Genomic DNA, 59358 nt, shown 5'->3' with positions numbered 1-59358 from the left:
AGTACATTATACCTGTACTGTACTAGATATTATTAGTTATCAACAGCTCAGTACATAATACCTGTACTGTACTAGATATTATTAGTTATCAACAGCTCAGTATGTTATACCTGTACTGTACTAGATATTATTAGTTATCAACAGCTCAGTACGTTATACCTGTACTGTACTAGATATTATTAGTTATCAACAGCTCAGTACATTATACCCGTACTGTACTAGATATTATTAGTTATCAACAGCTCAGTATGTTATACCTGTACTGTACTAGATATTATTAGTTATCAACAGCTCAGTACATTATACCTGTACTGTACTAGATATTATTAGTTAACAGCTCAGTACATTATACCTGTACTGTACTAGATATTATTAGTTATCAACAGCTCAGTACGTTATACCTGTACTGTACTAGATATTATTAGTTATCAACAGCTCAGTATGTTATACCTGTACTGTACTAGATATTATTAGTTATCAACAGCTCAGCATGTTATACCTGTACTGTACAAGATATTATTAGTTATCAACAGCTCAGTACATTATACCTGTACTGTACTAGATATTATTAGTTATCAACAGCTCAGTACATAATACCTGTACTGTACTAGATATTATTAGTTATCAACAGCTCAGTATGTTATACCTGTACTGTACTAGATATTATTAGTTATCAACAGCTCAGTACGTTATACCTGTACTGTACTAGATATTATTAGTTATCAACAGCTCAGTACATTATACCCGTACTGTACTAGATTAAGCCAGATGAAGCCAGAACATCGATCTCATCTTCATGGAGGACATTGATGCCAGATTCAGCCACATGTGAAGTAATTAACCTTTTTTATTCAAGATCTCATTGACTTGAACATTTGAAAAGCAGTTTTCTCCAAAAACAGTTTTAACATGAACATTTTGTCCATAACTTTTTAGAGAAACTTTCCTGAATTGAATCATGGGACCAGATTGGTTGTTCCAGTTTTTCATGCTGATGGACATGACTTGCCATGTCAGGTACTTGAACAGGATCATTAATATTGTCAGTAGGTGTTTATTCATATTTTATAAGGTTTAACCAAATAACCCTTTTACCATGGTATGACATGATTTTATACTTCTAGATGAAATTCAACACCCGATATGTGGAAGGTGCTGGACTGGTAGATGGGGTCAGCAGATGGAGAGGCTGTGGTAGTATCTGAGGCGCTTTGGGAAGGTCACCGTCCCATCTTATTGACCTCCTGACTGATGCACTTCTCCACCATGGGAAAAATATACGCCAGAGGCAACGTTAGTACACTTCGAATTGTTCTTAATTTACTTGATGCTGGTTGACTCTAGTCATGTTCCTAACATTTCCTGTTGTTTTGTTGTAGTAGACTCTCTGCCACAGAGGTTTTCACCAGCAACAGAAGTTGCAACAGAGGCAGAAAGGGAAATGGCAGAAATTGCAGTCTCTTCCAGGTAAACCATTGTATCAATAATCTAAGCATAGAATTTCAGTAATGATTAGAAATGTTGTCACATCTGTCATTGTTGTTATGTTGTAGGAACAACACTGGACACCATTAGGGATTGGGGCAGGAATGTCAGTGTCACCCTTGAGAGGCAAAAACCTGCTCTGTGCTGGGAGAAGCAATATGTTGCAATGCTCCAGCAACATACAATTGCAATGTATGTAATTCATTTCAAATGACTAAACAAAGTTATTTGTCGGCATCATTATTGTATGCCTTCTCTAATCCATGTTTTATTTTCAAGGCACAACAGGAAAGTGGAGATGGAACAGCTGTTTTTCAGCTTGTGCAAATCGAGAGGTACTTCCTCAGTTTTTAACAGTGTAATTGTTAGATCAATTAATATAATTGATCTCCCTGGTCAAAGTATTTAGAACCTTTCTGATGACAGAAAACTGAAGACGATGGAGAGGAAGAACAGCATCCTCCATCGATGGTCCCCCACCAGCAGTCTCTTCCAGACTGCACTCCACAGACTGCAGAGTAACAGATTGATGGTCCCCCACCAGCAGTCTCTTCCAGACTGCACTCCACAGACTGCAGAGTAACAGATTGATGGTCCCCCACCAGCAGTCTCTTCCAGACTGCACTCCACAGACTGCAGAGTAACAGATTGATGGTTGTTAAAGGAATTTTATATCTTGATGATAATAATCAATAATCAATTCGCCTTGACTAATGCCCAAGGTTTGTAAGACAATGGGTTAAAATAATTAGGCAAGGACTCAGCTTTCTGCAAAAGGTTTCTGTAGCTTTATTCATGAGAACGTTCTGCCGTCAGGATAACAAAACAGTCATTATATAGTTCTTGCTTACGCACATGCATTTACACACAATCTGTTGATGACCTGCAACCCCCATAAACTTCTCACACTGTTTATCACCTTCTGGCTCAGCCTGTTCCTTTCCTTCAAGGTTAGGAACAGGCTGAAGTTTTACTCCCTTGACCATCTGCTTCTCTATCTCTCTATACTAATTGCATACACACATTTCTTTCCCTCTCCAGTGGTTCCTGGACCTTCCGGAACTAATCAGACTTATCGATCCCTACATTGATCATTACATTGATTATTCATTAAACCTGCTGTATGACTAATAATTCATCATGGTTTATTGATTAATTTACCTTTATTGGATAATTCTCTTATCAATTCCACCCTTAAATGATTCACTAATTCACCATGATGATCACACGCTATATGGAAATTAATTGTGATACAAGGATTTAAACAAGACCAATACATGAATATTCCTCCTACTCCTCCATTACTGTCCTAGGCCTATTTCCAATTATGACACTTCTGTTTAGGATTTTCATCATCATTTTCATTAAAGGAACAGTGAATCTAAATGTTGAAAATTGTTTCATCAAACATTGGCTCCTCGTTATTGAAAGAGACGGCGCCATCTTCCTGGCCTGGAGGCCCGCATTCGCCATCCCACTGATCGGAGCTCGGAATTGGTCCATATCTCACCATCTGCTGCGTCATCGATCTCTCTAGAGTCCTGGTGATTAAACCTCTCACACATGGGACGAGACAACATCCACACAACACAAACACACCCATAGAGGTGAAAGCAGCCCATAACACAGTTCTTACAACACTTTTCCATTTCCCAAACATGGGATGTGTTATCAGGAATGTACATGCAGCAATGAACCTAATCATTCTATCTACACTGCCCTCTTCTGCCAGTAACATATCGAGAGTCAGTCTATTTTACCAGGTCATGAGGGAGGTGGCGGATAATTGGTCAGAGAACCTCTTTACTGCATCCCCATTTTCATTCATGAATCTCTGTTGATTATAAAAGATGTCATTAATCCAATCCACATTTCTATTTATTGTCAACCACCAAAATAATGTAGTGTTAAAGCCTTCACATATTTGATTCATAGCTTTGTATTCATCTGGAACTTCCCTGAGGATGCCAATAGCATCCCTCTAGACAAAGCTACTCCCATCCTGGTCAAAACTCCTCCTGTGCCTACTTTAGCCTCCTATAACTGGTCTCTGATGACTAACTCGAACTGGTTGGACCAATAACCCCAGGGCGCAAACTCCTAACCACCCTTTGTGGTCATTTCTGTCGTATGCGTCCTTTACTGATACTAGCCCACCCTTCATCAGTTATAGGTGCTGTGAGGTTAAAACATTTCTATTCATCTTTCAAACCTAAGTCAGTCACATTAACGATTACTTTCAGCCATTAAAATCATCCAAGTTCTCGGTGCCATTCTTGTATCTATAACACTGGTATTCATCCGGAATTTAGGTGAACCGAGGTGGGTTGGCTGAGTACTTCAATCTGGCCAACCCCAATTCCTGTACAATTGTCTGCTTCCCCAGGAAATTGTTTAATGTTTACCTTAAATTCTACATCTTGATCTTCTTTGATTCCTTATTCTGTATGTCACTCATCAGTGTATTATATAGTTTATCTTCTACTTCTTCTCAATTACAACGGTATCGTATGATTAGTACCAGAAGGTGGTGGATCTGAATGTATCAGTAAGATTAGATTATGATGCAGCTCAGAGTTTCTACTCTTCCCAAAAACCGCCAACCCTCTCCTGCCCTTAGTCTCTCTGCTAGGTACCACCCCATACTCACACCTCTAGGAGCACACACAGTGATGAACGGTCGGGATAGGAAATCTTCGTTAAGGAGGTAACCCCCGGACCTTGTTGGTACTCGGTTCTTCTCCTAACTCTGTGTGTGATCAGCAGTGTTCATATGTGTACATACCTCCTTGCAGTGGGTAACGTGGAACCAAGTGACTCTCTCAGCTTTTCTAATGGCAAAGGCAGTGGTTTAACAGAACCTGGTATGGGCCTTCCCCACGGGGCTGCTTCCTGTCTTTTCACCTCAGGGACTGGATCCACACCCAGTCTCCTAGTTGTACTGAGTGAATCACCTTCTCCTGTAATTCACCTGTTGGGCACAAAATCTTGGACATACGGGTTTGGTTAACCTCTATGGGCTAGGTGGAACGCTAGCGTGCCACCCGTGGTGCACTCCATCAACAGCAGGTGCATTTCAAGAGCGGCAAATTTGAATCCAAATAAATGTCAAAATTCTAATTTTTCAAACATACAACTATTTTACACCCTTTGAAAGATAAACATCTCCTTAATCTAACCACGTTTTACGATTTCAAAAAGGTTTTACGGCGAAAGCATAAATTTAGAGTATGTTAGGACAGTACATTTACAAGAGTTGTGTGTAATGTTTTGTCAAGTCAAAGACAGGGTCACCAAAACCATAAAACCAGCTAAAATGATGCACTAACCTTTTACAATCTCCATCAGATGACACTCCTAGGACATTATGTTAGACAATGCATGCATTTTTAGTTCTATCAAGTTCATATTTATATCCAAAAACAGCGTTTTACTATGGCATTGATGTTGAGGAAATCGTTTCCTCCAATAACCGGCAGTCAAGTCAGCGTCACAAATTAAATAATTAAAATTAGAAAACATTGGTAAAATATTATATTGTCATTTAAAGAATTATAGATTTACATCTCTTGAACGCAATCAACTTGCCAGATTTAAAAATAACCTTACTGGGAAATCACACTTTGCAATAATCTGAGCACTGCGCCCAGAAAAATACGCCTTGCGATACAGACTAGACGTCATGTTGGGGAGATCTAAAATCGAAAATACTATGTAAATAATCCATTACCTTTGATTCTCTTCATCAGATGTCACTTCCAGGTATCACAGGTCCATAACGAATGTAGTTTTGTTCAAAAAAGCTCATCATTTATGTCCAAAAATCTCCGTCTTGTTAGCACATGATCTAAGCCAGCCGGACTTCTCGTCATGAACGAGGGAAAAAAATATATTTACGTTCGTTCAAACATGTCAAACGTTGTATAGCATAAATCATTAGGGCCTTTTTTAACCAGAACATGAATAATATTCAAGGTGGACGAATGCATACTCTTTTATAACGTATTGGAACGAGGGTACCCAACATGAACTCGCGCGCCAGGTGTCTAATGGGACATCATCGTTCCATGGCTCTTGTTCGGTCAGATCTCCCTCCAGAAGACTCAAAACACTTTGTAAAGGCTGGTGACATCTAGTGGAAGCAATAGGAAGTGCCAAAATATTCCTCAGCCCCTGTGTTTTTCAATGGGATAGGTTTAAAGGTAATACAACACATCAGGTATCCACTTCCTGTCAGAAAATGTCTCAGGGTTTTGACCTGCCAAATGAGTTCTGTTATACTCACAGACACCATTCAAACAGTTTTAGAAACTTTAGAGTGTTTTCTATCCATATATAATAAGTATATGCATATTCTAGTTACTGGGTAGGATTAGTAACCAGATTAAATCGGGTACATTTTTTTTATCCAGACGTGCAAATGCTGCCCCCTAGCCCTAACAGGTTAACAAACAGTCTTCTCATGTGCTCTGCTAGTATTTCTTCAACTTCTATGTCTACCTGTTCTGGTATCTCTAACTCTGGCATTCTATAGGCTCTACCTGATTAGCTAAACTGTCATCCATCATTTAACCTGTTATGGCTAGGGGGCAGTATTTTCACGGCTGGATAAAAAACGTACCCAATTTAATCAGGTTACTACTCCTGCCCAGTAACTAGAATTTGCATATAATTATTGGCTTTGGATAGAAAACACCCTAAAGTTTCTAAAACTGTTTGAATGGTGTCTGTGAGTATAACAGAACTCATATGGCAGGCAAAAACCTGAGAAGATTTCATGCAGGAAGTGGCCTGTCTGACAAGGTGTCGTTCTTCTTGTCTCTGTTTATTGAAGAGTGAGGATCTTAGCTGTCCCGTGACACTTCCTACGGCTGCCATAGGTTCTCAGAAGGCGGCAAAACGCTGAATCGTGGCTTTGCAGGCTCTGGCTGAAACAAAGTAGCGCGTTTGGGTAGTGGCTGTTTACAGTACTGTGAGACTCAGGCTCGTGCCCGCGTCGACCGAAAGCTTTGTTTTCTTTCCTCTGTATAGCTAAATGGACATTCCCGGGCGGAATATTATCGCTTTTTTACGAGAAAAATGGCATAAAAATGGATTTTAAACAGCGGTTGACATGCTTCGAAGTACGGTAATGGAATATTTAGATTTTTTTTGTCACGAATTGCGCCATGCGTGCGACCCTTCTTTACCATTCGGATAGTGTCTGGGACGCACGAACAAAACGCCGCTATTCGGATATAACGATGGATTATTTTGGACCAAACCAACATTTCTTATTGAATTAGCAGTCCTGGGAGTGCATTCTGACGAAGACAACAAAAGGTAATCAAACTTTTATAATAGTAAATCTGATTTTGGTGAAGGCTAAACTTGCCGGGTGTCTAAATAGCTAGCCCGTGATGGCTGGTCTATGTACTTAGAATATTGCAAAATGTGCTTTCACCAAAAAGCTATTTTAAAATCGGACATATCGAGTGCATAGAGGAGTTCTGTATCTATAATTCTTAAAATAATTGTTATGCTTTTTGTGAACGTTTATCGTGAGTAATTTAGTAAATTGTTAGCAAATTCCCCGGAAGTTTGCGGGGGGTATGCTAGTTCTGAACGTCACATGCTAATGTAAAAAGCTAATATGAACTTGATTGAACAAAACATGCATGTATTGTATAACATAATGTCCTAGGTGTGTCATCTGATGAAGATCATCAAAGGTTAGTGCTGCATTTAGCTGTCTTCTGGGTTTTTGTGACATTATATGCTAGCTTGAAAAATGGGTGTCTGATTATTTCTGGCTTGGTACTCTGCTGACATAATCTAATGTTTTGCTTTCGCTGTAAAGCCTTTTTGAAATCGGACAGTGTGGTTAGATAAAGGAGAGTCTTGTCTTTAAAATGCTGTGAAATAGTCATATGTTTGAAAAATTGAAGTTTTTGTATTTTTGAGGAATTTGTAATTCGCGCCACGCCTATCATTTGATATTGGAGCAGGTGTTCCGCTAGCGGAACGTCTAGATGTAAGAGGTTAACCTCTATGGGCTAACAGCCACTTGAAGCCTGTGGCGTGATTTTCAAAACCTTAAAAATCCTATTACTTCAATTTCTCACACATATGACTATTTTACAGCTATTTAAAGACAACTCTCGTTAATCTAACCACACTGTCCGATTTCAAAAAGGCTTTACAATGAAAGCAAAACATTAGATTATGTCAGCAGAGTACCAAGCCAGAAATAATCAGACACCCATTTTTCAAGCTAGCATATAATGTCACCAAAACCCAGAAGACAGCTAAATGCAGCACTCACCTTTGATGATCTTCATCAGATGACAACCCTAGGTCATTATGTTATACAATACATGCATGTTTTGTTCAATCAAGTTCATATTTATATCAAAAAACAGCTTTTTACATTAGCATGTGACGTTCAGAACTAGCATAACAGTTACATGTAGTGGAATTACTTTTAGTCATTTCCATATTAATTCAACATTTACCAATATTTTTTTGGGCAACATCCATATATGTCATTTTCATTAATGTTATAATATATTAACATTAAGATTCATATGTAAACAGAGCTTCCGGGAATTCGCTAACATTTTACTAAATTACTCACGATAAACGTTCACAAAAAGCACAACAATTATTTTAAGAATTATAGATACAGACCTCCTCTATGCACTCGATATATCCGATTTTAAAATAGCTTTTGGTGAAAGCACATTTTGCAATATTCTAAGTACATAGCCCAGGCATCACGGGCTAGCTATTTAGACACCCGGCAAGTTTAGCACTCACCAATATCAGGTTTACTATTATAAAAGTTTGATTACCTTTTGTTGTCTTCGTCAGAATGCACTCCCAGGACTGCTACTTCAATAACAAATGTTGGTTTTGTGGGCAGTATTTTCACGGCCGGATGAAAAATGTACCCAATTTGAACAGGTTACTACTCTGGCCCAGAAACTAGAATATGCATATTATTAGTTTGGATAGAAAACACTCTGACGTTTCTAAAACTGTTTGAATGGTGTCTGTGAGTATAACAGAACTCATATGGCAGGCGAAAAACCTGAGACAATTCCAAGCAGGAAGTGGAAAGTCTGTGGTTGTAGTTTTTTTTCAAGTGATTGCCTTGACCATATACAGTGAGTTAGGGTTCATTTTGCACTTCCTAAATCTTCCACTAGATGTCAGCAGTCTTTAGAACGATGTTTGAGGATTCTGTGGTGAATTTGATGGAAATAACAGCCCTAGGAAGCAGGTGTCCCATTATAAGGCATGGGCTCAGTCACGCGCAATGACTTGGGAGCGAGCTGAGTTCATATTCACTGCTAAAGAGAACGTATAGGTCCGGTTGGAATTTTATTCAAGATATATGATAAAAGCAACCTAAAGATTGATTCTATACATCGTTTGACATGTTTCTACAAACTTTAGTATAACTTTTTTGACTTTTCGTCTGGACTAAGTAAGCATGCGCGTTGTGGATTTGGATAGTGAACCTAACGCGCAAAACAAAATGGATTATTTGGACATAAATATGAACTTTATCGAACATTTATTGTGGAGCTGGGGTACCTGGGAGTGCCTTCTGATGAAGATAATCAAAGGTAAGTGAATATTTATAATGTCATTTCTTAGTTTTATTGACTCCAAAATGGCGGGTTTCTGTTTGCTAGTTGTTAGTGTCATCTGGGCTGTACTCAGATTATTGCAAATTGTGCTTTCACCGTGAACCTTTTTTGAAATCTGACAATGCGATTACATTTAGGAGAAGTGTATCTATAATTCTGTGCATAACACTTCTATATTGATCAAACATTTTGATGAGTATTTCTGTAATATGTGTGCTCATTGTGCTGATTCACTGGAAGGTTTGGAGGGAAAACATTTCTCAACATTACGCGCCAATATAAAATGCTGTTTTTGGATATAAATATGAACTTTATTGAGCAAAACATACATTTATTGTGTAACATCAAGTCCTATGAGTGTCATCTGATGAAGATCATCAAAGGTTAGTGCTTCATTTAGCTGTGTTTTGGGTTTTTGTGATGCATCTATTTGCTTGGAAAATGGCTGTGTGATTATTTGTGTCTATGTACTCTCCTAACATAATCTAATGTTTTGCTTTCGCCTTAAAGCCTTTTTGAAATCGGACAATGTGGTTGGATTTACGAGAAGTTTATCTTTAAAATGGTGTATTAGTTGTAAAATAGTTGATTGTTTGAGAAAATGGAATTATGAGATTTTAGCTGTTTTGAATTTGGCGCTCTGATTTTCCACTGGCTGTGGATAAGAACGGGAAGGGGTCCCCTAGAGGTTAAAACAATACCTATAACTGAAAAAGCTTTTTCAAATAATGTTTTTCAATAAGGTTTCTCGAGGAACCCCAACATTTTCAAAAAGGTTCCTCAAGGAACCTTTTCTTCTTAGAGTGCAGAATGCTGCCCAATAATCCATCGACTGGGAGGTTGCTGCAGTCAAAAGGCCCTCAACATTAGTGCCAAGTGGTACTTTTCTCCACTCATACAGGAATAATAAAGGATTTTTTTCACAGATTTTGACCACCCAAAAAACATTTATTTCATTTTATTTGTTTGCAATTTATCCCAACTCAATTTATTGTGGCATTAAATGCATGAGCTCTGATATTTTACTTGCAAAGGCTACACACACATCATCAGTCTCTCATTCACAATTTGACAATCACTTGATAAAATTCTCACCTGCCAGACTATTCTTGATTAATTAGGTCTTTACATATAGCCTACTAAAATATGCTATATGCAATATATATATTATATGTAATATATTATATATAATTTAAATAAATTCATTAGGCCGTAATCTACAGATTTCAAATGACTGGGAATACAGATATGCATCTGTTGGTCACAGATACCTTTAAAAAAAAGTAGGGACATGGATCAGAGAACCAGTCAGTATCTGGTGTGATCACCAGAGTTTGTCAGGCTGTTGATTGTGGCCTGTGGAATGTTGTCCCACTCCTCTTCAATGCCAGTGTGAACTTGCTGGATATTGGCGGGAACTGGAACCCGCTGTCGTACACGTCAATCCCGAGCATTCCAACATGCCCAATGGGTGACAAGTATGCAGGCAATGAAAGAACTTGGACATTTTCAGCTTCCAGGAATTGTGTTCAGATCCTTGCGACATCGAGCCGTTCATTATCATGCAGAAACATGAGGTGATGGCAGCGGATAAATGGCACGACAATGGGATCTCATCACGGTATTTCTGTACATTGAAATTGCCATCGATAAAATGCAATTGTGATCATTGTCCGTAGCTTATGTCTGCCCATACCATAACCCCACTGCCACCATGGGGAACTCTATTCAGAAGCAGACATTGTTAGGCTGTTCAAACCCACAGCTTCATCAGCTGTCTGGATGACTGGTCTCAGATCATCCCGCAGGTGAAGAAGCCGGATCTGGAGGTCCTGGGCTGGTATGGTTACACGTGGTCTCTGGTGGACATTCCTACAATCAGCAAGCCAATTGCATGCTCCCTCAAAACATTAGACATCTGTGGCATTGTGTTGCATGATGAAACTGCACTTTTTAGGTTGGCCTTTAATTGTCCCCAGCACAAGGTACACCTGTGTAATGATCATGCTGTTTAATCAGCTTCTTGATATGCAACACTTGTCAGGTGGCTAGATTATCTTCGCAAATGATAAATGGTCACTAAAAGAAATGTAAACAAATTTGTATAACAAATTTAAGAGAAATACGTTTTTTGTGCGTATAAACAATTTCTGGGACCTTTTATTTCCTCTCAAGAAACATGGAGTTTATATTTTTGTTCACTTTAGCCCAAATAAATCTTCTTAAATGAATGTTTTGTGTTATTATATGGATTATTACTAACATTATTTATATTATTATTATTATTGCTTCATATTATTAGTAATAAAAGGGTTAAAAAATGAACCCATACCTCCAAAAAAGGTTCCTCAGGTAATTCCTACATTTCAGGAAGGTTCCCGACAGTGGCAACTCAAAAGGATGCTCAAGGAACAATACATTTCAGGAAGGTTCCCCACAGTGTCAACTCAAAAATGTTCCTTGAATAACCTTTTCTTCTTAAAGAGGCAATGACATTTGAAACAACAATCCACAACGTATTTTCTTTTAAAGAAGCAAATGACCCTCTGTGGCTCCCCCCCCCCAAAAAATGTGTAACATATTTTAAATTATTTTCTTTCTTTCTGAACAGACAGGATGTAATGCCCTGGCTATAGAGAGGGGTGTTTTGTTCTTTATTTTGGTTAGGCCAGGGTGTTACATTGGGTGGGAATTCTATGTTTTGTTTCTATGTGTTTGTATTTCTTTGTTTTGAGCCGTGTGTGGCTCCCAAATCAGGCACAGCTGAAGTTCGTTGCTTTTGATTGGGAGTCACACATAAGTGCATGTTTTTCCGTTGGGGTTTGTGGGTAATTGTTTCTGTTCAGTGTGTTAGCTGTCAGTACTGTTTAGCTGTCGGTTGTTTCTTGTTTTGTAGTTATATAGTGTTCTTTCTGAATTAAATTATGAACACTAACTCCGCTGCACCTTGGTCTTCTTCCGACGACAGACATACACAGGAGTAGGCTAATTATTAGGCTATATAATTTTGGCAATTTTATCAAATTTACTGTAGGGAAAGCTTCGCTTCCCAAACCTTATGGACATGCTGCCTATGCTTGCTTAATAAAACGTAGGGCCCCTAACCTCCATTCACTATTCCAGTGCAGGCTATGGATGACATGGTTTTGTTGTGGACCATTCTAAATAAAAAATAATTCCACACATACAATACCAGTCAAAAGCTTGGACACTCCACTTCTTTATTTTTAAACAGAAGCTATTGATAATAAGAGGGGCCAGCATATGAAGTGTTGTTGTGTAGCTACCAGTCTGTCCTAGAAGGGAATGTCGATGTGGGTGGTAGTAGTCATGCGGAAGCTATTGATAATAAGAGGGCATCAGCATATTGAAAGGTTCCTCCTGGAACCTAATATGAATCCATTGATTAGGAAAGGTTAAATTATGAACCCAATGATTAGGAAAGGTTAAATTATGAACCCATTGATTAGGAAAGGTTCCCAGAGGAACTCTAAAGATGAAAAGGTTCTTGTAAGAATCTTTTATACGTTTCAACTTTTTTAAATTTAACCTTTATTTAACTAGGCAAACCAGTTAAGAACACATTCTTATTAACAATGATGGCCTACCTATCACGTCCTGACCAGTAAAGGGGTTATTTGTTATTGTAGTTTGGTCAGGACGTGGCAGGGGGTGTTTGTTTTATGTGATTCGGGTTTTGATAGTCTATGTATTATGTAAGAGGGGTGTTTGATTTTTGTGTTCCGGGGTTTGGGGTAATGTTCTATGTTTTGTATTTCTATGGGTTTTCTGTGTTGTGTATTTCTTTGTTGGCCTGGTATGGCTCTCAATCAGGAACAGCTGTACATCGTTGTTGCTGATTGAGAGTCATACTTAGGTAGCCTGTTTTTCACCTGTGTTTTGTGTGAAGTTGTTTTTGCACTGCTAGGGTTAGCCTGCAAGACTGTTTGTCGTTCGTTCGTTTTCTTGTTTTTGTGTAGTGTTCAATAAAGTTTAAAATGAGCATTCACGTCCCTGCTGCATTTTGGTCCACTCCACACGACGACCGTTACAGAACTTCCCACCACCAAAGGACCAAGCAGCGAAGGAAGGAGCAGCAGGTGGACTATAAGGAGCTGGAGTGGAGCAAGCAGTGAGCTCGGGAGGTGATGTCATCCTGGTCGCTGGAGGTATTAGAGGCGAGGATAGACTGGACGTGAGAGCAACTACTGGACCATTGTAATAGCCTATATGGGAAGCAGGTGGAGGTCGAGAGGCAGCCCCAAGAAATGTTTTGGGGGCACACAGGTAGTTTGGCTAGGTCAGGCGGTAGACCTAAGCCAACTCCCCTTGCTTATTATGGGGGAGCGTATGGAGTGGAGAGCGTCGGTATATGCGGAAGTGTGCACAATCTCGCCCATGCGCACGCACAGTCCGGTGCGAGCGATCCCAGCCCCTCGCAAGTGCCGTGCTAGAGTGGGCATCCAGCCTGGAAGGAGGATGCCTGCGCAGCACATCTGGCCACCGGTGCGCCTCCAGAGGTCCAGGCTACCCTATGCCTGCTCTACGCACGGCAACCATCAGGCCTCTGCACAGCCCAGTTCGCCCTGTGCCAGCACTCTCCTTGTACAGGGCTGCTATTACCATCCAGCCAGGATGGGTTGTGCAGGAGGTGCGCTCCAGACCTCCAGTGCTTACCCATGGCCCAGTGCACCCTGTTCCCTCTCCTTGCACTAGCCCTGAGGTGCGTGTCTCCAGTCTGGTGCCTCCAAAGCCAGCACTACGCACCAGGCTTCCATTGCGTCATCCCAGTCCAGTACGTCCTGTTTCCATTCCTTGCTCTAGCCCTGGGGTGCATGTCTCCAGTCTGGTACCTCCAGTACCAGCCCCACACACTAGGCTTCCAGTGCGTCAGCCCAGTCCAACTCGTCCTGTTCCTGCTCCTCGCACTAGCCCTGAGGTGCGTGTTTCCAGTCTGGCACATCCAGTACCAGCACCACGCACCAGGCTTCCAGTGCGTCAGCCCAGTCCAACTCGTCCTGTTCCTGCTCCTCACACTAGCCCTGAGGTGTATGTTTCCAGTCTGGCACATCCAGTACCAGCACCACGCATCAGGCTTCCAGTGCGTCAGCCCAGTCCCGAACTTCCGACGACAGTGCCCAGTCCAGAGTGTCCGTCCAGAGTGTCCGACACACAGTCCAAGTGTCCGACGACAGTGCCCAGTCCAGAGTGTCCGACGACAGTGCCCAGTCCAGAGTGTCCAGCAACAGTGCTCCGTCCAGAGTACCCGGCAACAGTACCCCGTCCAGAGTATCCGGCAACAGTGTGCAGTCCGGAACCGAGTGAGACGGCCTACAGTCCGAACCGGGCGCAGCCAAAGTCGCCCCTTCAGCCCAAGGTCTCCAGCGACGTGCATCAGCCCGAGGTCTCCAGCAACGCGCATCAGCCTGAGGCCTTCAGCGATGCGCCATAGCCCAGATACTTCGGGAAGGGTAATAATGAATTATTTAGCGGGGGTGGACAGGTTAGGTGGGGGAGTAAGGCCGGAGCTTGAGCCACCTCCATTGTAGGTGGGTTGGGAGGGGGTGTAGCACAGGAACCGTCGGTGACGGTGGCCACCCTCCCTTCCCTCTCTTTAGTTTGGGATTCTTTTTTGTTTTGGGGTTATTTTTTGTGTTTTTGTGCGAGGTGCCTTCGGGGTCTGCATCCTTTGGGGGGGGTACTGTCACGTCCTGACCAGTAAAGGGGTTATTTGTTATTGTAGTTTGGTCAGGACGTGGCAGGGGGTGTTTGTTTTATGTGGTTCGGGTTTTTGTTAGTCTATGTATTATGTAAGAGGGGTGTTTGATTTATGTGTTCCGGGGTTTTGGGTAATGTTCTATGTTTTGTATTTCTATGGGTTTTCTGTGTTGTGTATTTCTTTGTTGGCCTGGTATGGCTCTCAATCAGGAACAGCTGTACATCGTTGTTGCTGATTGAGAGTCATACTTAGGTAGCCTGTTTTTCACTTGTGTTTTGTGGGAAGTTGTTTTTGCACTGCTAGGGTTAGCCTGCAAGACTGTTTGTCGTTCGTTCGTTTTCTTGTTTTTGTGTAGTGTTCAATAAAGTTTAAAATGAGCATTCACGTCCCTGCTGCATTTTGGTCCACTCCACACGACGACCGTTACACTACCCCAGCCAAACCTGGATGACACTGGGCCAATTGTGCGCCGGCCTATGGGACTCCCAATTACAGCCGCTTGGGATACAGCCTGGATTCTTAGTGTGTTCTTCTGAAATAGATTTTCTTCATATCATATCATCAGTTTCTTTAGACATGTCTAAAATAAATAATGGATTTATTGTGAAGGTGTAGGCTATATTACATGGATTTATTAGACTTTTTAAAATGTAGATGTTCTAAAGGTCTGCATCAGTGGCTTGTAGGCTGTGTGTGGAATCCAGGAGATGGTTAATGTTTTGATGTTAATTAAGGGTAAATTACCATGAGACTGACAGTTATCAGGGTAACAAAATGTCATGACCGACACAGCCCTAGGTGACATCAATAAGGGATCATAGCTTTCACCTGGATTCACTTGGTTAGTCTATGTCATGGAATAAACAGGTATTCCTAATGTTTTGTACACACAGTGTATATCATGTGTATATAATAAACAAACTTGATCTGAGTAGGGAAGGGGGCAGGGCAGCCAGAAAGGGAGGGGAAAAGATTGTAGGTGAATAAAACATGAAAAATACATAGGCCCTTAAATTATGTGTCCTCAAATATGATGTAATCTAAACATCTCAGATGAGCCAAGGAGGACAGACGACAACAGCAGGTCAGTGGAGCACTTAGAACAGCAGCAGCCAGGAGGACATGGAGGGAAGAGGATGATTTAGGAAACCCAGACACAGTCCTAGAGCTGTGGAGTCATGATGTAGGAGACCCAGACACAGACCTAGAGCTGTGGAGTCATGATGTAGGAGACCCAGATACAGTCCTAGAGCTGTGGAGTCATGATGTAGGAGACCCAGATACAGTCCTAGAGCTGTCATGATGTAGGAGACCCAGACACAGACCTAGAGCTGTGGAGTCATGATGTAGGAGACCTGGACACAGACCTAGAGCTGTGGAGTCATGATGTAGGAGACCTGGACACAGACCTAGAGCTGTGGAGTCATGATGTAGGAGACCCAGATACAGTCCTAGAGCTGTGGAGTCATGATGTAGGGAGACCCAGATACAGTCCTAGAGCTGTGGAGTCATGATGTAGGAGACCCAGACACAGACCTAGAGCTGTGGAGTCATGATGTAGGAGACCTGGACACAGACCTAGAGCTGTGGAGTCATGATGTAGGAGACCCAGACACAGACCTAGAGCTGTGGAGTCATGATGTAGGAGACCCAGACACAGACCTAGAGCTGTGGAGTCATGATGTAGGAGACCCAGATACAGTCCTAGAGCTGTGGAGTCACGATGTAGGAGACCCAGACACAGACCTAGAGCTGTGGAGTCATGATGTAGGGAGACCCAGATACAGTCCTAGAGCTGTGGAGTCATGATGTAGGAGACCCAGACACAGACCTAGAGCTGTGGAGTCATGATGTAGGAGAAACAGACACAGACCTAGAGCTGTGGAGTCATGATGTAGGAGACCCAGATACAGGCCTAGAGCTGTGGAGTCATGATGTAGGAGACCCAGATACAGGCCTAGAGCTGTGGAGTCATGATGTAGGAGACCCAGATACAGGCCTAGAGCTGTGGAGTCATGATGTAGGAGACCCAGATACAGTCCTAGAGCTGTGGAGTCATGATGTAGGGAGACGCAGACACAGACCTAGAGCTGTGGAGTCATGATGTAGGAGACCCAGACACAGACCTAGAGCTGTGGAGTCATGATGTAGGAGACCCAGATACAGTCCTAGAGCTGTGGAGTCATGATGTAGGAGACCCAGACACAGACCTAGAGCTGTGGAGTCATGATGTAGGAGACCCAGACACAGACCTAGAGCTGTGGAGTCATGATGTAGGAGACCCAGATACAGTCCTAGAGCTGTGGGGTCATGATGTAGGAGACCCAGACACAGGCCTAGAGCTGTGGAGTCATGATGCAGGAGACCCAAACACAGGCCTAGAGCTGTCATGATGTAGGAGACCCAGACACAGACCTAGAGCTGTGTAGTCATGATGTAGGAGACCCAGACACAGACCTAGAGCTGTGGAGTCATGATGTAGTAGACCCAGACACAGACCTAGAGCTGTGGAGTCATGATGTAGGAGACCCAGATACAGTCCTAGAGCTGTGGAGTCATGATGTAGGAGACCCAGACACAGACCTAGAGCTGTGGAGTCATGATGTAGGAGACCCAGACACAGACCTAGAGCTGTGGAGTCATGATGTAGGAGACCCAGACACAGGCCGAGAGCTGTGGAGGTCATGATTTATTGTCAGACGTTTATTGTCATGCAAAAGACTGCTGGTCTCAAGGTAAATTACTGTTAATTAACATAAACACGTTTATCAACTTCAGGCTTCAGCTGTATACATGCCATATACAAACCACTGATGAGCACCTTTGGAGCATGTACATTTAACAAGTCTAAATGTATTATTCACCAACACAATGAATCAATAATTTATTTTAGGCAGATCTAAAGAAACATGTATTTCAGAAGAACAGAATATGAGTTGACCTACTGTATGTTATCTGGCTATGGTCCATGTCATAGGATGTTTATTTATTTATTTTTATTTTATTTATTTCACCTTTATTTAACCAGGTAGGCAAGTTGAGAACAAGTTCTCATTTACAATTGCGACCTGGCCAAGATAAAGCAAAGCAGTTCGACAACATACAAAAACACAGAGTTACACATGGAGTAAAACAACATACAATCAATGATGCAGTGAAGAAAAAAATAAGACTATATACAATGTGAGCAAATGATGTGAGATAAGGGAGGTAAATGCAAAAAAAATGCCATGTAGGCTTGTTCATTTAGTAGACTAGATACTGTATGTTATCTGGCTATGATATAGACTGTAGGCTTGTTCATTTAGTAGACTAGATACTGTATGTTATCTGGCTATGCTCCATGTTATAGACTGTAGGCTTGTTCATTTAGTAGACTAGATACTGTATGTTATCTGGCTATGATATAGACTGTAGGCTTGTTCATTTAGTAGACTAGATACTGTATGTTATCTGGCTATGATCCATGTCGTAGACTGTAGGCTTGTTCATTTAGTAGACTAGATACTGTGTGTTATCTGGCTATGATATAGACTGTAGGCTTGTTCATTTAGTAGACTAGATACTGTATGTTATCTGGCTATGATCCATGTCGTAGACTGTAGGCTTGTTCATTTAGTAGACTAGATACTGTGTGTTATCTGGCTATGATATAGACTGTAGGCTTGTTCATTTAGTAGACTAGATACTGTATGTTATCTGGCTATGATATAGACTGTAGGCTTGTTCATTTAGTAGGATACTGTATGTTATCTGGCTATGATATAGACTGTAGGCTTGTTCATTTAGTAGACTAGATACTGTATGTTATCTGGCTATGATATAGACTGTAGGCTTGTTCATTTAGTAGACTAGATGGGCCTATGCTTATAAGTCCTGTGCCATTATTTTATATTACATGATTATTAGTAAGAAAAATATAATTGAATTTAGCTGAATAAAATTGAAAGGATACTTTTCTCATTCCAGAGTGAGTGTTCATATGAAGTGTCTATGTTGAGTATAAAAGTGGTCATTTGAAACAGTTATTTGGCAACTTTAGTTGTGATTGATACAAACCTTAGTAAAGCCAATTCTAAAGGGTAGTTTCACCAGGACATCTAACTGAGTCATTTCAACAGTGGTACAGTAACAGGTAGTCAGGGAGACATGCACTTATTAAACACATCCCCTACATTCATCTAGAAATATAACAGACTTTATTATAGTTTCACCAGGACATCTAACTGAGGCATTTCAACAGTGGTACAGCAACAGGTAGTCAGGGAGACATGCACTTATTAAACACATCCCCTACATTCATAACAGACTTCATTCTAAAAATATAATGTTGAGTATATTATCAAAATATTGCCACTTTAATCTCGAAATATTGCCACTTTTAAAAGTACTATCAAAAAAACTGTGACTTTAGAGAGAGAAAAAAAAGAAAGAAGGGATTGAGGGGTAATTTAATCAGATTGGCTTTTTGGACAGGTCAGAGTCAATGTTTGAAGTTGTTGGCAATACACTGTAGATGTATGTGTTCAAAAGTAGCTCCCAATGTCTTCAAATCCCTGGGGAGAGAGGAGCTGCTACCCCTGGGGAGAGAGGAGCTGCTACCCCTGGGGAGAGAAGAGCTGCTACCCCTGGGGAGAGAGGAGCTGCTACCCCTGGAGAGAGAGGAGCTGCTACCCTAGGGAGAGAGGAGCTGCTACCCCTGGGGAGCTGCTACCCCTGGGGAGAGAGGAGCTGCTACCCCTAGGGGAGAGAGGAGCTGCTACCCCTGGGGAGAGAGGAGCTGCTACCCCTGGGGAGAGAGGAGCTGCTACCCCTGGGGAGAGAGGAGCTGCTACCCCTGGGGAGAGAGGAGCTGCTACTTCTGGGGAGAGAGGAGCTACTACCCCTGGGGAGAGAGGAGCTGCTACCCCTGGGGAGAGAGGAGCTGCTACCCCTGGGGAGAGAGAGGAGCTGCACATTGTAAGAGCTGTAAAGAGAGAGGGAGTGGAGAGAGAACAGGCAGAACCTGATATGTAAATGAGCAGAGCAAACGAAAGTAACTTTCGAAGACCGAATGATCATTCCAGACTCTGTTTCTATTGAGAGAGAGATAAAAGGTAAGATGATTATTGTGTATTCATATAGTTGATGATATTGTTATGTGTATTCATATAGTTGATGATATTGTTATGTGTATTAATATAGTTGATGATATTGTTGTGTATTCATATAGTTGATGATTTTGTTATGTGTATTCATATAGTTGATGATATGTGTATTAATATAGTTGATGATATTGTTATGTGTATTAATATAGCTGATGATATTGTTGTGTGTATTCATATAGTTGATGATATTGTTATGTGTATTCATATAGTTGATGATATTGTTATGTGTATTAATATAGTTGATGATATTGTTATGTGTATTCATATAGTTGATTCTATTTTTGGTGGACAGTGTTATAATAGTCCTACTCTCCTTAAAATGTTTTTGATGTAAATTAGATGTGTGGGGTGAATTCGTTCTGTGCCCATCTGTGTGCCCCAGGGTGATCGCTCCTACACTATCTAGAATCTAAAAAGGGTTCTTTGGCTGTCCCCATAGGAGAACCCTTTGTAGAACATATTTTGGTACTAGGTAGAACCCTTTTGGGTTCCATGAAGAACCCTTTCCACAGAGGGTTTTACATTGAAGCCAGAAGGGTTCTACCTGGAACCCCAAATAATCTCCTATGGGGACAGACGGAGGACCTGTTTGGAACCCTTTATTCTAAGAGTGTACTGGATCATAGGTCTATAGACAAGTCTTCTCAAAACATTTTTAAAACATTTTGTGGAAAGCCAAACAATAACTTACACTTCCTCAAAACAGGTTGTGTGTATTCATTAGTGCCGACCGTAGCAAAACGTTTGGCAACAGAAACCGTTTAGGTCACATTGTACAGTGTTTGGAGTAAACTGTTTATGCATCATTTTAGAACTGTTGGCTGTGGAGTAAACTAATGAATACAACCCAGTTTGTAGCCAACAACTCGGCTGTTTATACCTGATGCTGAAACCTGAACATAGCCTGGTGGTACACTAATATGCAAGCTAGATATTCTGGTTTTCTAAAGCTAGCCAGCTTCAGTTATCTTCACATTCCATCTCAGGCCTCATCCATCAGAATATACAGAGTGCTAGTCATCAGAAAGCTGCTCTCTCAGCAGAACAGAAAATATCTCAATGACTTGACATGTTCTGGTTGTGAATTCAGGCTACAAGGTGACAATCCTGTCAGGGATTATTGTAAAGTGTGTAGATAAATTAAATGTATGGTGTAATGTTAGTATAGTGAATGACAGTAAAACACTCCTAACAGTCTACTACAACTGAGACAGGTTGGTGTAATGTTAGTATAGTGAATGACAGTAAAACACTCCTAACAGTCTACTACTACTGAGACAGGTTGGTGTAATGTTAGTATAGTGAATGACAGTAAAACACTCCTAACAGTCTACTACTACTGAGACAGGTTGGTGTAATGTTAGTATAGTGAATGACAGTAAAACACTCCTAACAGTCTACTACTACTGAGACAGTTTGGTGTAATGTTAGTATAGTGAATGACAGTAAAACACTCCTAACAGTCTACTACTACTGAGACAGGTTGGTGTAATGTTAGTATAGTGAATGACAGTAAAACACTCCTAACAGTCTACTACTACTGAGACAGGTTGGTGTAATGTTAGTATAGTGAATGACAGTAAAACACTCCTAACAGTCTACTACTACTGAGACAGGTTGGTGTAATGTTAGTATAGTGAATGACAGTAAAACACTCCTAACAGTCTACTACTACTAAGACAGGTTGGTGTAATGTTAGTATAGTGAATGACAGTAAAACACTCCTAACAGTCTACTACTACTGAGACAGGTTGGTGTGATGTTAGTATAGTGAATGACAGTAAAACACTCCTAACAGTCTACTACTACTGAGACAGGTTGGTGTAATGTTAGTATAGTGAATGACAGTAAAACACTCCTAACAGTCTACTACTACTGAGACAGGTTGGTGTAATGTTAGTATAGTTAATGACAGTAAAACACTCCTAACAGTCTACTACTACTGAGACAGGTTGGTGTAATGTTAGTATAGTGAATGACAGTAAAACACTCCTAACAGTCTACTACTACTGAGACAGGTTGGTGTCAGTTTAATCAGACAAAATGGAGCTGACTGGACGTGGTCAAGTCAAATTCAATATATCAATATTCAGATATTATAGTTCTACATTTAACATTTCAATATAATTGTATCATAGTTCCTCTATAGCGTAGTGATCCTCTACATTTCATATGATAATGTATTTGTATCATAGTTCTACTATAGTGTAGTGAACCTCTACATTTCATATGATAATGTAATTGTATCATTTACATTTACATTTTAGTCATTTAGCAGACGCTCTTATCCAGAGCGACTTACAAATTGGTGCATTCACCTATAATATCCAGTGGAACAACCACTTTACAATAGTGCATCTAAATCTTTTAAGGGGGGGGGTTAGAAGGATTACCTTATCCTAACCCAGGTATTCCTTGAAGAGGTGGGGTTTCAGGTGTCTCCGGAAGGTGGTGATTGACTCCGCTGTCCTGGCGTCGTGAGGGAGCTTGTTCCACCATTGGGGTGCCAGAGCAGCGAACAGTTTTGACTGGGCTGAGCGGGAACTGTGCTTCCTCAGAGGTAGGGAGGCGAGCAGGCCAGAGGTGGATGAACGGAGTGCCCTTGTTTGGGTGTAGGGCCTGATCAGAGCCTGAAGGTACGGAGGTGCCGTTCCCCTAACAGCTCCGTAGGCAAGCACCATGGTCTTGTAGCGGATGCGAGCTTCGACTGGAAGCCAGTGGAGAGAGCGGAGGAGCGGGGTGACGTGAGAGAACTTGGGAAGGTTGAACACCAGACGGGCTGCGGCGTTCTGGATGAGTTGTAGGGGTTTAATGGCACAGGCAGGGAGCCCAGCCAACAGCGAGTTGCAGTAATCCAGACGGGAGATGACAAGTGCCTGGATTAGGACCTGCGCCGCTTCCTGTGTGAGGCAGGGTCGTACTCTGCGAATGTTGTAGAGCATGAACCTACAGGATCGGGTCACCGCCTTGATGTTGGTGGAGAACGACAGGGTGTTGTCCAGGGTCACGCCAAGGCTCTTAGCACTCTGGGAGGAGGACACAAGGGAGTTGTCAACCGTGATGGCGAGATCATGGAACGGGCAGTCCTTCCCCGGGAGGAAGAGCAGCTCCGTCTTGCCGAGGTTCAGCTTGAGGTGGTGATCCGTCATCCACACTGATATGTCTGCCAGACATGCAGAGATGCGATTCGCCACCTGGTTGTCAGAAGGGGGAAAGGAGAAGATTAATTGTGTGTCATCTGCATAGCAATGATATGAGAGACCATGTGAGGATATGACAGAGCCAAGTGACTTGGTGTATAGCGAGAATAGGAGTGGGCCAAGAACAGAGCCCTGGGGGACACCAGTGGTGAGAGCACGTGGTGCGGAGACAGATTCTCGCCACGCCACCTGGTAGGAGCGACCTGTCAGGTAGGACGCAATCCAAGCGTGCGCGGTGCCAGAGATGCCCAGCTCGGAGAGGGTGGAGAGGAGGATCTGATGGTTCACGGTATCAAAGGCAGCAGATAGGTCTAGAAGGATGAGAGCAGAGGAGAGAGAGTTAGCTTTAGCAGTGCGGAGAGCCTCCGTGACACAGAGAAGAGCAGTCTCAGTTGAATGCCCAGTCTTGAAACCTGACTGATTAGGATCAAGAAGGTCATTCTGAGAGAGATAGCAAGAGAGCTGGCCAAGCACGGCGCGTTCAAGAGTTTTGGAGAGAAAGGAAAGAAGGGATACTGGCCTGTAGTTGTTGACATCGGAGGGGTCGAGTGTAGGTTTTTTTCAGAAGGGGTGCAACTCTCGCTCTCTTGAAGACGGAAGGGACGTAGCCAGCGGTCAAGGATGCGTTGATGAGCGAGGTGAGGTAGGGGAGAAGGTCTCCGGAAATGGTCTGGAGAAGAGAGGAGGGGATAGGGTCAAGTGGGCAGGTTGTTGGGCGGCCGGCCGTCACAAGACGCGAGATTTCATCTGGAGAGAGAGGGGAGAAAGAGGTCAAAGCACAGGGTAGGGCAGTGTGAGCAGGACCAGCAGTGTCGTTTGACTTAGCAAACGAGGATCGGATGTCGTCAACCTTCTTTTCAAAATGGTTGACGAAGTCATCCGCAGAGAGGGAGGAGGGGGGGAGGGGGAGGAGGATTCAGGAGGGAGGAGAAGGTAGCAAAGAGCTTCCTAGGGTTAGAGGCAGATGCTTGGAGTTTAGAGTGGTAGAAAGTGGCTTTAGCAGCAGAGACAGAAGAGGAAAATGTAGAGAGGAGGGAGTGAAAGGATGCCAGGTCCGCAGGGAGGCGAAGTTTTCCTCCATTTCCGCTCGGCTGCCCGGAGCCCTGTTCTGTGAGCTCGCAGTGAGTCGTCGAGCCACGGAGCAGGAGGGGAGGACCGAGCCGGCCTGGAGGATAGGGGACAGAGGAGATCAAAGGATGCAGAGAGGGAGGAGAGGAGGGTTGAGGAGGCAGAATCAGGAGATAGGTTGGAGAAGGTTTGAGCAGAGGGAAGAGATGATAGGATGGAAGAGGAGAGAGTAGCGGGAGAGAGAGAGCGAAGGTTGGGACGGCGCAATACCATCCGAGTAGGGGGAGAGTGAGAAGTGTTGGATGAGAGCGAGAGGGAAAAGGATACAAGGTAGTGGTCGGAGACTTGGAGGGGAGTTGCAATGAGATTAGTGGAAGAACAGCATCTAGTAAAGATGAGGTCAAGCGTATTGCCTGCCTTGTGAGTAGGGGGGGAAGGTGAGAGGGTGAGGTCGAAAGAGGAGAGGAGTGGAAAGAAGGAGGCAGAGAGGAATGAGTCGAAGGTAGACGTGGGGAGGTTAAAGTCACCCAGAACTGTGAGAGGTGAGCCATCCTCAGGAAAGGAACTTATCAAGGCGTCAAGCTCATTGATGAACTCTCCAAGGGAACCTGGAGGGCGATAAATGATAAGGATGTTAAGCTTGAAAGGGCTGGTAACTGTGACAGCATGGAATTCAAATGAGGAGATAGACAGATGGGTCAGGGGAGAAAGAGAGAATGTCCACTTGGGAGAGATGAGGATTCCAGTGCCACCACCCCGCTGGCTCGATGCTCTAGGGGTATGCGAGAACACGTAGTCAGACGAGGAGAGAGCAGTAGGAGTAGCAGTGTTATCTGTGGTGATCCATGTTTCCGTCAGCGCCAGGAAGTCTAGGGACTGGAGGGTAGCATAGGCTGAGATGAACTCAGCCTTGTTGGCCGCAGACCGGCAGTTCCAGAGGCTGCCGGAGACCTGGAACTCCACGTGGGTCGTGCGCGCTGGGCCCACCAGGTTAGAGTGCCACGCGGTGTGGAGCGTTTGTATGGCCTGTGCAGAGGAGAGAGAACAGGGATAGGCAGGCACATAGTAGACAAGCTACAGAAGAGGCTACGCTAATGCAAATGAGATTGGAGTGACAAGTGGACTACACGTCTCGAATGTTCAGGAAGTTAAGCTTACGTTGCAAAAATGTTATTGACTAAGATGATACAGTACTGCTGGCTGGTGGAGTAGGCTAGCTAGCAGTGGCTGCGTTGTTGACTTTGAACGTGTAGCTGGCTAGGTAACCTCGGTAGTTTCAGTACTACACCTTGTCATATCATAGTTCTACTATAGTGTAGTGATCCTCTACATTTCATATGATAATGTAATTGTATCATAGTTCCTCTATAGCGTAGTGATCCTCTAAATTTTATATGATAATGTATTTGTATCATAGTTCCTCTATAGCGTACTGATCCTCTACATTTCATATGATAATGTAATTGTATCATAGTTCCACTATAGTGTAGTGATCCTCTACATTTCATATGATAATGTAATTGTATCATAGTTCCACTAAAGTGCAGTGATCCTCGCTATATGAGCCACTTCACAATTCCAAACAAGTGACCCAAGTGAATTGGTGCCAATGGCACGATGCGTAGGTTGTTGGCCTTTTACATGTGCGACCTGGGTTGGCTTCCCTGCCCCGCTGTTCGCTACATTGGTGTCAGAAATAGTGTCTGAGACTTGCTTTTTTTAAATTGCATTTGGGACAGTGTGAGCCAGGTAACAATTCCCACCATGTGGGTTAAGCCTATTGGTGCATTGTCAGAATGCACTCCCAGGACTTCTACTTCAATAACAAATGTTGGTTTGGATCCAAATAATCCATAGTTATATCCAAATAGAGGCGTTTTGTTCGATGCGTTCAAGACACTATCCGAAGGGTAAAGAAGGGTGACGCGCCCGACGCGTTTCGTGACAAAAAAATTCAAAATATTCCATTACCGTACTTCAAGCATGTCAACCGCTGTTTAAAATAAATTTTTATGCTATTTTTCACGTAAAAAGCGATAATATTCCGACCGGGAGTCGTTGTTTTCGTTCAAAGAGAGAAAAGTAAACATGGTGTCGGCTCGTGCACGCGCTTCCAGTCTCATTGTCCTCAGGTCGACCACTTACCAAATGCACTAATGTTTTTCAGCCATGGCCTGCAAAGCCACCATTCATCGTTCTGGCGCCTTCTGAGAGCCTATGGGAGCGTTAGAAAATGTCACGTTATAACAGAGATCCCCTGTTTTGGTTAGAGATGATCAAGAAGGCCATGAAATGGTCAGAGAGGGCACTTTCTGTTTGGAATCTTCTCAGGTTTTGGCCTGCCAAATGAGTTCTGTTATACTCACAGCCACCATTCAAACAGTTTTAGAAACTTTAGGGTGTTTTCTATCCAAATCAAACAATGATATGCATATTCTAGTTACTGGGCAGGAGTAGTAACCAGATTAAATTGGGTACGTTTCTTATCCGGCCGTGCAAATACTGCCCCCTATCCCCAACAGGTTAAATCACCATGACAACCATTTCATTATTTCTCCAGAGCAGCAAGGGAATCTAGAGACTCAACCTTTGTAGAATCACAATCACCTTTATTCACCAAGTACATTTGCACGTACATATGTAGGATCTTAATTTGAGCCAGTTTATTAAAATATTCCTGCAGGAACAGGAAACGTGAATTATTATGTGAATTATACTTAATTGACATTTCTGTAGGAGTTACTACATTTTTCGTAAGGAAAAGATCTAAGTGGAAATTACAAACTTCAGAAGCCTTTGTAAACCTTTTACATTTGAGTCATTTAGCAGACACTCTTATCCAGAGAATACATTTCATGCATTTTTTTTATTATTTTTTATTATGTACTGGCCCCCCGGCGGAATCGAACCCACAACCCTGGCATTGCACACACCATGCTGGCGTTGCAAACACCATGCTCTACCAACGGAGCCACAAGGAATACACAACAAGTTTTAGATGTCCTGCATTGCTGGAAAGTTCTTCTGCAGTGGGGGGTGATCAAATGAAGATCCTACATCTGTACACATAATTGTACATGGGGATATGTATGGGGGTCTATAACATCCAATCACAGAGGTTTACAGCAGCTGACAGTTGCAATGTTATTGCTAATAAGTCAAACTGCCCTTTTCAGATGAAGAGTAGCCTTCCCTGTAGCTCAGTTGGTAGAGCATGGTGTTTGCAACGCCAGGGTTGTGGGTTCAATTCCACGGGGGGCCAGCACAGAAAAATAAAATGTATGAAATGTATGCATTCACTACTGTAAGTCGCTCTGGATAAGAGTGTCTGCTAAATGATGTAAATGTAAAGCCATAATCTCTGTACAGATGTAGGATTTTAATTTGATCACCCTGTTGCAGAAAAAAATAAACTTGTAGTGTATTTGAGTGTAATTAAACTTTAAAAACGGTTTCTGAAGATGATAAATTCCACAAAACTGTTCATTAATTATAATCCACATAATAATTCAAATGTCCTGTTTCTGCAGGATTATTTTCCTGCTGTAGCAAACTGGCTCAAATTAAGATCCAACACCTGTAGCAATATACCTCTAATGTATATGGCTATATCAGGATATATATACCTCTAATGTATATGGCTATATCAGGATATATATACCTCTCTCTATTGGATATGGTTATATAAGGATATATATACCTCTCTCTAATGTATATGACTATATCAGGATATATATACCTCTCTCTAATGGATATGGTTATATCAGGATATTTATACCTCTCTCTATTGGATATGGTTATATATAGGATATATATATACCTCTCTCTAATGTATATGACTATATCAGGATATATATACCTCTCTCTAATGTATATGGTTATATCAGGATATATATACCTCTCTCTAATGTATATGACTATATCAGGATATATATACCTCTCTCTAATGTATATGAGTATATCAGGATATATATACCTCTCTCTAATGTATATGGCTCTATCAGGATATATATACCTCTCTCTAATGTATATGACTATATCAGGATATATATACCTCTCTCTAATGTATATGGTTATATCAGGATATATATACCTCTCTCTAATGTATATGACTATATCAGGATTGGCTTTTGACCATTTAACATATTTTATTTACTGTTGTTTAGGCTGGTTGAATGAGTTGCCTATGAAAGCTACTTCATCTGCAAGAAAACAGGCAGCTGCACCAGTGACTGTAAGTTATGTGATTTCCTCATATGAAATTAAAAGTAGGTTTGTAACCTACGCAGTTACAAAACGGCTGTTGAAACTGTGGCACATATTTCTCGGTAACATTAAATAAATGTGTTGGTATGTAGGAAAGACTGGCAGACTCTCGTACTGTAGGTCTAGGCTACCTACAAACTATTATAAGGTTAGGGGCGACGTCAGACATTAAATAGTCAGAGTAGGTTTGAGATATGATCACTTATCATGCTGACAAACCTGATGGTCTCTGTGAACTGATCGGAACAGGTTTAGACAGGTCATCTATGATATGTAGGTTATATACAGTACATTCTCTGACTTGCTAATGGTAGGACTATAACATTATGTGAACTGATCTGAACAGATTTAGGCTGGTCATCTATGATTTGTAGGTTATATACAGTACATTCTCTGTCCAGCTACTGGTAGGACTATAACATTATGTTGATCTGAACAGGTTTAAACTGGTCATGTATGATATGTAGGTTATATACAGTACATTCTCTGTCCTGCTACTGGTAGGACTATAACATTATGTTGATCTGAACAGGTTTAGACTGGTCATCTATGATATGTAGGTTATATACAGTACATTCTCTGTCCTGCTACTGGTAGGACTATAACATTATGTGAACTGATCTGAACAGATTTAGGCTGGTCATCTATGATTTGTAGGTTATATACAGTACATTCTCTGTCCTGCTACTGGTAGGACTATAACATTATGTTGATCTGAACAGGTTTAGACTGGTCATCTATGATATGTAGGTTATATACAGTACATTCTCTGTCCTGCTACTGGTAGGACTATAACATTATGTTGATCTGAACAGGTTTAGACTGGTCATCTATGATATGAAGGTTATATACAGTACATTCTCTGTCCTGCTACTGGTAGGACTATAACGTTATGTTGATCTGAACAGGTTTAGGCTGGTCATCTATGATAGGTAGGTTATATACAGTACATTCTCTGTCCTGCTACTGGTAGGACTATAACATTATGTGAACTGATCTGAACAGGTTTAGTCTGGTCATCTATGATATGTAGGTTATATACAGTACATTCTCTGTCCTGCTACTGGTAGGACTATAACATTATATTGATCTGAACAGGTTTAGACTGGTCATCTATGATATGTAGGTTATATACAGTACATTCTCTGTCCTGCTACTGGTAGGACTATAACATTATGTTGATCTGAACAGGTTTAGACTGGTCATCTATGATATGTAGGTTATATACAGTACATTCTCTGTCCTGCTACTGGTAGGACTATAACATTATGTTGATCTGAACAGGTTTAGACTGGTCATCTATGATATGTAGGTTATATACAGTACATTCTCACTGCTTCCTCAGAGGTAGGGGGCCAGCAGGCCAGAGGTGGATGAACGCAGTGCCCTTGTTTGGGTGTAGGGCCTGATCAGAGCCTGAAGGTATGGAGGTGCCGTTCCCTTCACAGCTCCGTAGGCAATCACCATGGTCTTGTAGCGGATGCGAGCTTCAACTGGAAGCCAGTGGAGAGAGCGGAGGAGCGGGGTGACGTGAGAGAACTTGGGAAGGTTGAACACCAGACGGGCTGCGGCGTTCTGGATGAGTTGTAGGGGTTTAATGGCACAGGCAGGGGAGCCCAGCCAACAGCGAGTTGCAGTAATCCAGACGGGAGATGACAAGTGCCTGGATTAGGACCTGCGCCGCTTCCTGTGTGAGGCAGGGTCGTACTCGCGAATGTTGTAGAGCATGAACCTACAGGATCGGGTCACCGCCTTGATGTTGGTGGAGAACGACAGGGTGTTGTCCAGGATCACGCCAAGGTTCTTAGCACTCTGGGAGGAGGACACAAGGGAGTTGTCAACCGTGATGGCGAGATCATGGAACGGGCAGTCCTTTCCCGGGAGGAAGAGCAGCTCCGTCTTGCCGAGGTTCAGCTTGAGGTGGTGATCCGTCATCCACACTGATATGTCTGACAGACATGCAGAGATGCGATTCGCCGCCTGGTTATCAGAAGGGGGAAAGGAGAAGATTAATTGTGTGTCGTCTGCATAGCAATGATAGGAGAGACCATGTGAGGATATGACAGAGCCAAGGTTATATACAGTACATTTTCTGTCCTGCTACTGGTAGGACTATAACGTTATGTGAACTGATCTGAACAGGTTTAGACTGGTCATACATTTTCGGCCTTCAGTCTATATTCTCAGGTACATTTAGAAAATAACAGATTGAAAGACAATAAATAGCCTACTTTTAATGAATAAAAATAATTTTGAGATTTGGCCTTGTGTTGTTGTACTGTCTATAACTACCTTAACAAACAGTGACTTATTATTATTATTAATAGTAATATTATTGTTGCTGTACTGTCTATAACTACCTTAACAAACAGTGACTTATTATTATTATTATTATTATTATTGTTATTATTATTGTTATTGTTGCTGTACTGTCTATAACTACCTTAACAAAGAGTAACTTATTATTATTATTATCATTATTATTATTATTATTATTATTGTTGTTGTTGTACTGTCTATAACTACCTTAACAAACAGTGACTTATTATTATTATTATTATTATTGTTGCTGTACTGTCTATAACTACCTTAACAAACAGTGACTTATTATTATTATTATTATTATTGTTGCTGTACTGTCTATAACTACCTTAACAAACAGTGACTTATTATTATTATTGACAGTTACCATGGAGATGAAATGTCACAACTACATGTTCATGTGATGCATTAAATCACCTGACTGTTTCTATGTCTGTTAGTAAATGTTTTATTTCGCAAAGAGATAATGAATAAATGATAACAATTGACATTAAATAATTAGTTGTTACTGTGTTAACCACAACCAACATGCTGGATCTCTGTTTAGTTGTTACTGTGTTAACCACAACCAACATGTTGGATCTCTGTTTAGTTGTCACTGTGTTAACCACAACCAACATGTTGGATCTCTGTTTAGTTGTCACTGTGTTAACCACAACCAACATGCTGGATCTCTGTTTAGTTGTCACTGTGTTGACCACAACCAACATGTTGGATCTCTGTTTAGTTGTCACTGTGTTAACCACAACCAACATGCTGGATCTCTGTTTAGTTGTCACTGTGTTAACCACAACCAACATGTTGGATCTCTGTTTAGTTGTCATTGTGTTAACCACAACCAACATGCTGGATCTCTGTTTAGGGGTCAGTGCTGTAAAATGAATCTCTCTGAGGAGAGAGAGGAGGGGGGCCCTGCCTCTAAAAAGCGTCTCTCTGGGGGACATGACACCAAAGCTAAGAGGTAAGATGACAATTTTATGAAGAATTTATTATGTTTATTTCAAAATAAATAGCTATCTTAAGATGAATGCAGTTACTGTAATTCTCTCTGGATAAGAGCATCTGCTAAATCAGGGGTTCTCAATCCGGGGTCTGTGGAGGTACTGCAGGGGTTCCACGGCACCCTGACTGTACTCGTTGCAATGTAAGACATTTGATAGAATTTCCACATGACACGACCACTTTGTCTACTCTTAATTATTGACTAATATAATGGAATGCATATTTTTTTAACCAATTGTGATATTTTCACAAGCAGAATTCTGACAATATTACCGTTATATCAACACACTCTTCACACCCGTTTAACAACTCTAAATATCTTTGGCATAGTAGGCATCAAGTCCCTTGCCAATAATGTTGCCTACAACGCGTTGCATACAATGTTCATTTTCATCAAACACATATTATGCCCTTAATGCCTTCAATTGCCTAATTTAAGCCATGTCCAATTTAGGATTATTTTTTAACAACGTGATGTTGCGCTCCAAAGGGATATCTTGAAATAACATGATGTAGATAATTAAATAATCAAAAGAAAAACGTGTTTATTATACACTCTTAGAAAAGAAGGTTCCTTATTGAACCAAAAAGGCTTCTATCACTTCCTTAATATATGGAACCACTAAAAGTGATATATATTTTTGGGTTCAGTGAAGAAGAACCTCTAGAGTTCTGATCAACGAAAGGTTAATGTTTTGAGGACGTGAACCCAGCAGCCCTCCAGGGGTCAGATCAATTCCTCCCGTTTTTCCAGCGCCCCGGCCCGGGATATAAACCAGCCACCTTTCAACCACAGGTCCAACTCCTGCCACAGCTCCAACTCCTTAGCCGCTGGGTGAAAACCTGAGTTAATTTTCTGAAATAAGCATGAGTTAATCTGCCAAAATGAAGACAAAATGTTTTAGGAGACATACATGGTATCACTTGTTACATATAAGTATTATACATAAATCATTGCCAAAAGCACAAGACATATATTATTAATGGATTGATCATATAGAAATATAAAACATTATTTTTAACTTCTCCAAAGCAATGACGTGGCATTGTATTGTAGTTCAACTGTATTTAATGGTGTATGTAGTTGTGTTGTCATGTGAATGTTGTATTGTAGTAACCAACTGTATTTAATGGTGTTATGTAGTTGTGTTGTGAATGTTGTATTGTAGTAATCCTCAACTGTATTTAATGGTGTTATGTAGTTGTGTTGTCATGTTGTGAATGTTGTATTGTAGTAATCAACTGTATTTAATGGTGTTATGTAGTTGTGTTGTCATGTTTTGGATATTGCATTGTAGTAGGCCTAGCCCTCACCAACAGAGACAGCAACAGACAAACACAGAGAAAGTGATGGAGAAAGTGATGGAGAAAGTGACAGAGAAAGTGATGGAGAGAGGCAGAGGATGGGAGTGTACAGTAGACTGGGATTATAATTACTGCACTGCGCGTGTGTGTGTGTGTGTGTGTGTGTGTCTGTGTGTGTGTGAGAGAGAGAGTGAGAGGGTGTTTTGGTACTGTAGGATTCTTTAATCAGTGTGGCTCATTGGACAGGTCAGAGTCTCAACACAATTGAAAACTTACCACTCAACAAAACAGCAAATTATGGAATTTCTCGTGGAAGAATGGTTTCACATCCCTCCAAAAGTTCCAGACACTTGAAGGAGCTGTTAAGAGAGAGGGAGGGAGAGAGAAACAGAAGAACCTGATATGAAATGAGTGGGCAAACGAAAGTCAACTCTCTGGTCATCTATGATATGTAGGTTATATACAGTACAGTTCTCTGTCCTGCTACTGGTAGGACTATAACATTATGTGAATCTGATCTGAACAGGTTTAGATGGTCATTCATGATGTGGGGTATTAAGTACATTTCTGTCCTACTGGTAGGACCATAACATTATGTTGATCTGAACAGGTTTAGACTGGTCATCTATGATATGTAGGTTATATACAGTACATTCTCTGTCCTGCTACTGGTAGGACTATAACATTATGTTGAATCTGAACGGTTTAGATGGGTTATCTATGATATGTAGGTTATATACGGTACATTCTCTGTCCTGCTACTTGGTAGGACTAGTAACATTATGTTGATCTGAACAGTTTAGACTGGTCATATGATAGAAGTTATATACGTACATTCTTGTCTGCTACTGGGACTATAACGCCAGTTATGCTTGACCTGGAATAGGTTTAGGCTGGTCATCTAAGATAGGTAGGTTATATACAGCACATTCTCTGTCCCGCAAGTACTTCGGTAGGACTATAACATTATGTGAACTGGATCAAAGGTTTAGACTGGTCATCTATGATATGTAGGTTATATATGGCACATTCCTGTCCTGCTACTGGTAGGACTATAACATTATGTGAACTGATCTGAACAGGTTTAGTCTGGTCATCTATGATAGCGAGGTTATATACAGTACATTTCTGTCCTGCTACTGAGTAGGACTATAACATTATATTGATTAACAGGTTTAACTGGTCATCTAAGATATGTAGGTTAGTATAAGTACATATCTCTGTCCTGCTACTGGTAGGACTATAACATTATGTTGATGTGTGAACAGTTTCGACTGGTCATCTATGATATGTGGTTATATACAGTACATTCTCTGTTCTGCTACAAGTGGTAGGACTATAACATTATGTTGATGTGAACAGGTTTAGGCTGGTCATCTATGATATTCAGGTTATATGCAGGTGCACATTCTCTGTCCTGCTACTGGTAGGACTATAACATTATGTTGATCTGGAACAGGTTTAGACTGGTCATCTAAAGATATGTGGTTATATAGTTGTGCACATTCTCACTGCTTCCTCAGAGGTAGGGGGCCAGCAGGCCAGAGGTGGATGAACGCGAGTGCCCTTGTTTGGGTGTAGTGATCAGAGCCTGCTAAGGTTGGAGGTGCCGCTCCCTTCACAGCTCCTAGGCAAGCACCGTGGTCTTGTAGCGGATGCGAGCTTCAACTGGAAGCCAGTGGAGAGAGCGGAGGAGCGGGTGACGGAGAGAATCTTGGGAAGGTTGAACACCATGGGGACGGTGCGGCGTTTGGATGAGTTTAGGGGTTGGTAATGGCACAGGCAGGGAGCCCAGCTCAGCGGCGAGTAGCAGTAATCCAGACGGGAGATGATCGGGCGCCTGGATTGGACCTGCGCCCGCTTCCTTGTGAGGCAGGGCCGATTGCGAATGCTGTAGAGCATGAACAAGGATCGGTCACCGCTTGATGAAAGGTGGAGAACGACAGGGTTGTCCAGGATACGCTAGGTTCTTAGCACTCTGGGAGGAGGACACAAGGGGAGTTAAGCCAACCGCGATGGCTAGATCATGGAACGGGCAGTCCTTTCCCGGGAGGAAGAGCAGCTCCGCTTGCCGAGGTTCAGCTTGAGGTGGTGATCCGTCATCCACACTGATGGGTCTGACAGACATGCAGAGATGCCATTCGGGCCGCCTGGTTATGAGAAGGGGGAAAGGAAGAAGATTAATTGTGTGCCGTCTGTATAGCAATGGGAGTGAGAGACCATGTGAGGATATGACAGAGCCAAGTTTATATATTCAGTACATTTTCTTGTCCTGCTACTGGTAGGACTATGAAACGCTATGTGAACTGGATCTGGAACAGGTTTAGACTGGCCACACATTTTCGGCCTTCAGTCTATATTCTAGGTAAAGCATTTAGAAAATAATAGATTGAAAGACAAGAACTAGCCTACTTTTTAATGAATAAAACTAATTTTGAGATTTGGCCTTGTGTTGTTGTACTGTCTATAACTACCTTAACAAACAAGTGACTTATTATTATTATAATAGTAATATTATTGTTGCTGTACTGTCTATAACTACCTTTACAAACAGTGACTTATTATTATTATTATTATTATTGTTATTATTATTATGTTATTGTTGCTGTACTGTCTATAACTACCTTAACAAAGAGTAACTTATTATTATTATTATCATTATTATTATTATTATTGTTGTTGCTGTACTGTCTATAACTACCTTTAACAAACAGTGACTTATTATTATTATTATTATTATTGTTATTATTATTGTTATTGTTGCTGTACTGTCTATAACTACCTTAAAAAATAACTTATTATTATTATTATCATTATTATTATAATTATTATTGTTGCTTACTTGTCTATAACTACCTAACAAACAGTGACTTATTATTATTATTGACAGTTACCATGGAGATGAAATGTCACAACCACATGTTCATGTGATGCATTAAATCACCTGACTGTTTTATGGTTCTGTTAGTAAATGTTTTATTTCGCAAAGAGATAATGAATAAAATGATAACAATTGAACTTCAATAATTAGTTGTCACTGTGTTGACCACAACCAACATGCTGGATCTCTGTTTAGTTGTCACTGTGTTAACAACAACCAACATGTTGGATCTCTGTTTAGTTGTCACTGTGATAAACCACAACCAACATGCTGGATCTGTTTAGTTGTCACTGTGTTGACCACAACCAACATGTTGGATTTCTGTTTAGTTGTCACTGTGTTAACCACAAACCAACATGCTGGATCTCTGTTTAGTTGTCACTGTGCTAACCACAACCAACATGCTGGATCTCTGTTTAGGGTCAGGCTGTAAAATGAGTTTTGAGGAGAGAGAGAGGGGGCCCTGCCTCTAAAATGAGTCTCGAGGGACATGACACCAAAGCTAAGAGGTAAGATGACAATTTTATGAAGAATTTATTATGTTTATTTCCAAAATAAATAGTGCTATCTTTAAGATGAATGCAGTTACTGTAAATCTCTCTAGATAAGAGCATCTGCCAAATCAGGGGTTCTCAATCCGGGGTCTGTGGAGGTACTGCAGGGGTTCCACGGCACCCTGACTGTACTCAAGTTGCAATGTAAGACATTTGATAGAATTTCACATGACACCTACCACTTTGTCTACTCTTAATTAATGACTAATATAATGGAATGTATATTTTTTAAACCAATTGTGATCTTTTTCACAAGCAGAATTCTGACAATATTACCGCTATATCAACACACTCTTCACAACCTGCTAAACAACTTAAATATCTTTGGCATAGTAGGCATCAAGTCCCTAGCCAATAATGTTGCCTAGCAACGCTGCATACAATGTTCATTTTCATCAAACACATATTATGCCCTTAATGCCTTCAATTGCCTAATTTATAGCCATGTCCAATTTAGGATTATTTTTTAACAACGTGATGTTGCGCCCAAAGGGATATCTTGAAACAACATGATGTAGATAATTAAATAATCAAAAGAAAAACGTGTTTATTATATACTTTAGAAAAGAAGGTTCTTTATTGAACCAAAAAGGCTTCTATCACTTCCTTAATATATGGAAACCACTAAAAGTGATATATATTTTTGGGTTCAGTGAAGAAGAACCTCTAGAGTTCTGATCAACGAAAGGTTAATGTTTTGAGTGATCGTGAACCCAGACAGCACCGCCAGGGGTCTGGGGATCAATTTCCCTCCTGCTTTTTCCAGCGCCCGGCCCGGGGATATAAATCCAGCCACCTTTCAACCACAGGTCCAACTCCTGCCACAGCTCCAACTCCTTGTGCCGCTGGGTGAAAAAACCTGAGTTAATTTTCTGAAATAAGCATGAGTTAATCTGCCAAAATGAAGACAAAATGTTTTAGAGACATACATGGTATCACTTGTTACATATAAGTATTATACATAAATCATTGCCAAAAGCACAAGACATATATTATTAATGGATTGATCATATAGAAATATAAAACATTATTTTTTAACTTCTCCAAAGCAATGACGCGGCATTGTATTGTAGTTCAACTGTATTTAATGGTGTATGTAGTTGTGTTGTCATGTGAATGTTGTATTGTAGTAACCAACTGTATTTAATGGTGTTATGTAGATGTGTTGGGAATGTTGTATTGTAGTAATCCTCAACTGTATTTAATGGTGCTATGTAGTTGTGTTGTCATGTTGTGAATGTTGTATTGTAGTAATCAACGTTTTAATGGTGTTATGTAGTTGTGTTGTCATGTTTTGGATATTGCATTGTAGTAGGCCTAGCCCTCACCAACAGAGACAGCAACAGACAAACACAGAGAAAGTGATGGAGAAAGTGATGGAGAAAGTGACAGAGAAAGTGATGGAGAGAGGCAGAGGATGGGAGTGTACAGTAGACTGGGATTATAATTACTGCACTGCAGGCGGTGTGTGTGTGTGTGTGTGTGTGTTTGTGTGTGTGTGAGAGAGAGAGTGAGAGGGTGTTTCGGTACTGTAGGATTTTAATCAGTGTGGCCATGGACAGGCCGATCTAAACACAATTGAAAACTTACTTCATCAACAAAACAGCAAATTATGGAATTTCTCGTGGAAGAATGGTTTCACATCCCTCCAAAAGTTCCAGACACTGAAGGAGCTGCGAGAGAGAGGGAGGGAGAGAACAGGAAGAACCTGATAAGTGTAAATGAGTAGGAGCAAACGAAAGTAACTTTCTGGTCATCTATGATATGTAGGTTATAACAGTGACATTTTCTGTCCTGCTACTGGTAGGACTATAACATTATGTGAACTGATCTGAACAGGTTTAGACTGGTCATCTATGATATGTAGGTTATATACAGTACATTCTCTGTCTTGCTAATGGTAGGACTATAACATTATGTTGATCTGAACAGGTTTAGGCTGGTCATCTATGATATGAAGGTTATATACAGTACATTCTCTGTCCTGCTACTGGTAGGACTATAACATTATGTTGATCTGAACAGGTTTAGACTGGTCATTTATGATATGTAGGTTATATACAGTACATTCTCTGTCCTGCTACTGGTAGGACTATAACATTATGTTGATCTGAACAGGTTTAGACTGGTCATCTATGATATGTAGGTTATATACAGTACATTCTCTTGTCCTGCTACTGGTAGGACTATAACATTATGTTGATCTGAACAGGTTTAGACTGGTCATCTATGATAGGAAGGTTATATGACAGTACATTCTCTGTCCTGCTACCGGTAGGACTATAACGCTATGTGAGTGATTCGAATAGGTTAGGCTGGTCATCTATGATATGTAGGTTATATACAGTACATTCTCTGTCCTGCTACTGGGTAGGACTATAACATTATGTGAACTGATCTGAACAGGTTTAGTCTGGTCATCTATGATATGTAGGTTATATACAGTACATTCTCTGTCCTGCTACTGGTAGGACTATAACATTATATGAACTGATCTGAACAGGTTTAGACTGGTCATCTATGATATGTAGGTTATATACAGTACATTCTCTGTCCTGCTACTGGTAGGACTATAACACTATATTGATCTGAACAGGTTTAGACTTCTATGATATGTAGGTTATATACAGTACATTCTCTGTCCTGCTACTGGTAGGACTATAACATTATGTTGATCTGAACAGGTTTAGGCTGGTCATCTATGATATTCTAGGTTATATACAGTACATTCTCTGTCCTGCTACTGGTAGGACTATAACATTATGTTGATCTGAACAGGTTTAGACTGGTCATCTATGATATGTAGGTTATATACAGTACATTCTCACTGCTTCCTCAGAGGTAGGGGGGCCAGCAGGCCAGAGGTGGATGAACGCAGTGCCCTTGTTTGGGGTGTAGGGCCTGATCAGAGCCTGAAGGTCTGGAGGTGCCGTTCCCTTCACAGCTCCGTGAGGCAAGCACCATGGTCTTGTAGCGGATGCGAGCTTCAACTGGAAGCCAGTGGAGAGAGCGGAGGAGCGGGGTGACGTGAGAGAACTTGGGAAGGTTGAACACCAGACGGGCTGCGGCGTTCTGGATGAGTTGTAGGGGTTTAATGGCACAGGCAGGGAGCCCAGCCAACAGCGAGTTGCAGTAATCCAGACGGAGATGACAAGTGCCTGGATTAGGACCCGCCGCTTCCTGTGTGAGGCAGGGTCGTACTCTGCGAATGTTGTAGAGCATGAACCTACAGGATCGGGTCACCGCCTTGATGTTAGTGGAGAACGACAGGGTGTTGTCCAGGATCACGCCAAGGTTCTTAGCACTCTGGGAGGAGGACACAAGGGAGTTGTCAACCGTGATGGCGAGATCATGGAACGGGCAGTCCTTTCCCGGGAGGAAGAGCAGCTCCGATCTTGCCGAGGTTCAGCTTGAGGTGGTGATCCGTCATCCACACTGATATGTCTGACAGACATGCAGAGATGCGATTCGCCGCCTGGTTATCAGAAGGGGAAAGGAGAAGATTAATTGTGTGCGTCTGCATAGCAATGATAGGAGAGACCATGTGAGGATATGACAGAGCCAAGTTTATATACAGTACATTTTCTGTCCTGCTACTGGTAGGACTATAACGTTATGTGAACTGATCTGAACAGGTTTAGACTGGTCATACATTTTCGGCCTTCAGTCTATATTCTCCAGGTACATTTAGAAAATAACAGATTGAAAGACAATAAATAGCCCTACTTTTAATGAATAAAAATAATTTTGAGATTTGGCCTTGTGTTGTTGTACTGTCTATAACTACCTTAACAAACAGTGACTTATTATTATTATTAATAGAATATTATTGTTGCTGTACTGTCTATAACTACCTTAACAAACAGTGACTTATTATTATTATTATTATTATTGTTATTATTATTGTTATTGTTGCTGTACTGTCTATAACTACCTTAACAAAGAGTAACTTATTATTATTATTATCATTATTATTATTATTATTTTGTTGTTGCTGTACTGTCTATAACTACCTTAACAAACAGTGACTTATTATTATTATTATTTTGACAGTTACCATGGAGATGAAATGTCACAACTACATGTTCATGTGATGCATTAAATCACCCGACTGTTTCTATGTCTGTTAGTAAATGTTTTATTTCGAAAGAGATAATGAATAAATGATAACAATTGACATTCAATAATTAGTTGTTACTGTGTTGCACCACAACCAACATGCTGGATCTCTGTTTAGTTGTCACTGTGTTAACCACAACCAACATGCTGGATCTCTGTTTAGTTGTCACTGTGTTAACCACAACCAACATGCTGGATCTCTGTTTAGTTGTCACTGTGTTGACCACAACCAACATGTTGGATCTCTGTTTAGTTGTCACTGTGTAACCACAACCAACATGTTGGATCTCTGTTTAGTTGTCATTGTGTTAACCACAACCAACATGCTGGATCTCTGTTTAGGGGTCAGGTGCTGTAAAATGAGTCTCTTGAGGAGAGAGAGGAGGGGGCCCTGCCTCTAAAAAAGAGTCTCTCTGAGGGACATGACACCAAAGCTAAGAGGTAAGATGACAATTTTATGAAGAATTTATTATGTTTATTTCCAAAATAAATAGCTATCTTAAGATGAATGCAGTTACTGTAATTCTCTCTAGATAAGAGCATCTGCTAAATCAGGGTTCTCAATCCGGGGTCTGTGGAGGTACTGCAGGGTTCCACGGCACCCTGACTGTACTCGTTGCAATGTAAGACATTTGATAGAATTTCCACATGACACGACCACTTTGTCTACTCTTAATTATTGACTAATATAATGGAATGCATATTTTTTTTAACCAATTGTGATCTTTTTCACAAGCAGAATTCTGACAATATTACCGTTATATCAACACACTCTTCACACCCGTTTAACAACTCTAAATATCTTTGGCATAGTAGGCATCAAGTCCCTTGCCAATAATGTTGCCTACAACGTTGCATACAATGTTCATTTTCATCAAACACATATTATGCCCTTAATGCCTTCAATTGCCTAATTTATAGCCATGTCCAATTTAGGATTATTTTTTAACAACGTGATGTTGCGCCCAAAGGGAGAACTTGAAATAACATGATGTAGATAATTAAATAATCAAAAGAAAAACGTGTTTATTATACACTCTTAGAAAAGAAGGTTCCTTATTGAACCAAAAGGCTTCTATCACTTCCTTAATATATGGAACCACTAAAAGTGATATATATTTTTGGGTTCAGTGAAGAAGAACCTCTAGAGTTCTGATCAACGAAAGGTTAATGTTTTGAGGACGTGAACCCAGCAGCCCTCCAGGGGTCAGATCAATTCCTCCCGTTTTTTTCCAGCGCCCGGCCCGGGATATAAACCAGCCACCTTTCAACCACAGGTCCAACTCCTGCCACAGCTCCAACTCCTTAGCCGCTGGGTGAAAACCTGAGTTAATTTTCTGAAATAAGCATGAGTTAATCTGCCAAAATGAAGACAAAATGTTTTAGAGACATACATGGTATCACTTGTTACATATAAGTATTATACATAAATCATTGCCAAAAGCACAAGACATATATTATTAATGGATTGATCATATAGAAATATAAAACATTATTTTTAACTTCTCCAAAGCAATGACGTGGCATTGTATTGTAGTTCAACTGTATTTAATGGTGTATGTAGTTGTGTTGTCATGTGAATGTTGTATTGTAGTAACCAACTGTATTTAATGGTGTTATGTAGTTGTGTTGTGAATGTTGTATTGTAGTAATCCTCAACTGTATTTAATGGTGTTATGTAGTTGTGTTGTCATGTTGTGAATGTTGTATTGTAGTAATCAACTGTATTTAATGGTGTTATGTAGTTGTGTTGTCATGTTTTGGATATTGCATTGTAGTAGGCCCTAGCCCTCACCAACAGAGACAGCAACAGACAACACAGAGAAAGTGATGGAGAAAGTGATGGAGAAAGTGACAGAGAAAGTGATGGAGAGAGGCAGAGGATGGGAGTGTACAGTAGACTGGGATTATAATTACTGCACTGCGCGTGTGTGTGTGTGTGTGTGTGTGTGTCTGTGTGTGTGTGAGAGAGAGAGTGAGAGGGTGTTTTGGTACTGTAGGATTCTTTAATCAGTGTGGCTCATTGGACAGGTCAGAGTCTCAACACAATTGAAAACTTACCATCAACAAAACAGCAAATTATGGAATTTCTCGTGGAAGAATGGTTTCACATCCCTCCAAAAGTTCCAAGGACACTTGAAGGAGCTGTTAAGAGAGAGGAGGGAGAGAGAACAGGAAGAACCTGATATGTAAATGAGTAGAGAGCAAACGAAAGTAACTTTCTGGTCATCTATGATATGTAGGTTATATACAGTACATTCTCTGTCCTGCTACTGGTAGGACTATAACATTATGTTGATCTGAACAGGTTTAGACTGGTCATCTATGATATGAAGGTTATATACAGTACATTCTCTGTCCTGCACTGGTAGGACTATAACATTATGTTGATCTGAACAGGTTTAGACTGGTCATCTATGATATGTAGGTTATATACAGTACATTCTCTGTCCTGCTACTGGTAGGACTATAACATTATGTTGATCTGAACAGGTTTAGACTGGTCATCTATGATATGTAGGTTATATACAGTACATTCTCTGTCCTGCTACTGGTAGGACTATAACATTATGTTGATCTGAAAAGGTTTAGACTGGTCATCTATGATATGTAGGTTATATACAGTACATTCTCTGTCCTGCTACTGGTAGGACTATAACATTATGTTGAACTGATCTGAACCGGTTTAGACTGGTCATCTCTGATATATTTGACTGGGCAAGTCAGTTAAGAACAAATTCTTATTCACAAAGACCGCCTAGCCCAACCAAACCTGGACGACGCTGTTCCAATTGTGAGCTGCCCTATGGGACTCCCAACCACAGTCAGATGTAATGCTGCCTGGATTCAATCCAGGGACTACGGTGACATCTCTTGCACTGAGATGCAGTGTCTTAAACCACTGTGCCACTCGGGAGCCAGAGTCGAGGTTTAGACCTCTAAACATTTAGATCACTATACATTATAACCTAGTCTACTTTATGTTATATAACATCTACATATCACTAACAACCCACTACTATACATTATAACCTAGTCTACTTTACATAATATAACATCTACATATCACTAACAACCCACTACTATACATTATAACCTAGTCTACTTTACATAATATAACATCTACATATCACTAACAACCCACTACTATACATTATAACCTAGTCTACTTTACATAATATAACATCTACATATCACTAACAACCCACTACTATACATTATAACCTAGCCTACTTTACATAATATAACATCTACATATCACTAACAACCCACTACTATACATTATAACCTAGTCTACTTTACATAATATAACACACCACTCACTATCACTAACACCCCACTACTATACATTATAACCTAGTCTACTTTACATAATATAACATCTACATATCACTAACAACCCACTACTATACATTATAACCTAGTATACTTTACATAATATAACATCTACATATCACTAACAACCCTCTACTATACATTATAACCTAGTCTACTTTACATAATATAACATCTACATATCACTAACAACCCACTACTATACATTATAACCTAGTCTACTTTACATAATATAACACCTACATATCACTAATATAATATAACATCTACATATCACTAACAACCCACTACTATACATTATAACCTAGCCTACTTTACATAATATAACATTATGTAACATCAACATAACATCTCCACTACATGGAGAAAATGTGAAAAATAGCAATCACAACTACATATTCATGTGATGCATTAAATCACCTGACTGTTTGGATGTGTCTGTTAGTTAATGTTTTATTTCTAAGAGATAATTAATAGAACAATTGACCTTCAATAAATAGTTGTTACTGTGTTAACCACAACCAACATCCTGGATCTCTGTTTAGGGGTCAGTGCTCTAAAATGAGTCTCTCTGGGGAGAGAGAAGAGGAGGACCCTGCCTCTAAAATGAGTCTCTCTGGGGAGAGAGAGGAGGGGGCCCTTCCTTTAAAATGCTTCTCTCTGGGGGACATGACACCAAAGCTAAGAGGTGAGATAACAATTTTATGAATAATTTATTACGTTTATTTCCAAAATAAATAGCTATCTTAAGATAAATGCACTTACTGTAAATCTCCTTGGATAAGAGCATCTGCTAAATCAGGGTTCTCAATCCGGGGTCTGTGGAGGTACTGCAGGGGGTTCCTGACTGTACTCGTTGCAATGTAAGACATTTGATAGAATTTTCACATGACACGACCACTTTGTCTACTCTTAATTATCGCCTAATATAATGGCATGCATATTTTTTAAACAATTCTGATTGTTGTCACAAGCAGAATTTTGACAATTTTACCGTTATATCAACACACTTCACACCTGTTTAACAACTCTAAATAGCTTTGGCATAGTAGGCATCAAGTCCCTTGCCAATAATGTTTTCTACAACGTTTTCATCGAACACATATTACGCCCTAGATGCCTTCAATTTGCCTAATTTATAGCCACCGCCCAATTTAGGATTGTTTTTTAACAACGTGATGTTGTGCTCCAAAGGGAGAACTTGAAATAACATGATGTAGATAATTAAATAATCAAAAGAAAAATGTGTTTGTTTTACGCTCTTAGAAAAGAAGGTTCCTTGTAGAAGCGAAAAGGCTTCTATCACTTCCTTAACCTCTATGGGCTAGGTGGGACGCTTGGCGTCCCACCTACTCAACAGCCAGTGTAATCCCGTGGCGCGTTATTCAAATACCTTAGAAATGCAAAACCTTAAATTTTTCCAAAATATGACTATTTTACACCATTTTAAAGATAAGACTCTCGTTAATCTAACCACACTGTCCGATTTCAAAAAGGCTTTACAACGAAAGCAAAACATTAGATTATGTCAGCAGAGTACCCAGCCAGAAATAATCAGGCACCCATTTTTCAAGCTAGCATATAATGTCACATAAACCCAAACCACAGCTAAATGTAGCACTAACCTTTGATGATCTTCATCAGATGACAACCCTAGGACATTATGTTATACAATACATGCATGTTTGGGTTTATACATGCATTCCCACCGAACACTGCCGGTGAATTTACTAAATTACTCACGATAAACGTTCACAAAAAGCATAACAATTATTTTAAGAATTATAGATACAGAACTCCTCTATGCACTCGATATGTCCGATTTTAAAATAGCTTTTCGTGAAAGCACATTTTGCAATATTCTCAGTAGATAGCCCGGCATCACAGGGCTAGCTATTTAGACACCCAGCAAGTTTAGCACTCATCAAAGTCAGATTTACTATAAGAAAAATGTTATTACCTTTGCTGTCTTCGTCAGAATGCACTCCCAGGACTTCTACTTCAATAACAAATGTTGGTTTGGTCCAAAATAATCCATCGTTATATCCAAACAGCGGCGTTTTGTTCGTGCGTTCAAGACACTATCCGAAAGGGTAAATAAGGGTGGCGAGCATGGCGCAATTCGTGACAATTTTTTTTTGAAATATTCCATTACCGTACTTCGAAGCATGTCAACCGCTGTTTAAAATCAATTTTTATGCCATTTTTCTCATAAAAAAGCAATAATATTCCGACCGGGAATCTGCGTTTAGGTAAACAGACAAAAGAAAAGAAAGCATTCCGTTGACTCGGGCACGCGCCTAAGCCCATAGTACTCTGAGTGGCCACTTGCCAAAAGCGATAACGTGTTTCAGCTAGAGCCTGCCTCGATATCGTTCAGCTTTTTCCCGGGCTCTGAGAGCCTATGGGAGCCGTAGGAAGTGTCACGTTATTGCACAGATCCTCAGTCTTCAATAAAAAGAGCCAAGATGAAACACTACTTCTCAGACAGGCCACTTCCTGCATGAAATCTTTTCAGGTTTTGGCCTGCCATATGAGTTCTGTTATACTCACAGACACCATTCAAACAGTTTTAGAAACTTTAGGGTGTTTTCTATCCAAAGCCAATAATTATATGCATATTCTAGTTACTGGGCAGGAGTAGTAACCAGATTAAATTGGGTACGGTTTATATCCGGCTGTGTCAATACTGCCCCCTAGCCCTAACAGGTTAATATATGGAATCACTAAAAGTGATATATATTTTTGGGCGAAGAACCTCTAGAGTTCTGATCAACGAAAGGTGAATGTTTTGAGGATGTGAACCCAGCAGCCCTCCAGTGGTCAGATCAATTCCTCCCGTTTTTTCCAGCGCCCGGCCCGGGGTATAAACCAGCCACCTTTCGACCACAGGTCCAACTCCTGCCACAGCTCCAACTCCTTAGCCGCTGGACGAAAACCTGAGTTAATCTTGAGAAATTAGCATAAATGAACCTGCCAAAATGAAGACAAAACGCTTTGGAGACATACATGTTATCACTTGTTATACATAAGTATTATACATAAATCATTGCCAAAAGCACAAGACATATATTATTTATGGATTTATCATATGAAATATCAAAACATTATTTTTAACTACTACAAAGCATTTACATGTGGAGCAGCAACCACTGACTCACTGCATTATTCTATAGTATTATCAAGACACCTGCTGTTAACTCTTAAATCCGTGGAGGGCTTCTCCCTCTCTTGTTGACGGATGCTGGCTACCTCTGTCCGGTTCTCCTCTCCTCACTAGATGGACGGTAACTTTAGTGTTTAAACCCTCTGTGTCCAAGGACCACACTTTTGAATATTATTTTCGGGGCTCCTCAGTAGGCTGGACACATTACATTTTTAACAATGTTTTTTGTTGTTGATAAAAAGTACTTAATTGCATCCGCCATGGAGACCAGTTTCGTAACATTACCTTATGTCTCTAGTTTTGAGGTAATTGCTAAAGAACAGGCCTTATTTCAGGTGAATTTTCACCCTGCCAGCTCCTATTAGTTCTATTGAGCACCGTGGCACCAATCCCTGTTCTGCTTTTCTATTGTTATCAATGAGACTTCTCGGCATTAAATTGAACGATGACCTCAGGTAACTTATTAACAGTATTACAGCTACTTTTTGAGCGATGTCACTATTCGTCTGGGTTTATGTTTTGGTGACCGACAGTACTAAATGTTAAACATTTTCTGGTCATGGTTAACCATATGTGTTTTCAGAAAAAGGTTTAGAACTTAAACAAAACACGTCCCTGTCCTCTTTTTCAAGATGTAGCTGATTTAAACAGACAGAAGACATTTTCTAATTAAGAAATAACACTTTTTTTGACGACTCGTTGTCCCTAAATGGCTGCTGGGTAATTTGATCGAAATCTTCGTTCGTAGGCATCAGTTTGAGCGAATGAAGCGCAGGTTCACTGATTTGCAAACCAAATGGACAGGTCTAGCTCATTGATTTGTAGATCTGACGCAGTTTGCTACCTCAGATTATGAGTATAGCAGCTGTCGTGAATGAGTTATGTAGAACCCACAGAAGGCCACAGGGAGGAGTAAGAGAGATATAAACCCACACTGATTTTTACCTTAAAAACCCTGAACCTAACATTCACTCAAATGTATTTATAAAGCCCTTTTTACATCAGCAGATGTCACAAAGTGCTATACAGAAACTCTAACCCTACGTATAACTGATTTTATCCTTAACCCTAGTCCTAGGTAGAACCTATTTTAGCCTTAACCCCTAACCCTACATATGACCTATTTTTGCCTTAACCCCTAACCCTACATATGACCTGTTTTAGCCTAATCCTTAACCCCTAATTCCAGGGTAGGGCCTAGAACCCTTTTAGAAACTATTTTAGTAATAATATTATGTTAGTGAATACCATTATAGCACTAAATAGCATGTTGATTATTTTGTTAATCAAAACCTGTCTAAACATTTTGCTTTTTTGTTTTGTTATTTTATTATATTTATTGTTTCAAGGCAGAACACTAGATAAACAAGACACATTAGTTTTATTTTCCAAATGTGGTTTGAACTGGGTGACCTAGTAACCTCTATGTGAAAGTCCAGGAATTGGTGTAGGATAGGTGGGGCAGGTTTGAGACTGATCTAACGAATTAATGAGAAAAATACACTTTATTTCTCAGCTGCCTCACAAATGTCTGTCAGTGAATTAATAACTTTTAATTGCTAAATATTTCCAATAGATGGCAGCATAAGACCACAAAGCATCAGTTATAGGCTACAAGCAGCAATATGATTGACATAACATAGCATGCAACCACAGACTATATGTCCCATGATTTTCTAAAATGGTCAGTCATTACTTTAGTTAGCTATATATCTCGTATTAGGCCTGTGTTGTTTTTGGGAGAGCAACATAAATAGTGACTATAGCAGGTATTGAACCCTGGTAAATTATCAATAGTCACTACCTCAACTTTAGTATACATGCATTATAAAACATTTTCTTAATTCCAAACTGAATTTGGTAAAAGGGCTTTTATGTTCTCTGCGCCATCGTCTTGGAACGCCTTACAAAATACTTTTAAACTGTAACTTGTCCCGATTGGTATTTTTAAATCACTGATGAATGATCTTGAGACTGATTCCCTGACCTGTCAATGTTTTTAATATGCTGTTTTGATTTTGTTATACTCTTGTGAATTCTATGGTTTTTACTAGATTACTTGTAGTTTTTCATGTTGTTTGTCTGTAATTTTTGTAATGACTTGGTGCTGGATATCTTGGCCAGGACGCTCTTGAAAAGGAGATTATAAATCTCAATGAGCCCCTCCTTGTTAAATAAAGGTTAAATAAAATTAAATAAAATTCATATCTCATATTGGGACTAAACGGCCACGATATAGAAAAGACAAGAGTGCGTCTTCCAGCCCGCCAATAAATTACAGCATGCAACCCTCCTGGTTAGTTAATTTACCTCAACATGCCCCTGGAGAAGGCAGAGTGACGACACCAGCTTTTTAGTGGGGCTGAGTTGACTACTTGTGTGAGAAGGCAGAGTGGGTCGATGCTGGTTGATGAATTTGACAATGAATGTGCTGGGAAAATAAGTTTTTCTCAACCAGAGATGACTGAATAAATGTTCAGGCTTAATGGTAATCGAAATAGTGATGAAGTACAATTTCAAAACATGCCCCTATTTAAGATTACTCTGATGTTTCTTTGTAGATGTACCCAATGATTAATGATAGACCTACCGAGCAAGTTATGTCCTCATTGTGATTTTACAGACGTATTTAATATCTCTTATTTATACACTTTATTTGACTATTTATGAAATACATATTGTTATATTTGGTAGCACTTATATGTTTTTCTTCCAACCCCTTTCGATGTGAACGGATAAAGATCAGTGATACTATCAAGAGCAGTGTGCGGTTTCCTTTTTCCCTCAAAACATGAGCATAAAAACAGGTAATAATAAACATGAATCATCATTATTTTACTTCACAGTAATCTGTTAAATGCTTTTTCAGTCCTTTCTCTTGCGTTAGCAGTGTGAAAAGGACAGAAAGAAGCCACACAGGAGTTTTCCTGTGAGGGGGAGTGGTGGTGTATCCAGGGAGAAAACTAAACTAATCTTCTGAAATATCATTTGTGGTCTTATGCTGCCATCTATTGGAATTATGTAGCAACTGCAGTACTACTAAATAATTTTTAATTCCTTACTAAAGTAGTAATAACTCAGAATTGCAAGATATAACATTTTCTAGTTCATTTTAGGAAAGGGGGCAGTATTTTCACGGCCGGATAAAAACGTACCCGATTTAATCTGGTTATTACTCTTTCCCAGAAACTAGAATATGCATATCATTAGTAGATTTGGATAGAAAACACCCTAAAGTTTCTAAAACTGTTTGAATGGTGTCTGTGAGTATAACAGAACTCATATGGCAGGCCAAAACCTGAGAAGATTCAATATGGGAAGTGCCCTGTCTGACCATTTCTTGTCCTTCTATAGCCTCTTTATCGAAAATACAGGATCTCTGCTGTAACGTGAGATTTTCTAAGGCTTCCATTGGCTCTAGGAAGGCGCCAGAACGTTGAATGATAGCTCTGCAGTCTCTGGGCGAAAAACAGCAGGGGTTTTGGTGAGTGGTCCTTCTGAGGACAATGGCACTGGTGTGCGCGTGCATGTGACGACTCCATGTTTTACTTTCAGTGTTTGAACGGATAAAATGTCTCCGGTTTGGAATATTATCGCTATTTTACGAGAAAAATCGCATAAAAATTGATTTTAAACAGCGTTTGACATGCTTCGAAGTACGGTAATGGAATATTTTGAATTTTTTTGTCACGTAAACACACCACCCTTCGGATAGTGACTTGAACGCATCGAACAAAACTGAGCTATTTGGATATAACTATGGATTATTTTGAACCAAATCAACATTGGTTGTTGAAGTAGAAGTCCTGGGAGTGCATTCTGACGAAGAACAGCAAAGGTAATCCAATTTTTATTATAGTAAATCTGAGTTTGGTGAGTGCCAAACTTGGTGGGTGTCAAAATAGCTAGCCATGATGGCCAGGCTATCTACTCAGAATATTGCAAAATGTGCTTTCACCGAAAAGCTATTTAAAATCTGACACCGCGATTGCATAAAGGAGTTCTGTATCTATAATTCTTTAAATAATTGTCATGTTTTTTGTCCAACGTTTATCGTGAGTAATTTAGTAAATTCACCGGAAGTTTTCGGTGGGTATGCTAGTTCTGAACGTCACATGCTAATGTAAAAAGCTGTTTTTTGATATAAATATGAACTTGATTGAACAAAACATGCATGTATTGTATAACATAATGTCCTAGGAGTGTCATCTGATGAAGATCATCAAAGGTTAGTGCTGCATTTAGCTGTGGTTTTGGTTTTTGTGACATTATATGCTAGCTTGAAAAATGGGTGTGTGATTATTTCTGGCTGGGTACTCTCCTGACATAATCTAATGTTTTGCTTTCGTTGTAAGGCCTTTTTGAAATCGGACCATGTGGTTAGATAAAAGAGAGTCTTGTCTTTAACTTCTCTAGGGCCAGTGGGACGAAATCGTCCCACCTACGTAACAGCCAGTGGAATCCTGTAGCGCGTTTTTCAAATACCTTAGAAATGCTATTACTTCAATTTCTCAAACATATGACTATTTTACACCATTTTAAAGACAAGACTCTCGTTAATCTAACCACACTGTCCGATTTCAAAAAGGCTTTACAACGAAAGCAAAACATTAGATTATGTCAGCAGAGTACCCAGCCAGAAATAATCAGACACCCATTTTTCAAGCTATCATATAATGTCACATAAACCCAAACCACAGCTAAATGCAGCACTAACCTTTGATGATCTTCATCAGATGACACACCTAGGACATTATGTTATACAATACATGCATGTTTTGTTCAATCAAGTTCATATTTATATCAAAAAACAGCTTTTTACATTAGCATGTGACGTTCAGAACTAGCATACCCCGCAAACTTCCGGTGAATTTACTAAATTACTCACGATAAACGTTCACAAAAATATAACAATTATTTTAAGAATTATAGATACAGAACTCCTCTATGCACTCGCTATGTCCGATTTTAAAATAGCTTCGTGAAAACACATTTTGCAATATTCTAAGTAGATAGCCCGGCATCACAGGGCTAGCTATTTACACACCCACCAAGTTTAGCACTCACCAAAGTCAGATTTACTATAAGAAAATGTTATTACCTTTGCTGTTCTTCGTCAGAATGCACTCCCAGGACTTCTACTTCAATAACAAATGTTGGTTTGGTTCAAAATAATCCATAGTTATGTTCAAATATCCTCTGTTTTGTTCGTAGCTCAAGACACTATCCGAATGGTAAAGAAGGGTGACGCGCACGACGCATTTCGTGACAAAAAATCTAAATATTCCATTACCGTACTTCAAGCATGTCAACCGCTGTTTAAAATCAATTTTTATGCAATTTTTCTCGTAAAAAAGTGATAATATTCTGACCGGGAAAGCGTGTTTACGTTCAAAGAGAGAGAAAGTAAAAGCATGGGATCCCCTTGTGCACGAGCCTCAGTCTGATGGCCCTCTGATCGACCACCATCCAAACGCGCTTAAAGTTTTTCAGCCAGCGGCTGGAATTACATCGTTCAGCTTTTCCCGGGTTCTGAGAGCCTATGGGAGCCGTAGGAAGTGTCACGTTACAGCAAAGATCCTAAATTTTCTTTAAACAGAGCCAAGAAGCCCAAGGAATGGTCAGAGAGGGTACTTCCTGTTTGGAATCTTCTCAGGTTTTTGCCTGCCATATGAGTTCTGTTATACTCACAGACACCATTCAAACAGTTTTAGAAACTTTAGGGTGTTTTCTATCCAAAGCCAATAATTATATGCATATTCTAGTTTCTGGGCAGTAGTAATAACCAGATTAAATCGGGTACGTTTTTTATCCGGCCGTGTAAATACTGCCCCTAGCCCTAACAGGTTAAAATGGTGTAAAATAGTAATATGTTTGAAAAATTGAAGTTTTTGCATTTTTGAGGTATTTGTAATTCGCGTCACTCTACACCATTGGATATTTGGTTAATTATATATAAAAACGATTTATTTAGATGGGTGACATTAACTGCCAAAGTAACAACCCTGTAGACAAAGAAGAGCTCTCCAGTAGGTACCAAAGCATTTAATGGCCATTTTCTCAAAAGTGGGGTTACAAGTTTTTCAGCATTCAAAGCAGAATGACTTTCCCATTGTTCCTCAACTGTGGTGTATGATATACACCACCGTACCTTCTCTGCTGTGCCCTGCCTTTCTAAGGTCTTCGAAAGCCAAGTCAACAAACAGATTACCGACCATTTCGAATCCCACCGCACCTTCTCTGCTATGCAATCCGGTTTCTGAGCTGGTCACGGGTCCACCTCAGCCACGCTCAAGGTACTAAATGATATCATAACCGCCATCGATAAAAGACAGTACTGTGCAGCCGTCTTCATCGACCTGGCCAAGGCATTCGCCTCTGTCAATCACCGTATTCTTATCGGCAGACTCAACAGCCTTGGTTCCTCAAATGACTGCCTCGCCTGGTTCACCAACTACTTCTCAGATAGAGTACAGTGCATCAAATCGGAGGGCCTGTTGTCCGGACCTCTGGCAGTCTCTATGGGGTACCACAGGGTTCAATTCTTGGGCCGACTCTTTTCTCTGTATATATCAACGATGTAGCTCTTGCTGCGGGTGATTCCCTGATCCACCTCTACGCAGACGACAGCATTCTGTTTACATCTGGCCCTTCTCTGGACACTGTGTTAACCTGTTATGGCTAGGGGGCAGTATTTTCACGGCTGGATAAAAAACATACCCGATTTAATCTGGTTACTACTCCTGCCCAGTAACTAGAATATGCATATAATTATTGGCTTTGGATAGAAAACACTCCAAAGTTTCTAAAACTGTTTGAATGGTGTCTGTGAGTATAACAGAACTCAAATGGCAGGTCAAAACCTGAGAGATTCCTTTACAGGAAGTGGCCTGTCTGACCATTTCTTGAAATTCTTTACCATCTCTATCTTTTACAAAGGATCTCTGCTCTAACGTGACACTTCCTACGTCTTCCATGGGCGCTCAGAGCCCGGGAAAACCTGAATGTCGTCATCCCAGCCCCAGGCTGAAACACATTATCGCCTTTCTCAAGTGGCCGATCAAGGGACTGTGGGCTTAGGCGCGTGCCCTGGCCGCCCCGTCTTTGTGATTTTTCCTCTGTTTGCCGAAAAGGAGATTCCCGGTCGGAATATTATCGCTTTTTTACGAGATAAATTGCATAAAAATTGATTTTAAACAGCGGTTGACATGCTTCGAAGTACGGTAATGGAATATTTAGAATTTTTTTGTCACGAATTGCGCCATGCGCACGACCCTGATTTACCATTTCGGATAGTGTCTGGGACGCACGAACAAAACGCCGCTATTCGGATATAACGATGGATTATTTTGGACCAAACCAACATTTGTTATTGAGGTAGCAGTCCTGGGAGTGCATTCTGACGAAGACAACAAAAGGTAATCAAACTTTTATAATAGTAAATCTGATATTGGTGAGTGCTAAACTTGCCGGGTGTCTAAATAGCTAGCCCGTGATGGCTGGGCTATGTACTTAGAATATTGCAAAATGTGCTTTCACAAAAAGCTATTTTAAAATCGGACATATCGAGTGCATAGAGGAGTTCTGTATCTATAATTCTTAAAATAATTGTTATGCTTTTTGTGAACGTTTATCGTGAGTAATTTAGTAAATTGTTAGCAAATTCCCCGGAAGTTTGCGGGGGTATGCTAGTTCTGAACGTCACATGCTAATGTAAAAAGCTGTTTTTTGATATAAATATGAACTTGATTGAACAAAACATGCATGTATTGTATAACATAATGTCCTAGGTGTGTCATCTGATGAAGATCATCAAAGGTTAGTGCTGCATTTAGCTGTGGTTTGGGTTTATGTGACATTATATGCTAGCTTGAAAAATGGGTGATGGCTTGGTACTCTGCTGACATAATCTAATGTTTTGCTTTCGCTGTAAAGCCTTTTTGAAATCGGACATTGTGGTTAGATAAAGGAGACTCTTGTCTTTAAAATGCTGTGAAATAGTCATATGTTTGAAAAATTGAAGTTTTTGTATTTTTTAGGAATTTGTAATTCGCGCCACGCCTATCATTGGATATTGGAGCAGGTGTTCCGCTAGCGGAACGTCTAGATTTAAGAGGTTAACAAACCTCCAAACGAGCTTCAATGCCATACAACACTCCTTCCGTGGCCACCGAATGCTCTTAAACTAAATGCATTCAACCGATCGCTGCCTGCACCCGCCTGCCCGCCTAGCATCACTACTCTGGATGGTTCTGACTTAGAATATGTGGACAACTACAAATAGGTGTCTGGCTAGACTGTAAACTCTCCTTCCAGACCTCATATTTAAGCATCTCCAATCCAAAATTAAATCTAGAATTGGCTTCCTATTTCACAACAAAGCCTCCGTCACTCACGCTGCCAAACATGCCCTCGTAAAACTGACTGTCCTACCGATCCTCGACTTCGGCGATGTCATTTACAAAATAGCCTCCAACACTCTACTCAGCAAAGTGGATGCAGTCTATCACAGTGCAATCCGTTTTGTCACCACATCCCAATATACCACCCACCACTGCGACCTGTATGCTCTCGTTGGCTGGCCCTCGCTACATATTCGTCGCCAGACTCACTGGCTCCACGTCATCTATAAATCTTTGCTAGGTAAAGCTCCACCTTATCTCAGCTCACTGGCCGTCTTTCCTTCCAGTTCTCTGCTGCCAATGACTGGAACTAATTGCAAAAATCGCTGAAGTTGGAGACATATCTCCCTCACTAACTTTAAGCATCAGTTATCTGAGCAGCTTACCGATCGCTGCAGCTGTACACAGCCCATCTGTAAATAGCCCTTCCAATCAACCTACCTCATCCCCATATTGTTTTTATTTACTTTTTTGCGTTCGGTCACATTTGAGAGTGAGGCAGATGTATAGCATTTAGCAAAAAAACATGGTAATTTGTCCCTCTGAAATGAAACCATCAAGTGATAGACTTTAAACAAATACATGTCTGTTATTGAACAACCACATGCCATGATTAGATAGGGAAAAACACACCAATCTCTTTCATCATTTCTTTAAACAATAAAAGCTAATTTACCAACATTTAAGAAAAGTGAAATATAGCATTTTAGAATGAAACTCTTCTTATGTTTCCCCATCTGAGCTCAGAGTAGATGAGAGATGTAATGTTTGTCTCTGTTGTGTTGAAGTCCAATCAAGCAGGAGAGACCAGCCTCCCCTGTGGGGACAATGTGGGGGCACTCTGGGGACAATGTGGGGACAATGTGGGGGCGCTGTGTGGACACTGGGGGGCGCTGTGTGGACACTGTGGGTACAATGTGTGGGCGCTGTGTGGACAATGTGTGGGCGCTGTGTGGACACTGTGGGGGCACTGTGTGGACGCTGTGGGGACACTGTGGGGCACTGTGTAGACACTGTGGGGGCACTGTGGGAACAAACATAAATCTCTTTGCATGTTTTATTAACTATATATGTTGTCTCTGACCTGGTATCAGTGACACGACATCATCATCTTTAGTCTAGATTAGACTAGAGACTGAAGGTCTGTTTCTGTTGTGTTGAAGCCCAGTCCATCAGGAGAGACCAGACTCACCCAGCTCTCTGTCCATGAAGAGTGACGGGTCTATGGACCTCAAGGATGATTTCAAAGATAGAGACATTTTTGCATTTACAGGGTAAGTAGTACTCATGGTACATACCAGGTATGTATTCACAGAGCGACAGCAGTCTGTCCATGAAGACTCCACTCTATGATACCGCCAATTACATGCACCAAGGGAGACATTTCTTCAATCACAGAGTAAATACTCATAGTATATACCAGGTATCTAATCACAGAGTAAATACTCCTGGTATATACCAGCTATCTAATCACAGAGTAAATACTCATAGTATATACCAGGTATCTAATGACAGAGTAAACACTCCTGGTATATACCAGGTACCTAATTACAGAGTAAATACTCATAGTATATACCAGGTATCTAAACACAGAGTAAATACTCCTGGTATATACCAGGTACCTAATTACAGAGTAAATACTCATGGTATATACCAGGTACCTAATCACAGAGTAAATACTCCTGGCATTGATACAAATAGCGTGTTTGTGTTCAAAATGTTAACACATGTTCTACAAATCCCAGGCCACAAAACAGACAAGGTTTTAAAAATCTAACCTTTAAAAGTTTATATTCTCTTAACTCATACCCACATAATGTTGTTGACACGTCCTTTACTCGTATTTGTGACCATAGCATAAAATGGAGAAAAATACTTCAAAAACCCCACCTCAAACTTGTATCTCAATTCGACCGTTTAAAAAACGTTGCTATTTCCTCATAGAACATCATGTCATGTTGTCTCTTTGGCAGAGCTGACCAATCAGCGGTCTATTAATGAGAATATTTGTAATGATTGGTATATGCCCACCGCATTCTGTTGTTGGGGTACGCCCACACCATTCCCATTCAACATACTTAATTACCATTTTCTAGAAGGAAACTACTTCACTCATATTGTAAGACATTTTAGGTCATATTTCATATAAATCTGGACCCACTGGACAGTTACTTTAAGGGTTTATAGCTCGATCATCTGAGCTAGAGGTTACGAACACATAGCATAAGACCAACACATAAACAAACTTAGTCCCAGATATAAATCAAATCAAATCAAATGTTATTTGTCACATACACATGGTTAGTAGATGTTATTGCGAGTGTAGCGAAATTCTTGTGCTTCTAGACAGTGCAGCTGTATCTAAAACGTAATATCTAACAATTCCACAACAATACCTAATACACACAAATCTAGTAAAGGAATGGAATTAAGAATATATAAATATGTGGATGAGCAATGTCAGAGCGGCTAAGATGCGATAGATAGTGTAGGATACAATATATACATATGAGATGAGTAATGCAAGACATGTAAACATTATTAAAGTGGCATTATTAAAGTGACTAGTGTTCCATTTATTAAAGTGGCCAATGATTTCAAGTCAGTATGTAGGCAGCCACCTCTCAATGTTAGTGATGGCTGTTTAACAGTCTGATGGCCTTGAGATAGAAGCTGTTTTTCAGTCTCTTGGTCCCAGCTTTGATGCACCTGTACTGACCTTGCCTTCTGGATGATAGCGGGGTGAACAGGCAGTGGCTCGGGTGGTTATTGTCCTTGATGATCTTTTTGGCCTTCCTGTGACATCGGGTGTTGTAGGTGTCCTGGAGGGCAGGTAGTTTGCCCCCGGTGATGCATTGTGCAAGACCGCACCACCCTCTGGAGAGCCCTGCGGTTGTGGGTGGTGCAGTTGCCGTACCAGGCGATGATACAGCCCGACAGGATGCTCTCAATCGTGCACCCGTAAAAGTTTGTCAGGGTTTTAGGTGACAAGCCACATTTTTTCAGCCTCCTGAGGTTGAAGAGGTGCTGTTGCGCCTCCTTCACCACACTGCCTGTGTGTGTGGACCATTTCAGTTAGTCAGATAATGTCTGTGCTGCTGAAGAATATTCTAAAATGGCAGCGTTGGTAGTCATGGGCCAGTCGTACATCGTGGTACATTGAAGTAATCTGTTGTCGTCATCCATTGGTTGAGCCCAGCCCACAGTCCAGCGTGGCAGCAGAGAGGGGGAAAGCAAAACACTAGTAAGTAAGGAGCCTTCTGTACAGAAATATTAAACCACACTCACACATGTCCCTTATCTGCATGATAGAGAACGTTCTCAACTCAGGTCTCCCTCTGGTTCCGGGTGTTATGTGGTTGTCTCACCTAGCTTTGTCATTATGTGGTATTGTGATGTCATTATGTGGTATTGTGATGTCATTATGTGGTATTGTGTTTAGATTGATGAGGAAAAAACAACAGCAATGTAATCCATTTTAGAATAAGGCTGTAACGTAACAACATGTGGAAATAGTCAAGGGGTCTGAATACTTTCCATATATCAATTGTTTAGCTGGAATGGAACGTTCGGATCCTGATTATTTGACTCTGATATGTGTTTGTCTCACCTAGCTACCTTAAGATGCACTTACAGATGCCATATCTTAATTTGACATTTTTGTAGGGGTTGATACATTTTTCATTAGGGCAAATCAAGTCTGACAGGAAAATTCCGGCAACACAGGACGCTCAAATTAAGGTATGGCA

General features: G+C 40.6%; 1 long non-coding RNA gene across 1 annotated transcript; it reads left to right on the top strand.

The window, feature by feature from the left end:
* The first annotated feature begins 19793 nt into the window (after positions 1-19793).
* On the top strand, positions 19794-32018 carry LOC123741907 (uncharacterized). Its single transcript, XR_006769434.1, has 3 exons — positions 19794-19937; positions 28423-28490; positions 31707-32018. It is a non-coding gene; the product is annotated as an uncharacterized lncRNA (long non-coding RNA).
* The last annotated feature ends 27340 nt before the right edge of the window (positions 32019-59358 follow it).

The sequence above is a fragment of the Salmo salar genome, chromosome ssa03 (genome assembly GCF_905237065.1).
Source record: "Salmo salar chromosome ssa03, Ssal_v3.1, whole genome shotgun sequence".
Lineage (NCBI taxonomy): Eukaryota > Metazoa > Chordata > Actinopteri > Salmoniformes > Salmonidae > Salmo > Salmo salar.
This window is presented reverse-complemented; position numbering and strand designations above follow the sequence as displayed.